Source organism: Theropithecus gelada, chromosome 19 (assembly GCF_003255815.1).
Source record: "Theropithecus gelada isolate Dixy chromosome 19, Tgel_1.0, whole genome shotgun sequence".
In the NCBI taxonomy this organism is placed as follows: Eukaryota; Metazoa; Chordata; class Mammalia; order Primates; family Cercopithecidae; genus Theropithecus; species Theropithecus gelada.
In genome coordinates this window covers 44184444-44252426 of record NC_037687.1, presented here as the reverse complement: position 1 = coordinate 44252426, position 67983 = coordinate 44184444, and the positions used below count along the sequence as shown (strand labels likewise).

Genomic DNA, 67983 nt, shown 5'->3' with positions numbered 1-67983 from the left:
CTGCTCCTCCTCTCTCTCCTCATCACAGTTCCCAGCCCCCACCTTCAACTGAACTCAACAAAATCTTCATACGGTAGTCACATTGTTAGTAATAACACTGGCATTTTTATTTTGATAAAATAGACCATTTAAATTTTGAGATTCTACCTTATATTTTTTGAAATTACATACTAAAGCAAATAAGTAGTGATATAATGTCATTGGGGACGGAGATTTTTAGTGTGAATGAAAAAAGATAACAAATATAAACTCAAAGAAGTAAACACCTGTAGTCTTTCATATGAACTGGAAATATCAGAATAAAGTCATGATTTTTCTCTTTCTAAAAAATATATATTTCCCTGGTTAAGTCCCCTGAAAAGGTCTAAATATAATGACACCCCAGTAACTGAGCAGCACTAGTGTACAGACTGTGATCTCTTAAGTGCCATTTCTGACTAAGAACTAGGGACTCTTGTGAAAACAGCTGATTCTAGGTCTGGGGCAAGAAATGTGCAAAATGTGTACAGAATATTTTGTGCCAGGAAGCAAAGAAGTCCTCCAAGACTACTGTGGCCAAGTCAAAGGAACTCAGGAGCCAGTCTGAAGGGCTCTCACTGGCCAAAGGTGGGGCATGTTGAGCAGTAAAAAGAACCACAGTGGTTTGAAGCACATCAAATATGCCTGAATCTGTAAGTTCATGTTGATACTCATATACCTCATTGAAATCACCTTTGAAGAATACTAGGCACCCATTCATTATTTTGAAAAATTTTATATATAAAATAAAAGAAGCATGTTCTCTATTTTTCTTATACGTACAAGTAACCAATTTGTTTGTTTGTTTGTTTGTTTTTTTGAGACAGGGTCTCGTGCTGTCGCCCAGGCTGGAGGGCAGTGGTGAGATTTTGGCTCACTGCAACCTGTGCCTCCTGGGTTCAAGTGATTCCCCTGCTTCAGCCTCCCAAGTAGCTGGGATTACAGGAGCATGCCACCATGCCCAGCTAATTTCTGTATTTTTACTAGAGACCGGGTTTCGCCATGTTGGCCAATCTGGTCTCGAACTCCTGACCTCAGATAATCTGCCCGCCTCAGCCTCCCAGAGTGCTGGGATTATAGGTGTGAGCCACTGTGCCCGGCCTAAGTAACCAAATTTCTGATGAAGAGGTTATTTATGGAAGAATCACAACTAATAACTTCAGAGAAAATACTAGAATTCAAAAACCACTATTTGCCATGAATTAATTAAGTGATGGATACAAGTAATGATGATGAAGGGCTACTAAAACTATTAGGGGAAAGGTTGATTGGGCTGTCTCAAAAAATAATAACAAAAATAAAAGGCCAGGCATGGTGGCTCACGCCTGTAATCCCAGCACTTTGGGAAGCTGAGGTGGACAGATCACTTGAGGTCAGGAATTCGAGACCACCCTGGTCAACATGGTGAAACCCCATCTCCTCTAAAAATACAAAAATGAGCCAGGCATGGAGGCACAAGCCTGTAATCCCAGCTACTCCGGAAGCCGGGGCAGGAGAATAGACTGAACCCGGGAGGTGGAGGTTGCAGTGAGCTGAGATGGCACCTGCACTGCAGCCTGGGTGACAGCGAGACTGTCTCAAAACAAATACATAAATTAAAATTAAAATACAAAATAAGAGTGTCAGACCTCTGAGCCCAAGCTAAGCCATCATATCCCCTGTGACCTGCAGGTATACATCCAGATGGCTTGAAGCAACTGAAGATCCACGAAAGTGAAAATAGCCTTGACTGATGACATTCCACCATTGTGATTTGCTCCTACCCCACCCTAACTGAAACGATATATTCTCCGCCCACCTTTAAGAAGGTACTTTGTAATATTCTCCCCTGCCCTTAAGAAGGTACTTTGTAACATTCTCCCCTGTCCTTAAGGTACTTTGTAACATTCTCCCCGCCCTTGAGAATGTACTTTGTACGCCTATCCCAAACCTGTAAGAACTAATGATAATCCCATCAATCTTTGCTGACTCCTTTTTCGGACTCAGTCCGCCTGCACCCAGGTGAAATAAACAGCCTTGTTGGCCACACAAAGTCTGCCCAATTGGTGCTCTCTTCACACGGACGCGCGTGACAAAGAGAAGTATAGATCAAGTGAAATCCAGACGTGTTGAATATTGGTAGCGTTTGAGAGGTACTTAAGAGTTCGTTATACTATTCCCCCTAATGTGCATGTTTGAAAATACTCAGAATAAAACACTTGTGAGGGCTACGGGGACAAAAAGAAAAAAAAAAAAAAAGGGTCAGCTGTGGCCCAAGAAAGGACAGGGACCAAGCCCACGGACGTGCTCCTCTGAGTTGCACTAGTCTCTGGGCCTTGACTCCCACACTGAACAGCCTCCTCAAAAGTCTTCAGCTGTCGTCCAGGAAGCCCGGGTCAGGCGCTTCCTCCTGGGCGTCTTTGGTCTTCGTGGGAACCACAGGTCGGGTGTCAACCTACTCCAGGATAGGGGACCCCAGGCCTCCCAGCCTTGCCCAATCCTGGGGTTGACGCAGACTTTAGCGTCTTTTTAAACTTCCGGCGCAGGCTCCGCGGTAGCACAGGACTGTCCTCCGAAGTTTCGTGCGTTCTCAAAGGTCCAGATTCCACATTGGGGATGGGCCCAACTGACTTTGCTTCGCTCTCATTAGCCCGTGGTCCCCCAGGAAGGCGGGGCCGCCTCTCTTCGCTGTGCTCTCATAGGCCCAGGTTCTTGCGTTCTTGTGTCCTTCTCTCACTCTGATTGGCCTGTAGTCCCCTGAGGGTGTGGAAAAATCTCATTGGCTCTCGCGCCCGAACGTATGACGTCATGCGCCACCGCCCGTCGCTTTCGCTGGACGTCATTCTCGGGAGCCCACCCAGACGAAGGCTGAGAGTAGACAGCAGAACCAGCGGCGGCAGCTAAGCTGAGACAGTAGTAGCGGCGACAACGACGGCGGCAGCGATGGCTGGGGCGGGGCCAGCCCCGGGACTCCCGGGTGCAGGAGGACCCGTGGTCCCGGGTCCTGGCGCTGGCATCCCGGGCAAGAGCGGCGAGGAACGCTTGAAGGAAATGGAGGCGGAGATGGCCCTGTAAGGCCCGCGACAGGGAGTAATAAAAGTCGTCCCAGAGCCAGAGCCACCGAATCCCGGAGCCTCCAGGCCTCGATAGGCCAGAGATACGGCTCTAACATGGGGAAGTGGGACCTTCGGGATTGTGGGGGCGGGGATAGGGGAGAGGTTGGCAGGGGTGAGGGTCCCCTCGCGATATACCCAGAGTTACAAAATTGGTACGAGGTCCTGAGCGCTGGTGTCTGTTCTTCTCCTCCAGGTTTGAGCAGGAAGTTCTGGGGGCTCCAGTACCCGGAATCCCAACTGCTGTGCCTGCGGTGCCCACGGTGCCCACGGTCCCCACGGTAGAAGCGATGCAGGTCCCAGCGGCTCCTGTGATCCGTCCAATTATCGCGACCAACACATACCAGCAGGTACGGCTGAGCTAAGGCATATAAGTTAGGGAACACAATGCCTCGAACACGGTAGGTGTTTGTGTACAGAGAGCTGTTGACGTTTTAGCTTGTTGACTAATTAGCATGACAAATATTTTATGTGCCAGGCACTGAGAACACAGTAATGACTGAGGGAGACATTTCTGCCCTTTGGGCGCTTATATTCTAGAGCATGTTGTCCAGTAGAGCTTTCTGCAATGATGAGAATGTTCTGATATATTTCAAATTCATATTTAACAGTTCGTTATTCTCAGTCACATTTCAGGTGCTCAGTAGCCAGCTATATATGACTAGTAGAGAAAGAGAGAAATTATTGAGAATAGGCTGGGCGCTGGGTGCGGTGACTCACACCTGTAATCTCAGCACTTTGGGAGGCTGAGACAGGCAGATCACAAGGTCAGGAGATCGAGTCCATCTTGGCCAACATGGTGAAACCCCGTCTCTACTAAAAATACAAAAATTAGCTGGGTGTGGTGGCACGCGCCTATAGTCCCAGCTACTTGGGAGGCTGAGGCAGGAGAATCACTTGAACCTGGGAAGCGGAGGTTGCAGTGAGCCAAGATTGCACCACTGCACTTGAGACTGGTGACAGAGCGAGGAGACCAGTGACAGTGGAGTGAGCAAAGAGGAAAGTGGGAGGAAATAAGGACAGAGAGGTGAGGCCAAATCTTGGAGAGCCTTACAGCCATTTTAAGAACCCTGGCAGCCAGGCACAGTTGCTCCTGCCTGTAATCCCAGCACTGTGGGAGGCCAAGGCAGGTGGATCACGAGGTCAGGAGTTCAAGACCAGCCTGGCCAACATGGTGAAACCCCATCTCTACTAAAAATACAAAAATTAGCCGGGCGTGTTGGCGGACTCCTGTAATCCCAGCTACTCAGGAGGCTGAGGCAGGAAAATCACTTGAACCCAGGAGGCGGAGGTTGCAGTGAGCCAAGCTTGCACCACTGCACTCCAGCCTGGGCGACAGAGCGAGACTCCGTCTCAAAAAAAAGGAATAGACTGTAAAGGACAAGGGCAGAAGCCAGGAGATGGAGGAAGGGGCTATTACGGTAATCTAGACAGGAGCTAATGGTGGCTTGGATGGAGGTTGTGCATGTTAGATGGGGAGGAGGTTGGACACAGTTGCAGTCGGTGCTAAGTGCTGTGGGGAAGATGAAATAAGGTGGTGAGAGAAGCTGCTGCTCAGAGAGCCCTAGTGTGATCCCAAAAGCCTCCCCGAGAAGTGACATTGTAGCTGAGACCTGAGATAGCCAGTCACATACAGAGCATAAAGCATGAAGCTCTTGGTCTCTTGGGGTGAGCTAGCCTCAGCAGATGGGGAAGGCTGAGTCAGGCCCCTCACCCTGACCTCTTCCCCGACAGGTCCAGCAGACTCTGGAGGCCCGGGCAGCTGCTGCAGCCACAGTAGTTCCTCCCATGGTGGGTGGCCCTCCTTTTGTAGGCCCCGGTAAGTAAAGAGTGGCAAGGTGAGGGGGTTGGGCAATCAGGCAGGGTGGTAAAAAGGTGTGCCCAGGACTCTCCTCCCACCATCCTTGCCTCTTCCCTCCCAACAGTTGGCTTTGGCCCTGGTGATCGGAGTCACCTGGACAGTCCAGAGGCTCGAGAAGCCATGTTCCTGCGGCGGGCAGGTGAGTCTGGGGCCAGGGACCCCCACATGTAATCAGGCACTCTTGTTTACATGACTTCAGCCTCTTGCCTGAATCCTTGCTCTAAATCACCCTTTGCATTTCATCCCAACTTGATGTTGTCATCCTAAAGCACAAACCTGATCATGTCCTTCCTGATGATGTCAAGTCAATTTTGTTTTAACCTGATCACTGCAAACCAACCCTCCTGCTGTCAGTCCTAATTCCAAATTGCCACAGCACTTAACACCTCATAATAAGCTGTATCATTTCTTATTGACTGTGGCTATCATCTTTTGCATCCTCTGAAATACAAGCTCCATGAGGGGCAGAAGTCTCAGTACCTGCCACATAGGAAGCATTATGTTCTGTCTGTTGATGGGATGAACAGACTGTTGAGACAAGCACCAGGCTCTTCCCCTGGCAGTCACAACCCTACATGACCTTGCTTCTTGCAGGGAGAGATCCCCAGCAGCCCGAACATTTCTGGGATGTGCTAGCCGTGCTTTTGTTAAGGTCCCTTCTCTCCCTGCTCACTGTCACCCAGCTGTAATCTTCCAGCCATCCTCCCCCGCAGGCCATTTTCCACATTCCACCTTTTGTTCTTCAAATAACCTTTACTCACACTGTCAACTTGTAGGACATTACTTCCTTATATGTATGAAAAGGATGCATGTTCTTATTTGGATGTAAAATTCTGGTATAATCTTTGTTAAACCAAACATGCTACTTATGTTACCTAAACCCTGTTAAACTTTTTAATCTGATGATCTCTGAGAAGTTGTAATGTCTCTTAGTTTTTAGTATGGTTTTGATCAAAATGCAAATCTGACCTACTCCCCCTGCCCAGCTTCCAACCCGCTGTGGCTCCCCAGTGCCCTCAGGAGGACACCCGTGGTTCAGCCAAGAATGCTGTGCTTTCAAAACAAAACAGCTCTACCTGGGTGTCTGCTGGCCGCTCAGCCCTTCTCATGACACTCTCTAAGCCCCGCTTCTTCTATTACAGTTACACTAAACTGAAAAGGGAAAGGTTTTGCTTATAAGTGTTCTCCCTGCCAATAATATTCGCAGTCACCCTTTGCCCAACACTTCATTGTCCCTCGGGTCTCAGCTCACAGGTCCCTTTCTCCAGGAAGCCTTCCCTAGGCCTGGCTGGGTCAGAGGGCTCCCCTCTCTTAGCACTGATCCCGCTGCCTGAGCTTCCCCACTTCCAGCCCTGGTCCCCATTGTCTCTCCTTCTCTAGTGATGTCTCCATTCGCTCCTCTGGACCAGGAGCTCCCTGAGAACCCTGGGTCTGTGGGTGTGTCCCCAGCATTGCCTGCCACAGGGCTGAGCCGGAGGAGCTCCTCAGTGGTAAATTTTCATGCAGTGAACCAGGGGAGAGGCCCCCAGGACTCCCCAGGAGGGCTCCCCAGACTCTTCTCCAGGATTTCTTGTATGCTGAGAGTGCGCACACACATACACGCACACATGCACACACACCTTGCCCCAAGTGCCCCTGTCCCCCATGACACACACCCCCATCTCTCTCTCCCACAGCTGTGGCCCCCCAGAGGGCCCCTATCCTGCGTCCAGCCTTCGTCCCCCACGTGCTACAGAGAGCAGGTGAGGGGCCAGGGTCATCATCCCTGCCACATAACTCCCCCCAGGCCCTGGAACTCCCCACTAACACCCTGACAGATTCTGCTCTCTCCTCTGCAGCAGCCGGCCCCCGCCCTATGGCCCTACGGCCCCCTCACCAGGCCCTCGTGGGCCCCCCTCTGCCTGGGCCCCCTGGACCACCCATGATGCTGCCACCAATGGCTCGGGCTCCAGGTCCCCCGCTGGGCTCCATGGCTGCGCTGAGGCCCCCTCTGGTGAGTGTGGACAGGGAACTACTGGTCAGACGTGCGGTGGACGGGGAGACCATCCATCCTGGCCCAATGGGCTATGTCTGAGTTGGCCTCTCCCCTGACTTTCTGTTTCTCTACCTTCTCACTCTGCCTTTATCTCTGTCTCTTTCTGCATCTGTCTTTCTGTGGCAAAATCTGTTCTCTCCTTTTGTGAAGCAATTACAGAGAGAAACATGCTATTGGAATATTTCTCTTTTGATTGTTCCTGATGTTCTTGTCTGTGGCTGTCTCTCTCTGCCTATGTTTCTCCTTCTCTGTGTTTGTCTGGCTAGAGACTCTGCCTGGGTGTCTCTTGGCTGCTCTCTGGCCTCCAGGCCCTTGCTTTGTTGGATGGAATGGGGATGAGAGTAAGGTCTGAGCCTGTGAGCCAGCCCCCCTCATGCTCTCCTCTTACCCACAGGAAGAACCAGCAGCACCCCGAGAGCTGGGCCTAGGCCTGGGGTTGGGCCTGAAAGAGAAGGAAGAGGCAGTGGTGGCGGCAGCGGCTGGGCTGGAGGAGGCTAGTGCAGCTGTGGCCGTGGGGGCAGGAGCTGCCCCAGCTGGCCCTGCAGTCATCGGGCCCAGCCTGCCTCTGGCCCTGGCCATGCCCTTGCCCGAGCCTGAGCCCCTGCCCCTCCCGCTGGAGGTCGTCCGCGGCCTTCTGCCCCCACTGCGCATTCCTGAACTCCTGTCCCTGCGTCCTCGGCCCCGGCCCCCTCGGCCAGAGCCACCCCCTGGCCTCATGGCTCTTGAGGTAAGCAGGGAGCCTAGTGGTGAGGGGACAGAGGGGACAAGGGGCAGACAGGGGCCCAGGAACTTCCACACAGACGGACCGGGCAGCAGGAGGACCTGGGGGAGGGAGGCGGACACATGTGTCCCACATCCAGAAGCACATCCAGCCCTTACTGTGGTGGCAAGAGGGCCAGGGACCAGCGGACAGTGGGAGACCCCAATACCAAGCCCTTTGCATCCCTCCCCTTTCCTCTGCAGGTCCCAGAGCCCCTGGGTGAAGACAAGAAGAAGGGGAAGCCAGAGAAATTGAAACGCTGCATTCGCACAGCAGCAGGGAGCAGCTGGGAGGACCCCAGCCTGCTGGAGTGGGATGCAGGTAAGCTGCTGAAGCTCGAGGTCAGGCATGGCTCAGCCAAGGTCAGACCAGGCTGCTGTCCTTGGGATGCAGACTGGGAGGGTGAACCTGGTAACTCCACCTCTCTCAGTAGGGTGGGCGCTGTTGTTAGCCCACCTTGGGGAGGGGAGGCTGTGGCTCAGGGACTGGTTCCTCACCCAGCCATGGGCCAGAGCTCAGTGGAGGTGACAGGGACATGGGGCTTTGCAGCCCGTTTTACTCATGAGGTGCCTGGCTTCAGAGAGCATTCTTTTTTTTCCCAACTCTTAGAAAAAAAAAATTTATATATTTTTTTTTTTATGAGATGAAGTCTCACTCAGTTGCCCAGACTGGAGTACAGTAGCACAATCTCGGCTCACTGCAGCCTCCGCCCCCCAGGTTCAAGTGATTGTCCTGCCTCAGGCTCCCAAAGTGCTGGGATTACAGGCATGAGCTGCTGCGCCTGGCCGGGAAAAATTTTAAACAAAGAATGGCGCAGTAAACAGCCGTCTGCCCACCACCTAGATTCTGCAATTAACATTTTGCTGTGTTCACTTTTTTCCTCTTTGTGTACGTATATGGTTTCTTTGTTTTTAGCTCAGTCATTTGAAGCAAGTTATAAGTGAAGTAATCACTTCTAAATATCTCAGTATTTATCTCCTAAGAAAAGAGACACTTTGGCCAGGCACGGTGGCTCACACCTGTAATCCCAGCACTTTGGGAGGCGGAGGCAGGTGGCTCACTTGAGGTCAGGAGTTCAAGACCAGCCTGGCCAACTTGGTGGAACCCCGTCTCTACTGAAAATACAAAAAAATTAGCCAGGCATGGTGGGAGGCACCTATAATCCCAGCTACTTGGTTGGCTGAGACAGGAGTATCGCCTGAACCCGGGAGGCGGAGGTTGCAGTGAGCCGAGATCAGGCCACTGCACTCCAGCCTGGCAATAGAACGAGACTCCATCTCAAAACAAAAAAAAAAAAGGAAAGATATGAGATACTTTTTGCATATCATAAGACCATTATCAACTCTAAGAAAATTAATTCTTCAGTATCTTATTTTTAGTTTATATTCGTATTTCCCTAGGTGTCCCAAAACTCTGTTAGAACTATTAATATTTTTGCCCTGAATCAACATGCATGCAGTTTTATGTCCCTCAATTATATCTTTTTGGTTTTTTGGTTTTTTTTTTTTTCTGAGATGGAGTCTCACTCCATCACCCAGGCTGGAGTGCAGTGGCTCTATCTCGGCTCACTGCAGCCTCCACCTGCCTGGTTGAAATAATCGTCCTGCCCCAGCCTCCCAAGTAGCTGGGGCTACAGGCGCGCGCCACCATGCTTGGCTAAGTTTTTTTATATTTTTAGTAGAGACGGGGTTTCACCATGCTGGCCAGGCTGGTCTCGAACTCCTGACATCGTGATCCGCCTGCCTCCACCTCCCAAAGTGCTGGGATTACAGGCATGAGCAACCGTGCCTGGCCAAAATATCTCTTTTCTTAGGAGATAAATATTGAGAGATTTAGAAGTGATCACTTAAAACTTGCTTCAAATGACTAAACTAAAAACAAACCATATACACACCCGGCCCTGATTATATTTTAATAAGAACGGTCTCTTTCCTACTTCGTTGTTTTGTATATATTTTTTGAAGTGTCCAGGGCAGTTGTCATGTACAAGGTCCCACCTTCTGAGTTTGGCCAGTTGTTTGCTTCTGGCATCACTTAACTTCTGCTTAGAGTGTCCCAAATCACAGACACCATGGGGCAGCCGCAGCAATGGCCGAGGAAGGAGATAGACCCCTCCTGCCTTAGTGTTTGACTTCCGTCCCCTCTCCTGGGACCGTCCACCTGGCCCAGAGAAGACCCTAGCTCTGTGACCTTGGGCAAGTCACTTAGCCTGTTTTTTTTGTTTTTCTTCTTTTTTTTTTTTTCTTTTTTTTGAGACAGAGTCTCACACTGTCACCCAGGTTAGAGTGCAGTGGTGTAATCTTGGTTCACTGCAACCTCCACCTCCTGGGTTCAAGCAGTTCTCCCACCTCAGCCTTCCGAGTAGCCGGGATCACAGGCACCCATCACCACACCTAGCTAATTTTTGTATTTTTTGGTAGAGATGGGGTTTTACCATGTTGGTCAGGCTGGTCTTGAACTCTCGAGCTCAAGTGGTCTGCCTCCCTTGGCCTCCCAAAGTGCTGGGATCACAGGCGTGAGCCACTGCATTTGGCTCACTTAGCCTTTTAAGCCTCATCTGCCTCCTCCCCTCTCTTGTGGAGACAGGGATTCTTTGGGACAGAGCATGTTCAGTGGAAGCACAGGCCCCACTCAGAGGCAGCGTGAGAATGTCAGCTGGGTGCAGCCGTGGCAGAGCAGCAGGCAGCATGTCCAGGTCTCAAGGGGGAGTTAGGGCAGGCTTTGCAGGGGAAGCAGGGCTGAGGAAAGATGAAGCCCATGTTCCTGAGGTGCCATGACGGGCAGCCAGTGGGTGACGGGCCCAGGGGACCAAGGGATGCCGAGGCTCAGAGGAAAGGCCAGGGCTGGGGCAGAGTTAGGGGTGTTACTACGGGAATGAGTGAGGTGGCCCTGGGGTGGGGAGGGCAGTGCAGTTCAAGGTTAAAAGTAAGAACTCAAGCCAGATGCCTGAGCTCTTGTCCCAACTCCACCACTTCCTGCTTGTGTCACTTAGAGCAGTGACTTGACCTCTCTGTGCCTCAGTGTAAAAGCATGGTTGGGAGTGCCAGAAATGGAAAACACCCCTCCAGGTGCCCGGCCGAGCTCCTAGCGCAGGGTCAGTAGGTGTTGACCATTATTACTAAGAGGTCCCTAGGCAGAGACGGGATACCTCCGAAAAGGTGGGGTCATTCAGACAAGGTAGACACCGGGCAAGGCCTCTGCATCCTCTGACGTCATCTCTCCCCCATCCCCAGATGACTTCCGGATCTTCTGTGGGGATCTGGGCAATGAGGTGAACGATGACATCTTGGCACGCGCCTTCAGCCGCTTCCCATCCTTCCTTAAGGCCAAGGTGATCCGTGACAAGCGCACAGGCAAGACCAAGGGCTACGGCTTCGTCAGCTTCAAGGACCCCAGCGACTACGTGCGCGCCATGCGTGAGATGAATGGTGGGTGTGGCCTCCCCTGGGGACTGCGGGCATGGCACGCGCTGACCTAAGCCTGACCAAGCCTGCCTTGAACCCTCTGTCTCCACAGGGAAGTATGTGGGCTCGCGCCCCATCAAGCTTCGCAAGAGTATGTGGAAGGACCGGAATCTGGACGTGGTCCGCAAGAAGCAGAAGGAAAAGAAGAAGCTGGGCCTGAGATAGGGTCTGTGGCCAGGCACCCGCTCCCACCTGGCCGGGCGCTGGCTCCTTCCTCAGTTCTCTTTGGAAAACCCCCAGCTGTCCACGCATCCCCTGCCCCAAAACCAGTTTCAATAAATTTATGTTCATTTCCACCCCTGGCTGGGCATGGAAGCACGCTGTGGGGAACAGGGCTTGGCTTCCCCACACGTGGAAATGGCGGGGAGCCTTGAGAGTTTACCCAGACAAACACCCAGGCAGGGGCTTCTGAGCCCTTCCTGTGCACCCATTCCCTCTTCAAACCTCTTCCACACATGCCGAGTGCCGCCCACTCCAGAGGAGAAAGGGGGCGCCAGTGGCAAGGGTTGAGCCAAGCTGAGGCCCACACCTGTGTCCTGGCTACCTCCTGTGTTCTCAGCACTAAGGTAGGAGATCTTCTAGGCCCTTCCCTTCTGGAGCTCACAGCCTTCTAGGCCCTCCATCCAGCAGACTCACCAAGGGTCTGAACAGTGCTTGGGGACACAATGGTGACTAAAAGTCCTGGGCCTTGCACCCTTAGAGCTCAAGGTCCAGTGGCAGAAAATAGGCTCAATGCCCTGACAGTAAGAGCCCAGAGTGGTCAGGGCAGGATGGGGGCACCCAGGGCAGTGACCTGTGGGTGAGGGGGCCCTTCCTGAAGGAACTGTCCACCCCCAAGTCTCCTCAGGCTTTCCAGCTTCTCCAGTCTGCCACGCCCAGCCAGCTCGCCGTGCTCTAAGTCTCGGTGGGCACCTCTGCATCTCTGTCTCTGTGGGTACCCCTCCATTTCTTGTCTCTAAGCCTCTATATCCCTTTTGGTCTCTGTTCTTTCCTTTGAAGCTGGGAAATGAAAAAGGAGGAGAGACCCACAGATGGAGAGAGAGAACAGAGACTCGGGGTCTGTCCCCCTCTTTTCCCAGCTCCAAGCTGGCCTCTGCCTATCTGAAGAGGTGTCTGTTCAGGGACTTGAATGCCAGGCTGAGAGCTTAAGCTTTATGTAGAAGGCAGCAGCAAACCCCAAAAAGCTGAGGAAATTCAAGCAGCAGCAAGGTCCTAGGCAGCACAGATGTGTACTGGGCGCGGTGGCGCAGGCCTGTAATCCCAGCAATTTGGGAGGCCAAGGCACGCAGATCACTTGAGGTCACGAGTTCAAGACCAGCCTGGCCAACATAGTGAAACCCCATCCCTACTGAAAAATACAAAAATTAGTTGGGTATGGTGGTGGGCACATGTAGTCCCAGCTACTTGGGAGGGCTGAAGCAGGAGAATCGCTTGAACCCCGTAAAAGGTTGCAGTGAGCCCAGATCGCGCCACTGCACTCCAGCCTTGGTGACAGAGTGAGACCGTCTCAAAAAAAAAAAAAAAAAAAAGCCCTGCGACCACCACTGTGGCTGGAAGTCTGGAAGGAGGCTGGGGCAGGGACCAAGCCAGAGGAGGGAGATGGCAGGGTCTGAGTATGGGGAGGAGAGGGGGGTCTCCCAGGGACACAGCCATCAGAACCCTCCATTAGGAGGGAGCAGGTTGGGCAGGACTTTGTGGGGCATAAGTCGGGGGATGGACAATACCAAGGCCTCTCAGGGATGGAGGTCCCCCAGGAGAGGTGTCGAATTTCTCCTGTTCCTGTCTTCCCTGCCTTACTGCCCCCTCTCTGACGTCACATTTTCCAGTTCGGTCAGAGGCTGAGAGCCTCCCTCCCTGGCAGGAAGTGCCCTTTAGCCCCCTGCCACCTGGGCCAGACCACCCAGCCCCAGGATCCTCAAAGCCCCTTCCCCCCATCACTAGTCTTTCCTACCCCGACCCCCCTTGTGATCACTGCAAGTATAGGGGCATGGGAGGAGATAGGAAGAGAGGATGGCTCCAGAAAGGACGCTTCCAAATGCATGTGATTCTCACTTCCGAGTGGGAGCAGAACAGTAGGTACAGGTGGACATGCAGAGTGGGGCAACAGGCACTGCAGACTCCAAAAGGCGGGAGCGTAGGGGAAACTGAACGGTTACCAGTTGGGTACGTTGTTCACTATTCGGGTGCACTAAAGGCCCAGGCCTCACCGTGACATGTATCCAGTAAGGAATCTGCACTTGTACCCCCTAAATGTTTTATCTTTTTTTCTTTTTAATGTACGTGAGTCTTCCTGAGAACAGGGAGAGACACACATAGAATGTGGCAGGTGGAGGTAGAGATGGCGCTGTGAGCAGGAGGCTCAGGCAGAGATGAGAACCATCAGAGACTGCAGTGGGAAGGGAGACGGGGAGAAAACCAAGAGACAGATGGAGACAGACAAGGAGATGAGATAGGAACACTCAAAGACAGATGGGGAGGGACAGAGATGTCAGAAGAGACTGGGTGACAAAGCCTCACTGGAGTCAGGCCCATGGCAACAGAGACCCAGCTTTAGAGATGCCAACCTGAAGAAAGAGGGCAGGGAGACATGGAAAGACAGTCAGACAAGAGGCCAGCTTCAAGGACAGGAAGCCAGGACTCCCTTCAGGCCCCCGCACTGGATGGATAGAGGGACCAGTGATGCTCCAGGGCTCTGTGGCTCACCCCACACTGATTCCATCCCAGTCCCACTCCCACCCCATGGGACCCCATGGAGCCCAGTTTACTTTCTGTAAAATGGAAGGAGGAGCAGTGCCCCCCGATCTCCAGAACAGCAAGTAGTTAATGATCAACAGGCTGCGTGGGGATTGAAAGATGCCTATATGCAAAAGTTATTTTTAATGGTAAATATTACGTACTTATTAAAATACAGCAGGATGGGCTGGGCACGGTGGCTCATGCTTCTGATTCCAGCACTAAGGCTAAGGCAGGTGGATAGCTTGAGGCCAGGAGTTTGAGACCAGCCTGGCCAACATGGCAAAACCCCATCTCTACTAAAAATGCAAAAATTAGGCTAAAAATGCAAAAAATGGTGGCTCACGCCTGTAATCCCAGCACTTTGAGAGGCTGAGGCAGGTGGATCACTTGAGGTCAGGAGTTCAAGACCAGCCTGGCCAACATGGTGAAACCCTGTCTCTACTAAAAATGCAAAAACTAGCCAGGCGTGGTGGCGGGCACCTGTAATCCCAGCTACTCGGGAGGCTGAGGCAGAAGAATCACCTGAACCTGGGAGGCAGAGGTTGCAGATCGAGACTCCCTGTCAAAAAAAAAAAAGAATTAGCCGGGCATGGTGGTGTGCACATGTAATTCCAGCTACTTGGGAGACTGAGGCAGGAAAATCACTTGAGCCTGAGAGGCAGAGGTTGCAGAGAGCTGAGATCGTGCCACTGCACTCCAGCCTGGGTGACAGAGAGACTCTATCTCTTAAAAAAAAAAAAAAAAGGCTGGGCGCAGTGGCAAGCCTGTAATCCCAGCACTTTGGGAGGCCGAGATGGGCGGATCACGAGGTCAGCAGATCAAGACCATCCTGGCTAACATGGTGAAACCCCGTCTCTACTAAAAATACAAAAAAATTAGCCAGGCGTGGTGGCGGGTGCCTGTAGTCCCAGCTACTCAGGAGGCTGAGGCAGGAGAATGCCCACCCGGGAGGCGGAGCTTGTAGTGAGCTGCGATCACACCACTGCACTCCAGCCTGGGCGACAGAGCAAGACTGTCTCAAAAACAAAAAACAAAAACAAACAAAAAACTATAGCACGATGGGCACAGTCTGAAGCCAAGTTACCTGGGTTAAGGGTTGCAGACTTAGCGAATAAAAATATAGGACACTTGCGGGGCACGGTGGCTCACGCCTGTAATCCCAGCACTCTGGGAGGCCGAGGCGGGCCTATCACCTGAGGTCAGGAGTTTGAGAACAGCCTGGCCAACATGGTGAAACCCCGTCTCTACTAAAAATACAAAAAAATTAGCTGGGCGTGGTGGCACTTGCCTGTAATCCCAGCTACTTGGAAGGCTGAGGCAACAGAATTGCTTGAACCCGGGAGGTGGAGGTTGCAGTGAGCTGAGATGGTACCACTGCACTCCAGCCTGGGTTACAGAGCAAGGAAAAATATTATATATATATATATACAGGACACCCAGTTATTGAATTTAAATGAACTATTTTATAGTTTAGGCATGTCCTAAATATTTCATGTATGTATGTATATGTTACATGTATAGCTGGGTTTTTTTTGTTGTTGTTTTTTGCTGAATTATTTGAGCAAGTTACAGACTTTTTTTTTTTTTGAGATGAAGTTTCACTCTTGTTCCCCAGGCTGGAGTGCAATGGCGCGATCTCGGCTCACTGCAGTCTCCACCTGCCGGGTTCTAGTAATTCTCCTGCCTCAGCCTCCCAAGTAGCTGGGATTACAAGCACCCGCCACCACGCCCGGATAATTTTTTTGTATTTTTAGTAGAGACGGGGTTTCACCATATTGGACAGGCTGATCTCGAACTCCTGACCTCAGATGATCCACCTGCCTCAGCCTCCCAAAGGGCTGGGATTACAGGTGTGAGTCACCGCACCCAACCACGAGTTACAGACATTATAACATTTTATCTCGGGCCGGGCGCGGTGGCTCATGCCTGTAATCCCAGCACTTTGGGAGGCCGAGACGGGCGGATCACGAGGTCAGGAGATCGAGACCATCCTGGTTAATATGGTGAAACCCCGTCTCTACTAAAAAGTACAAAAAAACTAGCCGGGCAAGGTGGCGGGCGCCTGTGGTCCCAGCTACTTGGGAGGCTGAGGCAGGAGAATGGCATGAACCCGGGAAGCGGAGCTTGTAGTGAGCTGAGATCTGGCCACTGCACTCCAGCCTGGGCGACAGAGCGAAACTCCGTCTCAAAAAAAAAAACAAAAAAAAACAAACAAAAAAAAACATTTCATCTCTGAGTTCATTTCCTAAATGATATTTCATCCTGAATACCATTATCAAACCTAAGAAAATAATTCTATGATATTTCATATTCAGTTCATACTCCAATTTCCCCAATTGTCCTAAACTATTACAGCACGGAAGGCATGGGGTCTGGAGAAGGGCAGTGGGAAGATGTCTGCCTTAATTTCCCCCTTCATCAAAGGAAAGTATGTATTGTACTTGCCTCATAGAAGGATGCAATGAAGGCGCATGGCACAGTTGGTTTCACACAATGAGCCCTCATTTAATGTTGGCTGTTATTGCTACTATCGTTATTGTTGAAATTGTTTTTGTCAATATTGTTATGATTGGCACTCCTGGGAAGCAGCCCCCAGGGGCCCGGTGGGGGATTGGGTCGGCTTTCACTTCTGCTCCACCCCCTGCAGTTACTCTGCCGATTGTGACGTCAGCTGACGCTGGGGGCGGGTGGGAGAATCTGGCCGGAAATCCCTCTTCCTGTTGCAGATAAGCCCAGCTCAGCCCAGCTGACCCCAGACCCTCTTCCCTCACTCCCCCCATGTCGCAGGATCAAGACCCTGAGGCAGAGAGCCTGTTCACCAAGTCCCCCGCCCCGCCCCCATCACCCCGTAAACTTCTCCAGCCTCCGCCCCGCCCTCACCCAGCCCGCTGTTCCCCAAGCCCCGCTCCAAGCCCACGCCACCCCTGCAGCAGGGCAGCCCCAGAGGCCAGCACCCATCCCCGAGGCGGGGGTCGCGGCTCGGCCCCGCCCCTGCCCCTGCAACTTGAGCCTGGCTGCGACCCCTGCTCTGACGTCTCGGAAAATTCCCCCTTGCCCGGGCCCTTGGGGGAGGGGGTGCATGGTATGAAATGGGGCTGAGACCCCCGGCTGGGGGCAGAGGAACACGCCAGAGGTGAGCCATGAACTGAGGACTAAATGCCTGGGTGTCTGGGTTAGGAAGGACCTGGGGACTAGACTCCCAAGAGGCCGGGGGCCTGGACTCCTGGGTCTGAGAGAGGAAGAGAGCTGGGGTCCCTCACTCCCGGGACCAAGATTCTAGGCTCCTGGGGAAGGAGGGAGCGGAGGCCTGGACTCCTGGCTGTGAGGGAAGCCAGGGCTGGGGCCCAGACTCCAGGGCCTCCAAGTGTCACCAGCTCACCCATTGCCATCTGGACTTTTCCCGACCCAGAACACTCAGAAGGCATCGCATCCATGGACCTGTGGAACTGGGATGAGGCATCCCCACAGGAAGTGCCTCCAGGGAACAAGCTGGCAGGGCTGGGTAGGCTGCCAGGGCTGGGTAGGCTGCCGGGGCTGCCACAACGTGTGTGGGGAGGGTGTCCAGGTGGGGCCTCTGCTAACCCTAAACCCTTATCGCCTGCAGAAGGAGCCGAATTAGGCTTCTATGTCCCTGATGTGGCACTCCAAGGGGACACGCCGACAGCGACAGCAGAGACATGCTGGAAAGGTGGCTGCGGGCTGGGACCCCTGAGTGCTGGAAAAGAAGCGGGAGGGTGGAATCCTAGGGAAAAGGGAGGAGGGGGGCGTGCCTAGGCTCCTGGGACTGGGTGGGGAGGGGCCGCGTGCTTGACTCCCTGAGGATGAAGGAAAAGGGGGCGCGGGGTGCTGAAATAGGGGCTGGGGGGTCATAACTCCCAGTCCCTGACAAGTAAAGACCAGAGGGTGGGTAGTTGAGGGTTCTCTGTCATTGCTCACACTCCTCCATAAACTCAGGTACAAGCTCATCCCTGACAAGCTTTCCACAGCTGGACTGGGGCTCCGCGTTACTGCACCCAGAAGTTCCATGGGGGGCGGGTGAGTGTGGGGAGAGGCGGTGGGAGGAGGGGACTGGGGTCCCGAGGCACCAGGGCTGGAGGTGTAGACTCCCTGATCTTTGAGGACTGAGAACACCTGCGCTCTCAAGGTGGCATGGCCTGGATCAGGGACAGCCCGGCCCCAAGTGCCAGGGCTGAGAGCTTAGACCCCTAGAGTTTTTGAGGGTGCACCTGGGCTCCCCTCACTCAGGGTCCGTTACTCCTCACAGAGCCCGACCCTCAGGCTCTTCCGTGGTCGGGGGACTGGACAGACGTGGCGTGCACAGCCTGGGACTCTTGGAGTGGCGCCTCGCAGACGCTGGGCCCCGCCCCTCCCGGCCCGGGCCCCGCCCCTGCTGCCGGCTCCGAAAGCGCCGCGGGCCACAACTGCATCCCCGCGGAGGGAGGGGCCACCTTGTGGTCGCGCGCCCAGGCCGCCGGGAGCAACACCACCTGGGACTGTTCTGTGGGCCCCGACGACATCACCTACTGGGGCAGTAGCCTGGGCGGGGAGCCGCGCACGGACTGTACCATTTCTTGGGGCGGGCCCGAGGGCCCGGACTGTACCACGTCCTGGAACCCGGGGCTGCGTGCGGATGGCACCACCTCTTTGAAAGGGTACCAAAGTTCAGCTCTCACCATTTCCTCCGGACCGAGCCCGCAGTCGGACCGTGCCAGTTTGGCTCGATGCCCCAAAACTAACCACCGAGGTGAGAAGACCACAAAGACTGCAGGGAGGGCGAAGCTGGAGTCTTGAGCTGGGACCCAGGCACCTAAGGGGGCGGAGCCCGAGAGACTGACAGCGAGGGGGCGGGGTTTAGAGACCATGGACTCGAGCGAGGAGGGGCCGGTGGCCCGCACTCCTCTCCTCCAGAGGGCTAAGACACTGGTAGTCTTATAGAGACCAAGAGGGTGAGGAGGACCCAGGCTGTTGGATTATATAAAACGAAAGCGATGAAGGCCCAGACTCCTGGGTCTCCGAGATGGGGAGGCCAAACTCCTAAATCTCTGAGACTGGGGCCCTGGACGCTTGAGTCTCCAAGACTGACTGTTGGGTCCCCTATATAGAGGGATTTGAACTCGTGGATCTCAGAGAAGGGGAGGATCCAGACTCCTGGATCCCGAGTTGGGAGGACCTGGACCTCTAGATCATTTAAGTGGTGTGATCTAGGGCCGGGAAGACTGAGTGTGCCCCTCCCTTCATCCCGCAGGTCCCATTCAGCTGTGGCAGTTCCTCCTGGAGCTGCTGCACGACGGGGCGCGTAGCAGCTGCATCCGTTGGACTGGCAACAGCCGCGAGTTCCAGCTGTGCGACCCCAAAGAGGTGGGGCAGCTCCCCCGCCCAGCCAAGTCCTGCTCCGTTTCCTCTAGTTCAATTTAGCCCCGCCCAAGGGCTAGGTTCAATCGCCTAGGCCTTGGCCCCGCCCCTCCCCGGCCCACTCGGGGCCCCGCCCAACCCTTCTCAAACCCAATCTCCCGCCTGGATTTCTGCCTCAGCCAACCCAGTCTCCACCCGGCTCCGCGGGGCCTCGCCCAGGTCTGCACTGCACACCGTCCCCAGGCCCGGCCCGCCCAACTATTGCCAAGCCCCGCCCCTTCCCACTCCGACCGAGCCCGGCCTCTGTCCTAGGTGGCTAGGCTGTGGGGCGAGCGCAAGAGAAAGCCGGGCATGAATTACGAGAAGCTGAGCCGAGGCCTGCGCTACTACTATCGCCGCGACATCGTGCGCAAGAGCGGGGGGCGCAAGTACACCTACCGTTTCGGGGGCCGAGTGCCCAGCCTAGCCTATCCGAACTGTGCGGGGGGCGGAAGGGGAGCAGAGACACAATAAAAATTACCGGTCAGACCTCTTGGCGCGTGCTCCTCTGCTGCATTCTTCCCGCTGATACTGACTACACGCGCTAGGGAGCCTAAGTGTGCAGCTCCACATGTTGGAATTTGGCCTCCCCACCTTGGAGACCCCAGGCGTCTGGGCCTTCATCTCTTTCCTCTCACATAATCCAGGAGCCTGGATCCTTGCTCCCTAAAAGACTGTAGTGCCTTAGTCCTCTCCTCCCCGAAGACCCTGGAGTGCGGGCCACCAGCCCCAAGTCTCTTAAGCGCCTAGGTCCCTAAGCCCCGCCCCTCGCTGTCAGTTTCCCGGGTCCCGCCCCCTTAGGCCCCGCCTCTCGACTCAGCCTTCACTCCCTCCGCAGTCTTCGCGGACCACCCACCTCCGTGGTTAGTTTTGGGATAACGAATCACCTACCTCCAGTGCTGGGCAATGACCAAAGGAGACCCAGACCCTTAGGGAGCCTGCCATGTGCCCGCCCTGTGATGAGAGAGGCAAAGAAACTAAACCCAAAGGCCATAGGGCCTACTGTGTGCCTGCCCTGTGTCGGGACTTGTAAAGGAATCAGACCCAATCATGAGAGTATATCTGCTGTGTCCCCTTAAAGAGAAGACTCAGACTCCGAAAAGGGCTTACTGTGCTGTGTGTCCTCCCAGTGCAAGGGATCGTCAAGGAATTAAAACTAGTGCTTGCACCCCAACACCACTCACCCTTTCCCCGCTCCAAGCTCGACACAGGACTCAGACCAAAGACAGCCTACGCCATTCTGAGAGCCACTGAACTCCTAAAAAGAGCCTGCTGTGTGGTCGTCCTGTGGGCGATGCTGGGGATAGAGCAGGGACCAAGACAGCCCTGAGCCCTCCCCTCAAGGAGCTCACAGTCCAGTGGGAAGACAGACCCATCACCAGAATGTTTTGAGCTGGGATGAGAAGACTCCAGGGGATTGAGGGAGGCCAAAAGGAGAGATCTGACCTAGCCCAGGAGGAGAAGGGTCAGGGGAGACTCCCTGGAGGAGGAGACAGCTGATTTGAGAAGTCAGGTAGGCAAAGAATGTTTCAGGCAGAAGGAACAAGATCAAAGGTCCAGAGGTGGACAATCTCATACCACTGCTCAAAACTATCAATGTGGGCCAGGCATAGTGGCTCACACCTGTAATCTCATTACTTTGGGAGGCTGAGGCAGGAGGACGGCTTGAGGCCAGGATTTCCAGACCAGCCTGAGCAACATAAGGGAGACCCCCATCTCTGTTAAAAAAAATAAATAAATAAACGTGGCTACAGCAGCAACAGGGACCAATTCATAAAGGATCTGTGGGCCATGGTGAGGAGCCCAGACTTTGTCTCCAGGGCTCCTGAGGAGCCATCAAGGGTTTTGTTTGTTTGTTTTTTGAGATGGAGTCTCACTCTGTCACTCTGGTTGGAGTGCAGTGATGCAATCTCAGTTTACTGCAACCTCCGACTTCCAGGTTCAAGCAATTCTCCTGCCTCAACCTCCCAAATAGCTGGGATTACAGGCACGCACCACCACACACAGCTAATTTTTGTATTTTTAGTAAAGATGGGGTTTTCACCATGTTGGTCAGGCTGGTCTGGAACTCCTGACCTCAGGTGATCCGCCCGCCTTGGCCTCCCAAAGTGCTGGGATTATAGGAGTGAGCCACCATGCCTGGCCCCCATCAAGGTGTTTTAAGCAGGGAGAGGGATTTGGGTTTTAGGAAGACCTCATTGCAGGGGATGAATACATGCATGTAAACAGGTAATTCCACAAATAACCACAATGTTGATGGACACAGAATGTGTAAGAAGAGGTCCCTAACCCAGTTCCATCTGGACACTGCACCTCAGATGGTGTGGGAGAAGCTTTAGAGGCCAGACAGGGGAGGAAGGAAAGCAGTTCTCTTTCATAGCTCCGTCTCCTAGTCCCCAAATGCTTCCTTCATTTCCACAAGAAATTCTTGCATTCAGCAAATATTTATAGAGTACTTCCTGTATACCAGGCACTGCTTTAGATACAATGGTGAATAAGGCAGACAAAAATTCTTCCTTTATGATGATTCTTTTCTATTGAGGGAGGCAAAAAGAGGTAAACATAATTTAAAAGAACAGATATAGCTGGGAGCAGTGGCTCACGCCTGTAATCCCAGCACTTTGGAAGGCCAAGGCGGGCAGATCACCTGAGGTCAAAAGTTCAAGACCAGCCTGACCAACATGGAGAAACCCCATCTCTACTAAAAATACAAAATTAGCCAGGTGTGGTGGCGCATGCCTGTAATCCCAGTGATTCGGGAGGCTGAGGCAGAAGAATCGCTCTAGCCTGGGAGGTGGAGGTTGCAGTGAGCCAAGATTGCACCACTGCACTCCAGCCTGGGCAACATGAACGAAACTCTGTCTAAAAAAGGACAAATTGGCCAGGTGGGGTGGCTCACACCTGTAATCCCAGCATTTTGGGAGGCCGAGGTGGGCAGATCACCTGAGGTCAGGAGTTCAAGACCAACCTGACCAACATGGTGAAATCCCCTCTCTACCAAAATCACAAAAATTAGCTGGGAGTGGTGGCGTGCACTTGTAATTGCACCTACTCGGGAGGCTGAGGCAGGAGAATCACTTGAACCCAGGAGTCGGAGGTTGCAGTGAGCCAAGATGGTGCCACTGCACTCCAGCTTGGGCGACAGAGTGAGACTGAGTTTCAAGAAGGAGAGGAGAGGAGAGGGGAGAGGAGGGGAGGGGAGGAGAGGAGAGAAGGGCCAAATTGTGTAGATCATTTATAAGGACATTGGCATTAGACTAAAAGTCAGACCCGTGTTCCTCTGGCTGGGTGGACATACTGCAGAGGGCAGATGGAAGCCAGGACACCAGGGAGTGGGCTACTGCGATAGTCCAGTCTGAAGGTGATGGTGGCTTAAACCAAATGTGCTAGAGGAAGATTATGGATATATTTACAGGCAGAACCAACGGGATTTCTTGATAGGTCAGCTCTCAGGTGTGAGAGAAAGATCGGAAACAAGGACAATTCTGTGGCCAGAAGGACAGAGTTAGCCATTTTCCCAAACGGAATCCTTTCTGCCAGACCCTTCATAGATCCAAGCTTTAACTCCTAACCCCACCTGCCTGGGATGCAAGACTGGTTCTTGAGCCCTTGGCCACTCAAATCTTTGTTAATCTGTGCTTTCAGAGGTTTGGGAAAAGATGGTAACCAGCAGGGAGGTAAAATCTGGGCATTCCTAGTACCCTGACGAGTGACACCTGGGGAGAGATTGGTTCGTTTTCAATCCCCTAACAATTGGCGCTCTAATTATTTAATATTATAAGGGTAGGGATTTCTGTGTTTTGTGCAGCGTGCTTTCTCAACCCTTATAGAAGTGCCTGATGGCCGAATACAGTGGGTCACGCCGGTAATCCTCACGCTTTGGAAGGCCGAGGCGGGAGGATCGCTTGAGACCAGGAGTTCGAGTCCAGCCTGGGTAGCATAGCAAGACCCCATCTCTACAAAATGCATATATATGGATCCAGGAGTAGTGGGGCGCACCTGTAATCCTAGCTACTCGGAAGGCTGGGGCGGGAGACTCGCTTGAACCCAGGTGGTGGAGGTTGCAGTGAGCTGAGATCGCGCCACTGCTCTTCAGCCTGGGCGACAGAGCGAGACCATAGAGTAAGACCCTGTCTCAAAAAATTTAAAAAGGGCCGGTCGCGGTGGCTCACGCCTGTAATCCCAGCACTTTGGGAGGCCGAGGCGGGCGGATCACGAGGTCAGGAGATGGAGACCACGGTGAAGCCCCGTCTCCACTAAAAATACAAAAAATTAGCCGGGCGCGGTGGCGGGCGCCTGTAGTCCCAGCTACTCGGGAGGCTGAGGCAGGGGAATGGCGTGAACCCGGGAGGCGGAGCTTGCAGTGAGCCGAGATCGCGCCACTGCACTCCAGCCTGGGCGACAGAACGAGACTCCGTCTCAAAAAATAAAAAAAAATAAAATAAATAAAAGAAAAAACATTTTTAAAGAAAAGAAATAACCGACACAGAAAAAGCGTTCAATAAACATTTCTTGCATGAATAAAAGTAGTTTCTCTGGGACATTTTTACCCGCACCCACCCTCCAGCCAGCCCAGGGATCTATAACGCTCTCTCGGACAAGACCCGGTAACCACAGGCGCCCGAGCCCCAGCCGCGCAAGCTCACGATTGGGCCAGAAGTGATGATGAACAAGCATTCAACTCAATAGAAAGTCGTAGTTCTCTTACTGGGCGTGGCTTGAATGGCTTCGGTGGCCTCCTCCTGCGAGGGAGCTCTAGCCTCTGGAAAGACTCCCCTAGTCCCCACCTCGCTCAGCTTCCGGCTGGTCATAGTTCCGCTTCCTGTCCGACTCTGGTATCTTTGCTGAGGGTGACATTGAGCTGCAAGTTGCATCTGGGGTGCCTTTAGGTGAGTGTGGAGGGTTCTGGAACCTGGGACCCCAGTCTAGCGGGCCGAGGAGCCGGACCCCAGCTTCCCTGAGAACGGGTTGAGGCTTCCGGCTGGCGGCGTCCGGCCTCCCTGCGCCCCGGGGCCCTGTTCTGTTCATCGTAAGGTCTAACAATGATACGGTTCTTCCTTGATGCCGGGCAACGTCCCAGACAACTTTAATTAATTCATTTAACTCTCTCACTAGCCCTGTGAGAGAGGGCCTGCGATTATCCCCTTTTGTCAGTAAACAGGCTCAGAGATACCAAGCGACCTAGCTGAGCCTACACAGCGAGCAGGATTTGACCCAGGAGTTTGTCCTCCAGGGCTCTTCACGGCCAATTCACAGGCGTGGCCTCCCGCGGCTTGCCTGGGCCGCAGCCTGGCTCCCGGGTGTCCAGTCCATCCTCCCTTTTGGACGTTGGAGGGGCTGCAGCGTCATTTCCGATGCACCCTCATCCTCAGATACCGGGTCGAGATCTCGCCGCTAACGATCCTACCGATTGCGTCTGTGCCCCAGCAGCTGGTGTTTTACACCCCACCTCCCCACCGAAAGACTGTTTTAGTGCTCCGGACCCCCACCACCACCTTGCGTCGCTTGAATCTGACACTGCTCTGCAAGTCTCTGTATAGCCCGACTCCTAGGATTCCCTGGAATATAGTAGACGCTTTCTCTCAGGTTCCCGACGAGCACTGTCATTTCTTCAGAGACATTATATTAAAGGTTTTTAACCCTGGGTCCGCAGGGTTGGTAGAATTCAAGGAATGCTAGTACTTGAATTGGGGTGGGGAGTGGAATTACATCTGTGTTTTTACTAACCTTTTGAGGTAACAGCCTCGGTCGTACTAGCAGCAGCTGTGATTTTGTTAGCAATCAAAATCATATATATTCCTTTTTTTATTTTTTTCTCCTTTTTTGAGACAGGGTCTCTGTGTCACCCAGGCTGGCGTGCAGTGGAGAAATCTCGGCTCACTGCAACCTCTGCTTCCCTGCGCAAGCGATCCTACCTCAGTAGCTGGAACCACAGGCATGTGCCACCACACCTGGCTAATTTTAATTTAATTTTATTTTATTTTATGTTTTGAGACAAGGTCTTGCCTCCCGAGTAGCTGGAATTACCGGTACATGCCACCACCCCCAGCTAATTTTTTGTATTTTTAGTAGAGACAGGGTTTTACCATGTTAGCCAGGCTGGTCTCGAACTCTTGACCTGAGGCGATCTGCCCACCTCAGCCTCCCAAAGTGCTGGTATTACAGGCGTGAGCCACCGTTCCCGGCCAATTTTAATATTTTTTTGTAGAGATGAGATGGGGTTTCACCATGTTGCCCAGGGTGGTCTTGAACTCTTGGGCTCAAGCGATCCTCCCACCTCAGCGTCCCAAAGTGCTGTGATTACAGGTGTGAGCCACCGTGCCCCACCCAAAATCACAGATATTCTTATATCACATTATAACTGCAAATGTCACAAAGTACTATATTCATTTATGATTACTTCAAAATTGTATTCTTTTTTTTTTTTTGGAGACAGTGTTTTTGCTCTTTTGCCCAGGTTGGAGTGCACTGGCACAATCTCGGCTCACTGCAACCTCCGCCTCCTGGGTTCAAGCGATTCTCTTGCCTCAACATCCAGAGTAACTGGGATTGAACCCAGGTGGTGGAGGTTGCAGTGAGCTGAGATCGCGACACTGCTCTCCACGCGAGCTAATTTTTGTATTTTTAGTAGAGACAGGATTTCACCATGTTGGCCAGGCTGGTCTTGAACTCCTGACCTCAGGTGATCCACCCTGCCCCGCCCCCCGGCCTCACAAAGTGCTAGGATTACAGGCGTGAGCCACTGCACCCTGCAAAAATTGTATTCCTGAATGAATCCTCAACTGGATATAACTGGTTTCCTTTGTGATGCTGTGCAGGTTTTTTTCTCTTCTTCGTGTACTCATGGAACCTATGCAATTTTTAAATACATTTAAACATATTCAGGCTGGATTTGTTGGCTCCCTCCCGTAATCTCAACATTTTGAGAGACCAAGCCAGACGGATCATTTGAGATCAGGAGTTCGAGACCAGTCTGACCAACATGGTAAAACCTTGTTTCTACTAAAAATACAAAAAAATTAGCAGGGCATGGTGGCGGGCGCCTGTAATCTCAGCTGTTCGGGAGGCTGAAGCAACAGAATTGCTTGAACCTGGGAGGCGGAGGTTCGTGAGCCTAGATCGTACCACTGCCCTCCAGCCTGGGTGACAGAGCAAGACTCTGTCTCTAAAAAAGAAAAAAAAAAATTCAGCGAGAGGTTTATGGGATTCATCAGGCTGCTGAGGAATTTGTGGCACCAAAAAGATTAAGAATCTTTGCAGTGGAGATTATGCCAACAACGGAGGCAGCCCACCATTTATATTTATGCTGTTTAACCTTAGAAAGTCACTTAGACACCCTGTTCCTTCCTCGTCTGGGCAATGGTGATAGTAATAGTTCCTATCTTTTAGAGTAAAGTAGGAGTAATGTGTGTAGAACAGCGCCTGGCATGTAGTAAGCACTCAGTGAGTGTTAGCTCATGTTATTTGGGGACCAGGCTTGATTTTGCTGAGGAGTTGTACCCCAACCCTGCCGTGACCGCCACATTCAGATGTGTGAATTCGCCCTGCCCCTCATCTCTGTGTATGTTGAGAGGCAGGAACTTGTCCACACTCAGCCCATTCTTCTGTGCCTGCCCTCTTCCACTGATCCTGGGTAGTCTGGCTTGCTCAGGGGCCCTGGGGCCCCTGCCAACACCCACTCCTTTCGCCTCCAGGATTCAGCACCATGGCGGAAGAAGACATTGAGACCAAAATCAAGAACTACAAGACTGCCCCTTTTGACAGCCGCTTCCCCAACCAGAACCAGACCAAGAACTGCTGGCAGAACTACCTGGGTAAGCAGGACCTTTCCCTGGCCACATACCTCGAGTCACTCACCGCTTGCCTCTTCCTAGAGGACTCATCCACCCCAGCGTCCTCCCTTTTGTTCTGAACATCCCTACTCTGGAAGGCCCATACCTCTCATCACCTGCTGTTCAGGTCCAGGCCAGGGTTACAAACTTTAGTTCCTGCAATGATTTTTTTTTTTTAATTTAAATTTTTTATTATTATTATGTTTTGTTGTTGTTGTTGTTTTCCAGAGATGGGGTCTCACTGTCACCTAGGCTGGAGTGCAGTGGTGCAGTCATAGCTCACTGCAGCCTCAACCTCCCGGGCTCAAGAGGTCCTCCTACCTCAGCCTCTCGAGTAGCTGGGACCACAGGCCCACACTACTGCACTTGGCTAACTTTTTTGTAGAGAAGAGGTCTCGCTTTGTTGCCCAGGCTGGTCTCAGACTCTTGGCTTCATGTCATCTTCCTGCCTCAGCTTCCCAAAGTGTTGGGATTATAGTTGTGAGCCACTGTGCCTGGCCCCTACAATGATTTTTTTTTTTTTTTTAAGCTGTATGTGTGTGTGTAGTGTAACATATACAGAAAGTACATAACAAACATATACAGCTAAATGAATAATTCTAAAGTGAACCCCTTGTGCGACCATAACCTGGATAGAAAAGCAGACATTGCCCACACTCTTATCTCCCTACCTTCTTTCTTTCTTTCTTTCTTTCTTTCTTTATTTTGTTTTTTTGAGACGGAGTTTCGCTCTTGTTGCCCAGGCTGGAGTGCAGTGGTGCGATCTTGGCTCACTGCAACCTCTGCCTCCCAGGTTCAAGCAATTCTCCTGCCTCAGCCTCCCTAGTAGCTGGAATTACAGGCATGTGTCACCACCCCTGGCTAATTTTGTCTTTTTAGTAGAGATGGGGTTTCTCCATGTTGGTCAGGCTGGTGTCGAACTCCTAACCTCAGGTGATCCGCCTGCCGCAGCCTCCCAAAGTGCTGGGATTACAGGCATGAGCCACTGCGCCTGGCCTCCCTGCCTTCTTTATGTCCTGTCTGGAACACAACACCCTGCTCTCCCCAGTAGAGAAGTGACCCCACTAACTGGGGGTGATCACATCTTTATTTTTGTTTTTTTTTTTGTTTGTTTGTTTTTGAGACTGAGTTTTTTGCTCTTGTTGCCCAGGCTGGAGTGCAATGTCACAATCTTGGCTCACTGCAACCTCCCCCGCCTCCTGGGTTCAAGCGATTCTCCTGTCTCAGCCTCATGAGTAGCTGGGATTACAGGCACCCACCACCATGCCCAGCTAATTTTTTGTGTTTTTTGTTTTTAGTAAAGACGAGGTTTCACCATGTTGATCAGGCTGGTCTTGAACTCCTGACCTCAGGTGATCCACCCGCCTCGGCCTCCCAAAGTGTTGGAATTACTGGCGTGAGCCACTGCACAAGGCCTCACATCTTTGTTTTACCACCATGTTTTTTATTTTATTTTATTTTATTGTATATATGTTATGTATATTATGTTATTTTGTTATGTTATTGATGGAGTTTCTTTCTCGTTGCCCAGGCTGGAGTGCAGTGGCACGATCTCAACTCTCTGCAACCTATGCCTCCCGGGTTCAAGTGATTCTCCTGCCTCAACCTCCTGAGTAGCTGGGATTACAGGTGCCCGCCACCACACCCAGCTAATTTTTTTTTTGAGACGGAGTCTCGCTCTGTCGCCCAGGCTGGAGTGCAGTGGCATGATCTCGGCTCACTGCAAGTTCTGCCTCCCAGGTTCACGCCATTCTCCTGCCTCAACCTCCCTAGTAGCTGGGACTACAGGCACCCGCCACCACGTCCGGCTAATTTTTTTGTATTTTTAGTAGAGATGGGATTTCACCATGTTAGCCAGTATGATCTTGATCTCCTGACCCCGTGGTCCGCCCGCCTCGGCCTCCCAAAGTGCTGGGATTATAGGCGTGAGCCACTGCACGTGGCTTTTTTTTTTTTTTTTTTTTTTTTTTTTGAGATGGAGTCTGGCTTTGTCACCCAGGGTGGAGTACAGTGGTGCCATCTTAGCTCACTGCAGCCTTCACCTCTCAGCTTCAAGCAATTCTCTGCCTCAGCCTCCTGAGTAACTGGGATTACAGGCACCTGCCACCATGCCTGGCTAATTTTTTTTTATTTTTTTATTTTTAGTAGAGACAGGGTTTTACCATCTTGGCCAGGCTGGTCTTAAACTCCTGACTTTGTGATCCACCCGCCTCAGCCTCCCAAAGTGCTGAGATTACAGGCGTGAGCCACCGTGCCTGGCCAATTTTTTTTTTTTTTTTTTTTGAGACAGAGTCTTGCCCCGTTGCCCAGGTTGGAGTGCAGTAGTGCAATCTCAGCTCACTGCAGCCTCCGCCTCCTGGGTTTAAGCAATTCTCCTGCCTCAGCCTCCTGAGTAGCTGGGACTACAGGCACATGCCACCACACCCGGCTAATTGTTTGTGTTTTTAGTAGAGACGGGGCTTCACCATGTTGGCCAGGCTGGTCTCGATCTCCTGACCTCGTGATCCACCTGCCTCAGCCTCCCAAAGTGCTGAGATTACAGGTGTGAGCCACCATGCCCAGCTACCACCGTGTTTAGATTCACCTCTTTGTGAACTTTATAAGTACTGTGTGTATTCTTTTGTGTTTGGATTTTTTCATTCGAATATCGTCTCAGATCTATACATGCTGTGGCATATAGCTTGTTCATTTTCATTGCTGTTCAGTTTTCTACAATTTATTCTACGCCTGGACACTTGTGTGATTTTCATTTTGGAGTTCTTTCAAATGGTGTGGCTGTTAATATCTTTATAAATGTAATTTTGCTGGATGCGGTGACTCCCACCTGTAATCCTAGCACTTTGGGAGGCCGAGGCAGGCAGATCAAGACCAGCCTGGCCAACATGGCGAAACCCTGTCTCTACTAAAAATACAAAAAATTAGCCGGGCATGGTGGCAGGCGCCTGTAATCCCAGCTACTCGAGAAGCTGAGGCAGGAGAATCACTTGAACCCAGGAGGTGGTAGGGGTTCCAGTGAGCCAAGGTCACACCATTGCACTCCAGCCTGAGTGACAGAGCGAGACCCTACCTCAAAAAAAAAAAAAAAAAAAAAAAAAAAAATGTGCTCCAGCTCTTGATCTGGGCTGACTTGAACCCCTTTCTTCACAGACTTCCACCGCTGCCAGAAGGCAATGACCGCTAAAGGAGGCAATGTCTCTGTGTGCGAATGGTACCAGCGTGTGTACCAGTCCCTCTGCCCCACATCCTGGGTATGTGCCTCCTACCAGGGCCCTTGGGATGCTGGGGTGGGGTCTTTGCAGAGGGGAGTGTGGTGGCTTGGTAGGAGCTCATCTGTGAGGGGCAGAGGGAGGACAGGGCTCCACATTGTCCCAGGACTCAATGCCTTTCCTCCCTCCTAGAATTGCCTCCCTTTCTCCTTCTGCTGATGCCTCTCAACCAGTCAGGGCTCTCAGCTGAGGTGACCAGGGCATCTTGCTAGATGTAGCTCACTCATGCACTCTCCAAATACACACTCAGCACTGGGTTCCCATCCCTGTATAGCTCACAATTCTGTGCAGTCCTGTCCTTTTTTATTATGAGCATTTTCTTTTTCTTTCTTTCTTTCTTTCTTTTTTTTTTTTTTTTTAAGACAGTCTTGCTCTGTTACCAGGCTGGAGTGCAGTGGTGCGATCTTGGCTCACTGCAACCTCCGCCTCCCAGGTTCAAGCGATTCCCCTGCCTCAGCCTCCCAAGTAGCTGGGACTACAGGTGTGCACCACCACGCCCAGCTAGTTTTTTGTATTTTAATAGAGATGGGGTTTCACCATGTCAGCCCAGAATGGTCTCGATCTCCTGACTTCATGATCCACCTGCCTTGGCCTCCCAGAGTGCCAGGATTATAAGTGTGAGCTACCACGCCCGGCCCTATTATGAACATTTTCAAAGTAGAGAGAATAATTCATTGACCCCAAATACATCCATCACCCAAAGTGAATAGTTATCAAGATTTATCCACAGTTTCTTCATCTACCCTTTTTCTTTTTCTTCTTTCCTTTGCTGAAGTATTCTAAAGCAAGTCCCAGACACATCATTTCACCCCTGCCTACTTCAGTGTGGACTTCTAAATAATGACACAGTAAGAGAGTCCCTTCAGCCCTGATCTGAGCAAATCTGTTGTCAATATTTAATAGCTCTTTGCTATGCCCCTGCCCTTTGTTTAAAAAACAAAAACAAAAACAAGTTTTTAAAGACAGGGTCTCACGATGTTGCCTCGGCAGGACTCGAACTCCTGGGCTCAAGTGTTCCTCCTGCCTCAGCCTCCTGAGTAGCTGGGACTATAGGCATGTGCCACTGTGCCTGCCTCTCTGTGTCTCTCTCTCTCTTTCTCTCTCTCCCCCCCCTTCCTCTCTCTCACTCTCTCCCTCCCCCTCTCTCCTTCTCTCCCTCTGTCCTTCTCTCCCTCTCTCCCTGTCTCCCTCTCCTTCTCCCACTCTTTCTTTCTTTCCTTTCTTTCTTTTCTTTTCTTTCTTGAGTCTTACGCTGTTGCCCAGTCTGGAGTGCAGTAGCATGATCTCGGCTCACTGTAACCTCCGCCTCCTGGGTTCAAGTGATTCTCCTGCCTCAGCCTCCTGAGTAGCTGGGACGACAGGCATGAGCCACCACACCTGGCCCAATTTTTGTATTTTTTTGTAGAAATGGGGTTTCGCCATGTCGCCCAGACTGGTCTCGAACTCCTGAGCTCAAAGCAGTCTGCCTGCCTCAGCCTCCCAAAGTGCTGGGATTATAGGCGTGAGCTACCTCACCCAGCTGACTCTTTCAAAATAAAAAAAATTACCCTTCTTTAACTTGGTAATTCCACATCTAGGCATGCTACAAAAATCTTCATGTACAAAGATGCCCATTGCAGAGCTGTTTGTAATGGGGAATATTTGGAAATAACCCAACTTAAAACATTTATCTTGATAGTCTTTATGGAGACTGTGGTGATCTACGTGCTGGCACACGGAAAGAATGCTAAGACACAGGAAAAGCAAGTTGCAGAACAATCTATATAGTAGGAGTCAATTTGCAAGGACGGAGTTTTTATGATGTGGTGTGTGTATGTAAATAAAGTAGGCATACACTGATGGCACTTATTATGGGCCAGCTATGTTGTTAGCACTTTTTAAAAAATTTTTTTTGAGATGGAGTCTTGCTGCTCTGTCTCCCAGGCTGGAGTGCAGTGGTGCAATCTCAGCTCACTGCAACCTCCGCCTCCCAGGTTCAGGCAATTATCCTGCCTCAGCCTCCCAAGTATCTGGGATTACAGGCGCCTGCCACCACGCCCAGCTGATTTTTGTATTTTTAGTGGAGACAGAGTTTCACCATGTTGGCCAGGCTGGTCTCAAACTCCTGACCTCAGGTGATCCACCTGCTTCGGCCTTCCAAAGTGCTGGGATTACAGGCGTGAGCCACCGCGCCCGGCCATGTTAGCACTTTACATCACATGAGGTCAACATGCTAAAACAACCGTATGAGGTAGGTACTATTGTTAGTATCCTTATTTTACGGAATTGGAAACTGAGGCCCAGAAAGGTTGAGTAACTTGCCCAAGGTCACACAGCTTGGAAGTGATGGAGCAGGGATTCAGATTCAGTCTCTCATCCACTGTTCCTTGCACCAGTGGTCCTCACCCTTTTTGGCACCAGGGACGGGTTTCATGGAAGACAGTTTTTCCACAGACAGGGTTGGGGATGGTGTAAGGATGAGTCCAGCATATTACATGTATTGTCCACTTTATTCCTACTATTATTACAATATATAATAAAATAATTATACAACTCACCATACTGTAGAATCAGTGGGAGCCCTGAGCTTGTTTTCCTCCAACGAGATGGTCCCATCTAGGGGTGATGGGAGACAGTGACAGATCATCAGGCATTAGATTCTCATAAGGAGCACACCGCCTAGATCCCTCGCATGCGCAGTTCACAATAGGGTTCGCACTCCTGTGAGAATCTAATGCCACCGCTGATCTGACAGGAGGTGGAACTCGGGCAGTAATTTGAGCCTTAGGGAGTGCTTGTAAATATAGTTGAAGCTTCTCTCGCTCACCTGCCACTCACTTCCAGTTGTGCGGCCCAGTTCCTAACAGGCCACAGACCAGTACCTGGTTGGGGCTCAGGGACCCCTGCCTTATAGCATAAAATGTGAGCGCGTATGTATATAAAAACGTTTATGCTTGTAACTGCCTGTGAGGCCCACAGAGTAGAGTGTTACTTTCAGGGAGTGTTAATTTGACATAGGCCTTATATGGGCCTTTTCATCTTTTTTTTATTTTTATTTTTATTTTTGTTTTTAGAGAGACAATCTTGCTCTGTCACTCAGGCTGGAGGGCAGTGTGCAATGGTAGCATCATAGCTCACTGCAGCCTCGAACTCCTGGGTTCAGGCAGTTCTCCCACCTCAGCCTCCCTAGTCACTGGGACTACAGGTGCATGCCACCATGCCTGGCTAAGTTTTGTATCTTTTGTAGAGACAGGGTTTTGCCACGTTCACCAGGCTGGTCTCTAACTCCTGGGCTCAAGCGATCCTTCCATTTCCACCTCCCAAAGTGCTGGGATTATAGGCACGAGCCACAATGTCCCGCTTGTTTTTTATTTTTTGTAGAGATGGAGGTCTTGCTCTGTTGTCCAGGTTGGTCTCAAACTCCTGAGCTCAAGCAGTCCTCCTACATTGGCCCCGCAAAGTGCTGGGATGACAGGCGTGAGTCGTGAGTCACCACACCCGGCCTCTATCATCATTTATACTAAGCATTGCCTGTGGTCAGTGGTGGGATTGCACTGTGTATTCCGTTTGGCACCTTTTTTGCACTTGACTGTATATCTTGAAGATCCATCCATTCATGCCGGAACATAAATCAGCCTCGTTTTGTTTTTTCACAGCTGCCTGCTATTCCATCTCCCCTATTTGGACAAACAGCATAGTGTTGACATGAGGTTTTCAAAGCAGGGCCCACCCTTGGAGCTCTGTACAGTGACAGATCTCCCCATCAACAGCTCTGCAGTGGGCCTGGGGTTTTCCTGCTGCCCGTTACTCTCCTCCCAGCACGTCAGCTTGTTCAGAACAGTGATTTCTGTCTTTTGGGGTCACTGCTGATTCCCCGGCCCCTGGAATAGAGGTTGGCACACAGCAGGTACCTGTGGATATTGGTTGAACAAACAGGTGGGCAAAGTGAGGAAGATAAGAAGTCCCCCCATGTGGTTTCCCTACCGCGGTGGGAATAACACTGTCTTTCCACAGGTCACAGACTGGGACGAGCAACGGGCTGAAGGCACGTTTCCCGGGAAGATCTGAACTGGCTGTACCTCCCTGTCCTCTGTCCTCTGTCCTTCTCCCAGGATGGTGAAGGGGGACCTAGTACCTAGTGATCCCCACCCCGGGATCCTAAATCATGACTTACCTGCTAATAAAAACTCATTGGAAAAGTGAGACCGTGCGTGTGAATGGGCTAGGCAGCGGCAAGAAGCTGGGCTGGAATCAGTGCCCTGACCAGGGAGGGGCTTCAGTGAGTATTTTTTCTGTTTTGTGTTTATTTTTTTAATTTAATTTAATTGTTTTATTTTGTTTTTGTTTTTTTATGATAGAATCTCATTCTGTCACACAGGCTGGAGTGCAATGGCATGACCTCTGCTCACTGCAACCTCCACCTCTGGTGTTCAAGCGACTCTCCTGCCTCAGCCTCCCAACTAGCTGGGTCTACAGGCACACTCCACCACGCCTGGCTAATTTTTGTATTTTTAGTAGAGATGGGGTTTCACCATGTTGGCCAGGCTGGTCTCAAACTCCTGACTTCAGGTGATCCACCTGCCTCAGCCTCCCAAAGTGCTGGGATTACAGGCATGAGCCACCGCGCCCAGCATTTTTTAACTTAATTTTATTGAACCTTGACTACCCTCTCTGTGCCAGTCAATGAGTCAAATAGTTGATTATACAGAATAACCTAAGTACCTATGTGTGCAACCACCCTACATAATTTTAAAGCAAATCCTGGAGATTATATTTTATCCAGAAATAAGAAACTATATGTATCTCTTGGAGATACCATTTATTTTTTTTTTTTTTGAGACTGAGTCTCAATCTGTTGCCCAGGCTAGAGTGCAGTGGTGTCATCTCAGCTCTCTGCAACCTCTGCCTTCTGGGTTCAAACTATTCTCCTGCCTCGAGATACCTATTTTTTTTAACATAATTATTTACACCTAAGAAATTAGTTCTTAATGGCCAGGTGCGGTGGCTCACGCCTATAATCCCAGCACTTTGGGAGGCCGAGGCGGGTGGATCACCTGAGGTCTGGAGTTCAAGACCATCCTGGGCAACACGGTGAAACCCCATCTCTACTAAAAATACAAAATTGGCCGGGCGTGGTGGCACATGCCTGTAATCCCAGCTACTTGGGAGGCTGAGGCAGGAGAATTGCTTGAACCTGGGAGGCGGAGGATGCGGTGAGCCGAGATCACGCCATTGCACTCCATCCTGGGCAACGAGTAAATCTCCGTCTCACCAAAAAAAAAAAAAAAAAAAGAAGAGTTCTTAGTATCTCATAAGCAATCTCCTGCACAATGTGTAACTTCTCCCTGTGTTGGGACCTGCTCTTTCATGCTGATCACGATGGTAGTTGGAAGTCATTTAAGTAGGCCAAACTGAAGGCCGGGCGCGGTGGCTCACACCTGTAATCCCAGCACTTTGGGAGGCCGAGGCAGGCGGATCACGAGGTCAAGAGATCCAGACCATCCTGGCCAACATGGTGAAAACCCGTCTTTACTAAAAATATAAAAATTAGCCAGGCACAGTGGCGGGCGCCTGTAGTCCCAGTTACTCGGGAGGCTGAGGCAGGAGAATGGCGTGAACCCAGGAGGCGGAGCTTGCAGTGAGCCGAGATCGCGCCACTGCACTCCAGCCTGGGCGACAGAGCAAGACTCCGTCTCAAAAAAAAAAAAAGGCCAAATTGAGAGCTATTCTTCATGGTGCCCCCAAAAGAATTGCCACACAATAATAGCCCAGAATATCCCCAACAGACGTGTCAACAGGGACCTAGCCAGCATGACCAGCTGGAACATTCTTGTGGCTGAACTGGTGTGTCCTGAAAACCTTTCAAATGACTGGGGCGCAGTGGCTCACACCTGTAACCCTAGCACTTTGGGAGGCCCAGGCAAGCGGGTCACGAGGTCAGGAATTCAAAACCAGCCTGGCCAAGCTGGTGAGACCCATCTCTTCTAAAAATACAAAAATAAAAATAAAAATACAAAAATTGGCTAGGTGTGGTGGTGCATGCCTGTAATCCCAGCTGCTAGGGAGGCTGAGGCAGGACAATCACTTGAACCTGGGAGGTGGAGGTTGCAGTGAGCTGAGATTACACCACTGCACTCCAATCTGGGCGACAGAGTGAGACTCCATCCCAAAAAACAAAAATAAACTTCAAATGGTGACAAACTTGTCTGATGCGTTCACATGAGCAGAGATGATTCTTGTATGGAGAGAAATGGCCCCAGAGATAGATCTTGTGAAATAGCTGCTCATGAGGAAAAGTGGCTGTAGGGGCTGGGCACGGTGGTTCATGCCTATAATGCCAGCACTTTGGGAGACCGAGGCGGCCAGATAACCTGAGGTTGGGAGTTCGAGACCAGCCTGACCAACATGGAGAAACCTCGTCTCTACTAAAAATACAAAATTAGCCAGGCGTGGTGGTGCATGCCTGTAACCCCAGCTACTTTGGATGCTAAGGCAGGAGAATCGCTTGAACCCAGAAGGCGGAGGTTGCTGTGACCTGAGATTGCGCCATTGCACTCCAGCCTGGGCAACGAGCGAAACTCCGTCTCAAAAAAAAAAAAAAAGCGGCTGTAAACAGGATCTTAGTGCACACACAGGGAGCTTGAGGGATCGTGGGAGGAGGTTATGACGTGGGTCGGAAGTAGCAAAGAAACACCATGAAAAACAAATGTTTTTTTGAGACGGAGTCTTGCTCTGTTGTCCGGACTGGAGTGCAGTGGTATGATCTCTGCTCACTGCAACCTCCACCTCCCGGTTCAAGCAATTCCGCCTCAGCCTCCCAAGAAGCTGGGATTACAGGTGCCTGCCACCACACCCAGCTAAAATTTTTTTTTGTATTTTTAGTAGAGGTTTAGAGAGTAGTTTTACCATGTTGGCCAGGCTGGTCTCGAACTCCTGACCTCAGGTAATCCATCCACCTTGGCTTCCCAAAGTGCTGGGATTACAGGCATGAGCCACACCGTGCCCAGCCAACACCATGAAAATTTCAAATGAAACAGGATGGCCAATGAAAAGTCAAGGTGCTGGACTCCTTGAGTCCAGCTGCCCAGTTCTGCCCAGGGTTTGCCACCAGTGCCAGTGTTTCCTGTACATTCCTTTGGAGATAGCTCATACATCTAGAAGTATTTGTAAATATATTGATCTGTTTGGATACGATGCCCGTTTCCTCCCTGATGTACTACTTCCATTTGCTCACACGGCCCCTGCCACACTGGCCTCTTCAGTGCACAAGAACTGTGAGCAAATGAGGTATTTCGACATACCAGGCTGGCTCCAACGCCTTTACGCTCCAGTCCTTTACACTTGCTGTTTGTTCGACCAGGAATGTTTAGCCACCAGGTGTCCACAAGCTCACTCCTCACTGCCTTCAGGTCTTCATTAAGGGAGGCCTTCTCTGACCACTCAGCCTTCACCTTCAACTCCTCCCCCTTTGTGCCCCTTCACTCCTTTTGTTTCTTTCTCTTTTTAAAAATTTTTATTTATTTATATTTTAATTTTTGGAGACGGAGTCTCACTCTGTCGCCAGGCTGGAGTGCAGTGGCGCAATCTCGGCTCACTGCAATCTCAGACTCCCTGATTCAAGCGATTCTCCTGCCTCAGCCTCCCAGGTAGCTGGGATTACAGGCATGCACCGCCACGCCCAGCTAATTTTTGTATTTTTAGTAGAGACAGGGTTTCACCATGTTGGCCAGGATGGTCTCCATCTCCTGATCTTGTGATCCACCCAGCTCAGCTTCCCAAAGTGCTGGGATTACAGGTGTGAGCCACCACGCCTGGCTTTGTTTCTTAAGCACTTACCACTAATATGCCAAATATTATCCTTCATCATTGCACCACTGGAATGTATTTCCACGTGGGCAGATTTGAAAATATATATTTAATTCCCCCTTTCAGCTCTTTTTTTTTTTTTAGATAAGGTCTTGTTCTGTCACCGAGGCTGGCATGTAGTGGCGTAATCTTGGCTCACTGCAGCCTCCCCCGCCCAGACTCAAGCCATCTTCCTACCTCAGCCTCTCAAGTAGCTAGGACCACAGACATAGACCACCATACTCAGCTAGTTTTTTGTTTGTTTGATAGAGACAGGGTTTCACCATGTTGCCCAGGCTGGTCTCAAACTCCTGAGCTCAGGTGATCCGCCTGCCTTAGCCTCCCAAAGTGCTAGAATTACAGGCCTGAGCCACCGCACGCCGGCCTGCTTTTTTCCAAATGTTCTAATCTTTCTCATTTTTTTTTTTTGACACAAGACCTCGCTCTGTCACCCAGCCTGGAGTGCGGAGTGCGGTGGCCTGATCACAACTCACTGCAGCCTTGAACTCCCAGGCTTAAGAGATCCTCCCACCCCAGCCTCTCGAGTAGCTGGGACTACAGTCATATGCCACCATGCCCAGCTAATTTTTGTATTTTTTTGTAGCGATGGAGTTTGCGCATATTGCCCAGGCAGGTCTGCAATTCCTGGGTTCAAGTGATCCTCCCGCTTCAGCCTCCCAAGGTGCTGGGATTACATGCATGAGCCACTGCACCCAGTCCAGCTGTTAATCTTATTGATGATTAATTACATGTGATGGGTTACTTCTCAGTTGCTGCTTTCAAGGTTCTCTTTTTATCTTTCAATAATTTGATTATGATATGTCTGGTGACGGATATCTTTGAGTTTATCCTATTTGAAGATTGTTGAGCTTCTTGGCTCTATAGATTGATGTTTTTTCCATCAAATTTTGGGAGTTTCAGCCATTCTTTTTTCACATATTATTTTTTGCTCCCTTCCTTTTTGTCCTCTCCTGCTGGGACTCCCATTGTTTGATGATGTCTCATAGGTCTCTGAAGCTCTGTTCATTTATCTTCATTCATTTTTCTTTCTGTTCCTTAGACTTGATCATCTCAACTGATCTGTTCTCACATTCACCGATCTTTTCTTCTGCGTACTCAAATCTGTTGTTGAACCCTCTATTGATTTTTTCTTTTCTTTTTTTTTTTTTTTTTTTGAGACAGAGTCTCACTCTGTTGCCCAGGCTGGAGTGCAGTGGCGTGATCTTGGCTCACTGCAAGCTCCGCCTCCCGGGTTCAAGCAATTCTCCTGCCTCAGCCTCCCTAGTAGCTGGGACTATAGGCATGCGCCACCATGCCTGGCTAATTTTTTGTATTTTTAGTAGAGACGGGGTTTCACTATGTTGGCCAGATGGTCTCGGTCTCTTGACCTTGTGATCCGCCCGCCTCGGCCTCCCAAAGTGCTGGGATTACAAGTGTGAACCACCATGCCTGGCTGTTTTTTTTTTTTTGGAGGGGGGCACGGGGACAGAGTCTGACTCTGTCGCCCAAGCTGGAGTGCAGTGGCGTGATCTTGGCTCACCACAACCTCCACCTCCCAGGTTCAAGTGATTGTCGCCTCAGCCTCCCAAGTAGCTGGGACTACAGGCGCATGCCACCATGCCCGGTTAATTTTGTTTATTTTTAGTAGAGACAGGGTTTCACTATGTTAGCCAGGATGGCCTCAATCTCATGACCTCGTGATCTGCCCACCTCGGCCTCCCAAAGTGCTGGGATTATAGGCGTGAGCCACTGCGCCCGGCCCATTTGAGTATTTTCATTTTAGTTACTGTAATTTTCAAGTTCCAAATTTCTGTTTAGTTCTTTTTAAATAATTTCTGCTTTTAGGCCAGGCATGGTGGCTTACACCTGTAATCCCAGCACTTTGGGAGGCCAAAGTGGGAGGTTCACTTGAAGTCAGGAGTTTGAGACTAGCCTGGCCAACACTCCGTCTCAAAAAAAAAAAAAAAAAAAAAAAAGACGGTATTCTTTAGCATGTGTTCAGCTAATGATTGGACAAAGATTTCCTTAGCCTCCAAGAACCAATAATCTCCTAGCCTTTGCTGAGGCATGGTGGGCCATGCAATTGAGCCAGGCAATTGACAACTCGGCCATCGTCATGACTTCTCCCAGGAAGGCACACATCCTCAAGGTCAGCCCAATGTAAGAAGACTGGGTTCTCATCTCTGGTCTTTCTTGAGCCTGCATATACTCGTGGGCATGCACACAACCCTATGCATGCATGTAACCTTCTAGATTTCCAAGAATATTTTGGAGTTTTTCAAAGCCTTCTCATTCCCCAGCTTTATCTTTTAAACTTTTTCATTAGCCTATTATTGGCCTCAACTGTTATTCATTGCTTAGGCAGCTGCCTAGTTGAGCAATTGCATACAATTGTGTTTCACAAATGCCCCTGGGGAAATAATTCTGACGATGTATGAGCTCTAAGGTCAAATATAGACAATATTGCAAGCAGGGGCTTCCAAGGAACTACAAGACGAATCAAATAATTCTGACTTTCTGGGAGTCAGGCTTTTAAGGAGTTTCATCCTCTTCTGCTCCATTTGGTATATGCCAGGCTGCTAGTTTCCACTGAGAATGCCGGCACTTAATATTCAAGGCTACCATGGAGCTGGAGTGGAGAAATGGAACTAGGGCAATTAAAAATGTCACGAAGTACAAAAATTAGCTGGGCGTGGTGGCGGGTGCCTGTAATCCCAGCTACTTGGGAGGCTGAGGCAGGAGAATCGCTTGAACCTGGGAGGCGGAGGTTGCAGTAAGCTGAGATCACGCCACTGCATTCCAGCCTGGGCGACAGTGAGACTGTATCTCAAGAAAGCAAAAATAAAAATAAATTTTTAAAATATCATAAAGTTCACTGCTCCAGGATTCAGCTGCTTTTCCTTTTTTTTTTTTTTTTTTTTTTTTGAGACGGAGTCTCGCTCTGTCACCCAGGCTGGAGTGCAGTGGCCAGATCTCAGCTCACCGCAAGCTCCGCCTCCCAGGTTTACGCCATTCTCCTGGCTCAGCCTCCCAAGTAGCTGGGACTACAGGTGCCTGCCACCTCGCCCGGCTAGTTTTTTGTATTTTTTAGTAGAGACGGGGTTTCACCACGTTAGCCAGGATGGTCTCGATCTCCTGACCTCATGATCCGCCCATCTCGGCCTCCCAAAGTGCTGGGATTACAGGCTTGAGCCACCACGCCCGGCCAGCTGCTTTTCTTGAATAAACACTTTTCAGATTTTTGTTGTTGTTGAGACAGAGTCTCTGTCGCCCAGGTTGGAGTGCAACCATGGCACAACCTTGGCTCATCGCAACCTCTGCCTCCCAGGTTCAAGCGATTCTCCTGCCTCAGCCTCCTTGAGTAGCTGGGATTACGGGCACCTGCCACCACACCCCGTCCTTGAGTAGCTGGGATTACGGGCACCTGCCACCACACCCGGCTAATTTTGTATTTTTAGTAGAGATGGGGTTTCACCATGTTGGTCAGCCTGACCTCAGGTGATCCCCCCACCTCAGCCTCCCAAAGTGCTGGGATTATAGGCGTGAGCCACCGCGCCCGGCCAAAACAAATATTTTAAAATCTCAAGTGAGTTGACTAAAACCAAATTAACCATTTTAATCGGAAAATATCTCATGTATCTAATTACCAAACCAGTGCCTTGATGATGGGATTTTCAATGTCATTTGTTTGCCAAATTCGCAGGCACCGCAGTGGGGAACCACGGCTCCAACAGCAGAGGCAATACACGGCCTGGCCTTGGGGTTGAGAAGTTCTGGGGATGGTGTCCCCATCCCCAGATGGGGACCCGGGCCCGGGCCACCATTTTTGCCTGTGGAGCCAGCCCTGCGCCACAAGGGGGCGGCATCAGAGAGACCATGGCCTCTTGGGAGCCAGCTGCGGGGCATGGCCGTGGGCAGCATCGCCCCTTGGGGACATGCGCTGGCTCAGTCCCCACCGCTGCCGGGAAGCAGTCTGATGACACCCATTTCGTAGGTGGGCAAATCCACAAGCCAAGTCGCACCGGCCAGAAGAGGTGGAACCGGGATTCGAACCTAGGTTTCTCATTCTGCAGCCTGAAGAAATACATGTCTGCTTGGTCCATGTGTGTGTTGGGGGGCGACAGGGACTTTTCCTCAATCAAGCCCAGTGTGCCCCTCTTACTTTCTAGCACGTTCTTCTCCCCGCTCTTTGTACTCATCTCAGACTCCCCTCACACATCTCTCCTGGGTGCCATCCTTTCCCTCAGCCCACCGCCCATGTAATCAGCCTCCTAAGCACCCCTTCCACCTGTCCCCTCATCTCCCCACTGCTCTGTCTTAGTGCAGCCCTGGCCTCGGCAGGGGTCCCTGCCTGGGCCTCCCCACGGGCTCCCGGCTTCACAGAGGAGCAGCCACCTGCCCAAGGTCACACAGCAGAAGAGGCACTTTTGGGATTCAGGACCCATCTGTGGGTCTGAAGTGGATTTTTTGTTTGTTTTTGGAGACAGGGCCTGGCTCTGTCACTCAAGCTGGAGTGCAATGGCATGATCTTGGCTCACTACAACCTCTGTCCCCCAGGTTCAAGCCATCCTCCCACCTCAGCCTCCCAAGTAGCTGGGACCACAGGCATGAGTCTGGCTGATTATTTTTGTTTTGTTTTGTTTTTTTTTTTTTTTTGAAACGGGGTTTCACCGTGTTATCCAGTCTGGTCTCAAACTACTGAGCTCAAGCGATCCGCTTACCTCAGTTTCCCAAAGTGCTGGGATTACAGGCCTGAGCTACCACGCCCTCCCCTGATTTGGATCTTGCTCCTACTTCCAGGAAGGCCCATGTCCTAGCAAGAGAGATGCCAGGTGGTGCGCGCACCCCTCCACCCCCAACTCCACCACCAACGGAGCCTGGGACCCAGAGGCCATGGGTCCTACACAATCTGGAATTTCAAGTCTATAAATCATGGGGGTGGCAGGGAGCCCATAGAAGCTGTTCACCCATCCTGGTCTGCCGGCTCGGCCTCTTGTCCACCCCCTGCCGTGCCCCAAAACACACATACACACCCTCCCTCCTTCCTGGGAGACCGGCCCAAGGAGGGGCCTGGGCATATATAGGAGGCACAGTAGGTGGAGATGGCCAGAGAGGCTGCAGACAGAGAAGGTGAGGAGGGGACTCTGGAAGTCTGGGTGTGGCATAGGGGGTCTGAGGCTCAGGAAGGGGCAGTGCCAAGTTCAGGCCAGTGACTGCCCCACCGGAGCCTGGGTGTCCTCTTCTGCAAAATGCCTCCCCGCCAGGGCTGTGGGCACATCGGTACCAGCCTGGGCCCTGCAGAGAGCTGGAGCAACCCCTCGCAGCTGGGGTGTGGCTCAGAGATGGGGGGTCCGGCTGGCCCTTTACACTCCTGGCCTCATCCTTGCTCATGTGTCCCAGGATGATGGCGTCTGCAGCAGCAGCAGAGGCCGAGAAGGGATCTCCAGTTGTGGTGGGCCTGCTAGTTGTGGGCAACATCATTATTCTGGTGAGACTCGCCCCAGTGCTGGGAGCCGAGTGGTTGTGTGGTGGGGAGAGGGCAGTCCTGAGCTCGGGGTGGGGGATGAGGGTCCAGAACTGTCTCTTGGGCAGACTCAGTGATCAGCACAGCCTGGGTTTAAATCCCAGCTCTGCCTCTCCCCAGCTCTGTGACCTTAGCAAGCGACTGTCCCTCTCTGTGCCTTCTTTCCTCATCTATAGATTGTGTCCTCATTGCATGAGCTGTTGTCATGTGGATTAATCCATGTATGGTCCTCAGCTCAGAGAAAGTGCCCGACCAATGCTGGCTATCACCATCAGCATCACTATGGATATAAAGTGACCGCCTGGTGCACAGGAGGCCACAAGAAGGAAAAACAACAGTGTCTTTCAATTAACGTTGGGTTTTGGTTTTGTGTTTTTTTGTTTTGTTTTGTTTTGTTGAGACGGAGTCTCACTCTGTCACCCAGACTGGAGTGCAGTGGCCGATCTCAGCTAACTGCAACCTCCAACTCCCGGGCTCAAGTGATTATCCTGCCTCAGCCTCCAGAGTAGCTGGGATTACAGATGCACACCACCACACCTGGCTAGTTTTGTTTTTTTTTAGACGGAGTCTCCCTCTGTCACCCAGGCTGAAGTGCAGTGGCGAGATCTCAGCTCACTGCATCCTCCACCTCCTGGGCTCAAGCAATTCTCCTGCCTCAGCCTCCCGAGCAGCTGGGATTACAGGCACATACCACCACACCTGGCTACTTTTGTATTTTTAGTAGAGGCAGGGTTTCTACTGTTGGCCAGGCTGGTCTTGAACTCCTGACCTGAGATGATCTGCCCACATCAGTCTCCCAAAGTGTTGGGATTACAGGTGTTAGCCACCGTGCCTGGCCTTGTGTTTGTTTTAGAGACAGGGTCTCGCTCTGTTGACCAGGCTGCAGTGCAGTGGTGTGATCCTAGCTCACTGCAGCCTGCAACTCCTGGGCTGAACTGATCCTCCCGACTAGCTGGGACTACAGGTGCACATCACCACATCTGGCTAATTTTTTTATTTTTCGTAGAGACAGGGTCTCACTATTGCCCAGGCTGCTCTCAAACTCCTGGACTCAAGCAATCCTCTTGCCTCGGCCTCCCACAGTGCTGGGATTGCAGGTGTGAGCCACCTTGCCTGGCCCATTTGTAATTTTTATGGCCATGGCTATGTTCCCCTCCTCAGGGAAAAACAGCACCGTCAATGGAGGGCAGGTGGACCAACCATCTCCTCTGTGCCAGTCCACTGCTCCAGCCTTTCCACGTGGCATCCCCTTTCATCCCCGAAGCAACTGGCAGCTGGGGCGTGAGGGTCGGTTGTCTGGCTGGGTCTCTTCTCTCCTGGCCTCTGCTCACCCTCATCGCTGCTCATAGAGGGCGAGGTCTTTGCCCACTTTACTGTGAGGGCAGTGGGGGCTCCGAATGGGGAAGGAACTTGCTGGTGGAGATGCCTGGTGCCAGGGCTGCTGGCCCCGAGCAGACCTTCCTAAACTGCCACTCTGTCCAGCTGTCAGGCCTGGCCCTGTTTGCCGAGACCGTATGGGTGACAGCCGACCAGTACCGCATATACCCACTGATGGGAGTCTCAGGCAAGGATGACGTCTTCGCTGGCGCCTGGATCGCCATCTTCTGTGGCTTCTCCTTCTTCGTGGTAGCCAGTTTTGGTGTGGGCGCCGCGCTCTGCTGCCGCCGGTCCATGGTCCTCACGGTGAGGCCCCGGGGGTGGGGGGGTGGGGACATTGAAAACGGAGTTCAGCATCACTGAGTCATAGTAGCAGGTGCCGCCCCAGCCACTAGTGTGAGTTCCCCACAGTGTCACAGTCAGGGATCCCAGGCATCATCTCACTCAGTCTTCCCACAGCCCAGTAACCCAGGCTCTGCAGTTACCCCCATTTAATGAAGAAAACAGGCAGAGACAGGGGAGTGGGGCTCTGCACAGTGGGAGGACTTGAGTAGCAGGGCTGGGAATTTTTTTTTTGGTAAAGATTGGGAGGCCGGGCGCGGTGGCTCAAACCTGTAATCCCAGCACTTTGGGAGGCCGAGATGGGAGGATCACGAGGTCAGGAGATCGAGACCATCCTGGCTAACACGGTGAAACCCCGTCTCTACTAAAAATACAAGAAAATTAGCCGGGCGAGGTGGCGGGCGCCTGTAGTCCCAGCTATTCGGGAGGCTGAGGCAGGAGAATGGCGTGAACGCGAGGGGGCGGAGCTTGCAGTGAGCCGAGATCGCGCCACTACACTCCAGCCTGGGGCACAGAGCAAGACTCCGTCTCAAAAAAAAAAAAAAAAAAGGATTGGGGGGGGTCTCACTATGTTGCCCAGGCTGGTCTCGAACTCCTGGCTCAAATGATTCTCCTGCCTTGGCCTCCCAAAATGCTGGGATTACAGGCTTGAGCCCCTCCACCTGCACCCAGTGCAGGGCTAGAATTTGAACCCCTGCTAGCTGCTCTCCAGAGTCTGTGCTCATGAACTCTGCCAATAATAGCACAGCTACCATTTAATAATGGTTTACTACATGCCACGAGCTGCTCTAAATGGTTTACTGGATTCGTTCATTTATTCCTCATAGTCCACCAAGAGATACCATCATCATCATGACCCTATTTGACAGAGATTGAAACTGAGGCTCAGAGAAGTGAAGTCACTTACCCAGGGTCACACATTGAGACAGAGGCAGAGTCAGTTTCAACCTGAGCAGACCAGCTCTTGAGCCTGTGCTCTTAATCTCTGCCCACAACAATAACCCACACTTCCCAAGTATCTCTCATGCACCTGACACTAGGGTAAGCAGTTTAGAAAATGAACTTCGTGGCCAGGTGCAGTGGCTCATGCCTGTAATCCCAGCACTCTGGCAGGCAGAGGCAGACAGATCACTTGAGGTCAGGAGTCCGAGACCAGACTGGCCAACATGGCGAAATCCCATCTCTTAAAAAAAAAAAAAAAAAAAAAAAAAAAAATTAGCCAGACGTGATAGCAGGCACCTGTAATCCCCGCTACTCAAGAGGCTGGGGCAGAAGAATCACTAGAACCTGGGAGGCAGAGGTTGCAGTGAGCCAAGATCACGCCATTGCATTCCAGCCTGTATGACAGAGTGAGACTCCGTCTCAAAAAAAAAAAAAAAGGAAAGAAAATGAGCTTCCTCAATCTTCCCAGAAGCCCTTCACAGTTAGTGCGTTTCAACCCATTTACCAGATGAGGAAACTGAGGCTGAAAGAGGCCAACACCCTCTCCCAGGTGACCAGGAGACCTGGGATTCCAATCCAGGCCCCAGTGACACAGAGACAGCACTGTGCTTCCTCGACAGTCGAGGGTTTTCCAGATTCCCAGGAGCAGCCACTTATTTGATGAACAAATGCTTATGAGCAGGAGCTACGTGCTGAGCCCTACGCTGGGCACTGGGGCTCTGTGCTGAGTGAAACATAAAAAAATCACTCCCCTTGACCCAGGGGAGTGGTGCTCAGAGGAGGAAGACAGTGAACAGGAGGGGAGGTCAGGAGCCGAGGAGGGCGAGGGAAGACCTCACTGCCAGGGAAAGCAAAGACCTAGAGGCACTGGGGGTGAGGCATGTGTGTAACTGGAGCAAGAGCCTTCCAGGTGGAGGTGGCAGCAAGGGCAAAGGCTCTGAGGCCAGAGCGGGCCAGGAGTCCAAAGCAGCTGGAGCTGAGTGAGGAGGAGGTTGGGGGGTGAGAGGACATGAGGCAGACAGGTGGGGAGGAGAACAGCGAGGAGTGGGGATGGGAAAGAAGCGGGAGGGAAGGCAGGTGTTGTGGTCTTTGGCTTTATCCTGAGTAAGATGGAGCCATGGACTCTTTCCCTCCCTCCCTTCCTTCCTTCCTTCCTTCCTTCCTTCCTTCCTTCATTTTTCTAGACAGGCAGGTATGGTGGACTTTGGCTTTATCCTGGGTACGATGGAGCCATGGACTTCCTTCCCTTCCTCCTTTCCCTCCTTTCCCTTCCTTCCTTCCTCCCTTTCCTCCCTCCCTCCTTCTTTCCCTCCTTCCTTCTTTTCTTCCTTCCTTTGTTTTTCTAGACAGGGTCTCACTCTGTTGCCCAGGCTGGAGTGCAGTGGCACAATCATAACTCTTTGCCGCCTTGAACTCTCGGGCTCAAATGATCCTCCCACCTCAGCCTCCCAATGAGCTGGGACTACAAGTGTGCACCACCACGTGCAGCTAATTTTTGTATTTTTTGTAGAGATGGAGTCTCACTATGTTGCCCAGGCTGGTCTCGAACTCCTGGCCTCAAGTGAGCCTCTCACCTCAGCCTCCCAAAGTGCTGGAATTACAGGCATGAGCCACCACACCTGCCCTCTTATTTTCTTATCCTGTATTTAATTTTCGGGCATAACAATTTAACCAAAGCCCTAAAAATTCACCCAACTAGTTTTAAAAAGTGTGTCTATGTCTGTTTCCGCTATTAGTTTGTCATTAACTAAGACATTTTTTCCCAAAATTTCTTTCTTCTTTTTTTTTTTTGCAATGGAGTCTTGCTCAGTCTCCCAGGCTGGAGTGCAGTGGCATGATCTTGGCCCCCCGCAAGCTCTGCCTCCGGGGTTCACGCCAGTCTCCTGCCTCAGCCTCCTGAGTAGCTGGGACTACAGGCGCCCACCACCACGTCCCGCTAATTTTTTTTTTTTTTTTTTTTTTTTTTTTTTTGTATTTTTAGTAGAGAGGGGGTTTCACCATGTTAGCCAGGATGGTCTCGATCTCCTGACCTCGTGATCCACCCGCCTCGGCCTCCCAAAGTGCTGGGATTACAGGCGTGCGCCACCGCGCCTGACCTTTTTTTGTTTATTTTGAGATGGAGTCTCGTTCTTTCGCCCAGGCTGGAGTGCAATGGTGCGATCTCGGCTCACTGCAACCTCCACCTCCCGGGTTCAAGCAATTCTTCTGTCTCAGCCTCTGAGTAGCTGGGATTACAGGTGTGAGCCACCATACCTGGCTAATTTTTCTGTTTTTAGTACAGATGGGGTTTCACCATGTTGGTCAGGCTCGTCTTGAACTCCTGACCTCGTGATCTGCCTGCCTTGGCCTCCCAAAGTGCTGAGATTACAGGCGTGAGCCATGGCGACTGCCTTTTTTTGTTTGTTTTTTTGAGACAGAGTCTTGCTCTGTCGCCTAGGATAGAGTGCAGTGGCGCGATCTTGGCTCACTGCAAGCTCCGCCTCCTGGGTTCAGACCATTCTCCTGCCTCAGCCTCCTGAGTAGCTGGGACTACAGGCGCCCACCACCACGCTTGGCTAATTTTTTGTATTTTTAGTAGAGACGGGGTTTCACCGTGTTAGCCAGGATGGTCTCGATCTGACCTCGTGATCCGCCCGCCTCGGTCTCCCAAAGTGCTGGGATTACAGGCATGAGCCACTGTGCCTGGCCCCCACCTCCCCCACCTTTTTTTTCCCCAAATTTCTTATGGGAAATTTCTAACGTAGACTAAAGTAGAGTCCGTGGTATTTGAGCTCTGCATACCTCTCACTTGATTTCAACAACATTAGCTGCAGACTGCCCAGTATTGTCTCCTCTATCCCCATTCTCCCACACTTTTTCTTCTGGGTATTTTGAAGCACATTCTAGAAGCCAAGTCGCTTACCTGGATAAGCTCCAGTAAATACTGGAGCACACATTTCTCTGACTGACAAGCACATTGTTTTAAAGCAGTCAGGCGGATGTGCAGTGTCATCTATCTCCCAGCAGCGGAGCTCACAAATCCACACACAACCTCCTGTTGCTTTATAGGTGAAGATGCCAGGTGAGGACAAGAAAAGAATTTGCATTAAACATCAACTATCCAGCTTTTTTTTTTCTCCTGCCCTCCATGCCGTTGGCACAACCCACCAAATTCACCCAAATTCTTTTATATCATCCAATACCCAGTCTGTGACAAATGTCTCTGATTATCTGAGAACATCGTTTTATGTTTGTTTGTTTTGTTTTAAGAGACAGGGTCTCACACTGTTGCCTGGGCTGGAGTGCAGTGGCATGATTTCGGCTCATTGCAACCTCCACCTCCTGGGTTCAAGTTATTCTCCTATCTCAGCCTCCCGAGTAGCTGGGATTACAGGCACCCATCTCCGTGCCCAGCTAATGTTTGTATTTTTGCATTTTTAGTAGACGGGGCTTCACCCTGTTGGTCAGGCTGGTCTCAAACTCCTGACCTCAGAAGATCCACCCGCCTCAACCTCCCAAAGTGCTGGGATTACAGGCGTGAGCCACTGCACCCACACTTGTTTGTTTTGTTTTAAGAGGCAGGGTTTTGCTCTGTCACCCAGGCTGGAATGCAGTGGTGCGATCATAGCTCACTGCGGCCTCCAACTACTGGGCTCAAACGATCCTCCAACCTCAGCCTCCCAAGTAGCTAGGACTAACACTACCACTAGTAGTAACCATGCTTAACTAATTTTATTTTTTGTAGCGATGGGGTCTCACTGTGTTGCCCAGGCTGATCTTGAACTCCAGGGTTCAAGCAATCCTCCCACCTCGGCCTCCCAAAGTGCTGGGATTACAGGCATGAGCCACTGCATCTGGCAGAGAATGTCTTTATTTGTTTATTTATATTATTATTTTTTGAGACAGAGTTTCACTCTTGTTGCCTAGGCTGGAGTATAATGGTACAATCTGGGCTCACTGCAACTTCTGCCCCACGGGTTCAAGCAATTCTCATGCTTCAGCCTCCCGAGTAGCTGAGATTACAGGCATGCGCCACCACACCCGGCTAATTTTGTATTTTTAGTAGAGATGGGGTTTCTCCATGTTGCTCAGGCTGGTCTTGAACTCCCAACCTTTGGTGATCCACCTGCCTTGGCCTCCCAAAGTGCTGGGATTACAAGCACGAGCCACTGTGCCTGGCCCCAAATGTCTTTGTTTTTTAATTTTCTTCTCTTTAGCTTTTTTTTTTTTTTTTTTTTTTTGCTGTCATCTATTTGTCCCAGATATTTTTCTCTTTTTATAGTAGACATTTATTTAGTGATTCTAAGTCAATACTTAACTTTGGCAAATATGTTACTTTTTAAATTTCATTTTCCCTTGACATTTTATTATAAAATATTTCTGGCTGGGTGCGGTGGCTCACTCCTATAATCCCGCACTTTGGGAGGCTGAGGAAGGAGGATCACTTGAGCTCAGGAGTCTGAGACCAGCCTGGGCAACGTAGCAAGACCCTATCTCTACAGAAAATTTAAAAATTAGCCAGACATGGTGGCATGTGCCTGTAGTCCCAGATACTTAGAAGGCTGAGGCAAGAGGATCACCTGAACCTGGGAGGCAGAGGCTGCAATGAGCTATGATCCTGCCACTGCAGACCAGCCTAGGCGACAGAGGGAGACCCTATGTCAAATATATATATATATATATATATATATAATTTTTTTTTTTTTGAGATGGAGTCTCCCTCTGTCGCCCAGGCGATCGTGCAGTGGCACGATCTCAGCTCACTGCAACCTCCACCTCCCAGGTTCAAGCAGTTATCCTTCCTTAGCCTCCTGAGTAGCTGGGATTACAAGCATCATCAGGCTAGAGCACAGCGGCGCAATCTCAGCTACCTGCAACCTCCGCCTCCCGGGTTCAGGCGATTCTCCTGTCTCAGTCTCCCAAATAGCTGGGACCACAGGCCCGTGCCACCATTCCCAGCTAATTTTTGTATTTTTAATAGAGACGGGGTTTTGCCATGTTGGCCCAGCTGGTCTCAAACTCTTGACCTCAAGTGATCCACCCACCTCAGCCTCCCAAAGTGCTGGGATTACAGGCGTGAGCCACAAATGCCCAGCCCTAATTTTTGTATTTTTACTAGAGAAGGGGTTTCACCATATTGGCCAGGCTGGTCTCGAACTCCTGACCTCAGGTGATCGACCCCTTGGCCTCCCAAAGTGCTGGGATTACACGCGTGAGCCACCACGCCCGTCCTGTCTCAAAAATAAATTAATTAAATTAAATATTTCAAAATACAGAAAAGTTGGAAGACTTGTACAGCGAACGCCTGAATACCCACCACACATTATGGATGCTACTAGTCACACTGCCCCAAACTTTTTAAAAACTTGCATTTCCGCAATGATGCGTCCCTGATGGGGTGTGGCTTCACGGGCTCTGCCTGACGGGTCGTCCTCCCTCTGTCTCCCCAGTACCTGGTGCTCATGCTCATCGTCTACATCTTCGAGTGCGCTTCCTGCATCACGTCCTACACCCACCGTGACTACGTGAGCCCGGCAAGGCCTGGGGAGGGGCCTGACCTGCATGGGAGGGGCGAGGGTCCCGGTGCGGCGGGGCGGAGGTTGTCCCGTCTCCCCACCCAGCCCTGCCGACCCCTGCTCTTCCCTGTTCTCCGCAGATGGTGTCCAGCCCGTCCCTGATCACCAAGCAGATGTTGACCTTCTACAGCGCTGACACCCACCAGGGCCAGGAGCTGACCCGCCTCTGGGACCGCGTCATGATTGAGGTGGGCAGGGTGGCCCGGGTGCTGGGAGGGCCCGGGGCTCCGTCCACAGAGGCCGATAGAGCGCCCGATGTGCCCTCTTGTAGAGGAGTGAGTGCCTTAAAGACATCCACTCATGAGATCTCCAGGAGAGCAGGGCTGCGGATGAGTAAACCCTTCTGCAGATGAGTAAACAGGCCCAGAAAGGGAAAGTCCCTTGCCCGAGGCCATGCAGTCCATAGGTGGTGGGAGCTGGGATTGGAACCCAGCAGCCTAGCTCCTGACCCCCTGCTCTTAGCCTACACATACTACCTCAACAGAAATGTTGATAATAATAACAATAGTAACAGCACTATTCACTGAGCACTAACTTGGGTTTAACTTTTAACTTGGGTTTAAAAGTTCAAAGGGGCCGGGCGCGGTGGCTCAAGCCTGTAATCCCAGCACTTTGGGAGGCCGAGACGGGCGGATCACGAGGTCAGGAGATCGAAACCATCCTGGCTAACACGGTGAAACCCCGTCTCTACTAAAAAATACAAAAAACTAGCCGGGTGCGGTGGCGGGCGCCTGTAGTCCCAGCTACTCGGGAGGCTGAGGCAGGAGAATGGCGTAAACCCGGGAGGCGGAGCTTGCAGTGAGCCGAGATCCGGCCATTGCACTCCAACCTGGGCGGCAGAGTGAGACTCCGTCTCAAAAAAAAAAAAAAAAATAAAAAAATAAATAAAAGTTCAAAGGACTTTTATTTTTATATTTTGAGATAGGGTCTTGCTCTGTTGCCCGGGCTGGAGTGATCATAGCTCACTGCAACCTCCAACTCCTGGGCTCAAGTGATCCTCCTGCCTCAGCCTCCCAAGTAGCTGGGAATACAGGTGCACCCCAGCACGCCCGGCTAAATTTTTTAAATTATTTTTTGTGGAGATGGGGTCTTGCTCTATTGCAGAGGCTGGTCTCGAACTCCTGGGCTCAGGATTGGAGCGATTCTCCCACCTCCACCTCTCAAAGTGCTGAGATTACAGGCATGAGCCACAAGTGCCTGGCCTCAAAGCACTTTTAAAGCTTTTTTAATCCTCACGACCACCCCATAAGGGAGATCAGCCTTTTAGTGATGAGGAGACCAAAGCAAGAGGTTGAATATCTTGCATGAGGTCACACACCTGGTAGGTCACAGAACTGGAAGGATTCAAACTCAGACTTCCAGGTTTGAAGAGATACACTCTTCACCAAATCCAGCATGATATTGCATTGGAAGAGGAAGAAATTGGCTGGGCGCAGTGGCTCACACCTATAATCCCAACACTTTGGGAGGCTGAGATGGGCAGGTCACTTGAATTCAGGGGTTCGAGACCATCCTGGCCAACATGGTGAAACCCTGTCTCCACAAAAAATACAAAAATTAGCCAGGCGTGGTGGTGTGTGCCTGTGATTCCAGCTACTTGGGAGGCTGAGGCAGGAGAATCGCTTGAACCTAGGAGGCAGAGGTTGCAGTGAGCCAAGATGGCGCCACTGCACTCCAGCCTGGGCAACAGAGGGAGACTCCGTCTCAACAGAAAAAAAAGGAAGAAATTGATGACTCAAGGAAAACTGAGGTGTCAATGTGGCCCAAGTCCTCTAGCTAGCCAGGATTTGAACCCATGTTTGAAGGGTGCCCAAGCCTATGTTTTCCTCATTCAGGAGCCACAAATTAAACACCTGGATTCCTTACCAAGGCCAGGAAAAGCCAGAAATCTGCCCTTTTTGTGTTATTTTTTCAGCATATTTTATTTTATTTTATTTTATTTTTTGAGATGGAGTTTCATACTTGATTCCCAGGGTGGAGTGCAGTGGCACAATCTCGGCTCACTGCAATCGCCACCTCCCGGGTTCAAGCGATTCTCCTGCCTCAGCCTCCCAAGTAGCTGGGAGTACAGGGGCCCACCACCACACCTGGCTAATTTTGTATTTTTAGTAGAGATGGGGTTTCATCATGTTGGTCAGGCTGGCCTCGAACCCCTGACCTCAGGTGATCCACCCACCTTGGCCTCCCAAAAAGCTGGGATTACAGGCATGAGACACCATGCCTGGTAAAAATATTTTAAAATAAGTCAGAGGTACGGGTTTGATCCAAATCCCCCATCAGCCTCCTGGTTCCAGGACAAATATCGTCTGCTCCGTGCTCACACACAGACACCCACCGGACACACTCGCTTGGAGGCCCAGGACATGGGGAAGTTGGGTCCAGCTGTGTCAAAGGCCAACCCGGCCCCTCCTTGCTGTGTGACCTCAGGCAAGCGACTATCCTCTCTGAGCCCGAGCCTGCCTGACCCCCTGCTTTTCTCTCCAGCAAGAGTGCTGTGGCACATCTGGTCCCATGGACTGGGTGAACTTCACGTCAGCCTTCCGGGAGGCCACTCCGGAGGTGGTGTTCCCCTGGCCCCCACTGTGCTGTCGCCGGACGGGAAACTTCATCCCCCTCAACAAGGAGGGCTGCCGCCTGGGGCACATGGACTACGTGTTCACCAAGGTGTGGCCCTCTGCCCTGCTGCATCTGTCCGTCCATCTGTCTGTCTTCCTCTGGTCTCTGCTCCCTCTCTGATTCTATCTCTTTCTCCCTCCCTGTGTCTGTCCATCTAGCTTTTTCTCTCTCCTCTTCCCCGCTCTGATTTTCTTGTTTTCTTTTTCTTTCTTTTCTTTTTTTTCGAGACCGAGTCCCGCTCTGTCACCCAGGCTGGAGTATAGTGGCACGATAGCTCACTGCAGCGTCTGCCTCCCAGGTTCAAGGGATTCTCCCACCTCAGCTTCCAGAGCAGCTGGGATTACAGGCGCTCACCACCCTCTTGGCTAATTTTTGTAGTTTTAGTAAAGACGGGGTTTGATCATGTTGGCCAGGCTGGTCTCGAACTCCTGAGGTCAAGTGATCCACCCGCTTTGGCCTCCCAAAGTGCTCAGATTACAGGCATGAGCCACAGCGCTGGGTCCCCTCTCTGATTTTCTCGTGCTCTCCCAACTCTCCCTCAAGTCATCAGGATGCACCCAGGGTCTGTCTGATCCAGACCTGGCACCTGCAACTTTACTCAGGTTGTCCAAGAATAAGAGCAACAATAGGGCGGGGCGCGATGGCTCACACCTGTAATCCCAGCACTTTGGGAGGCCGAGGAGGGCGGATCACTTGAGGTCAGGGGTTCAAGACCAGCCTGACCAACATAGCAAAAATCCATCTCTACTAAAAATGCAAAAACTAGCCCAGAGCAGTAGCACATGCCTGTAATCCCAACTACTCGGGAGGCTGAGGTAGGAGAATCACTTGAACCCTGGAGGTGAAGGTTGCAGTCAGATAAGATTGTGCCACTGTACCCCAGCCTGGGCGACAGAGCCAAACTCCGTCTCAAACAAAACAAAACAAAGCAAAACATCAAACAAAACAATAGAGCTAGGCCCGGTGGCTCAAGCCTGTAATCCCAGTACTTTGGGAGGCCAAGGCAGGAGGATCACTTGAGGTTAGGAGCTCAAGACCAGCCTGGGCAACATATTAAGACCCCGTCTCTATAAAAAAGTACAGAAAATTAACCAGGCATGGTGGTGCGTGCCTATAATCCCAGCCACTGGGGAGGCTAAGGCAAGAGGATCGTTTGAGTCTAGGAGGTCAACGCTGCTGTGAGCTGTGATGGTGCCACTGCACTCTAGCCTAGGCAAGAGACTTAATAAAAGGCAAGAGACTTAAACAAAAAAAAAAAAACCAAACAAACAAACAAAAAAAAAAAACACGGCCCGGGCGCACGCGGTGGCTCACACCTGTAATTTCACCCAGCACTTTGGGAGGCCGAGATGGGCGGGTCACGAGATCAGGAGTTCGAGACCAGCCTGACCAACATGGTGAAACCCCGTCTCTACTAAAAATACAAAAATTAGCCGGGCGTAGTGGTGCATGCCTGTAATCCCAGCTACTCAGGAGGCTGAGGCAGGAGAATCGCTTGAACGCGGGAGGCAAAGGTTGCAGTGAGCCGAGATCACACCACTGCACTGCAGCCTGGGCGACAGAGCGAGACTCTGTCTCCAAAAAAAAAAAAAAAAGCCAGCCGTAAGAGCAAAATCACCCTCAGACTGTCATAGCCATCAGCAAGGCGGCACCTACTTTGCAGGGCCTGGGTTCAACATCAGCTCCCTGGGGCCCCAAAACCACCCGAGGAGGTGGACAGTGCCATGGTCCCCACTGCACAGGTGAGAAAACCAAGGCTCAGGAAAGGCGGTGACATTCCCAAGGGCGCACAGTGACTCTCGCCTTCAGCAGCCACCCTCATGGGCGTCTTCTCAAACCTCCCCCATCCCCCTGCCCAGGGCTGCTTTGAGCACATCGGCCATGCCATCGACAGCTACACGTGGGGCATCTCGTGGTTTGGGTTTGCCATCCTGATGTGGACGGTGAGAGGCGGGGAGCCCACAGGCTGGGTGGGCTGGGGGTGGGGGGGGTGGAGTGCCCTCATCTCTCTGCCTCCTCGCCAGCTCCCAGTCATGCTGATCGCCATGTATTTCTACACCACGCTCTGAGGGACAAGACGGGAAGGCAACATACACACCCCAGCCTCCTCTGCATCCTCCTCCTGCTTCCTCCGCTGGGGCCTGGATGATTGCCTCATGTCTGCCCTCCCAACCTCCCTAGCCCTTACCTCCTTCCACTTCCAGTATCATTTTCCAGGTTCCTGTGCCTCGGGTGTGCCCTGAAACCCCAGGGCTTGTGTGCACGTATCTTTAGCCTTGACCTCACTCCACTTGGCTTGTTCTTGGCCAACTTTCAAGGGACCTCTCCATGATCCCATCTCACATTCACAGACACCTCTCCTGTAGCTCTCTGAGCTCCTCCTTCATGGCAGGCATCGCCATTCTTGCTGAACAGTTTGTGATTGCCGTTTGAGCTCTGGAAACCTTGATTGCCATGATCGTTCTGTCACGGTCACTTTACTGTCCCCATCATCACCCAGCATGGGACTGAGCACATACTAGATAGTCAATAAATAAATAAATAAATAAATAATGAATGAATGAATGAATGAATGAGTTTGTTCTTTTTCTGGGTCAAGGGAGAGTGAACAAGAACTGTTCTAGGCTAGGCATAGTGGCTCACGCCTGTATTCCCAGCACTTTGGGAGGCCGAGGCGGGCAGATCACCTGAGGTCAGAAGTTCGAGATCAGCCTGACCAAAATGGTGAGACCCCATCTCTACAAAAATACAAAAATCAGCCAGGCGTGGTGGTGCACATCTGTAATCCCAGCCACTCCGGAGGCTGAGGCAGAAGAATCACTTGAACCCGGGAGGTGGAGGTTGCAGTGAGCCGAGATCACACTATTGCACTCCAGCCTGGGTGACAAAGCAAGGCCCTGTCTCCAAAAAAAAAAAAAAAAAGAACTATTCTGATGGAAGTGGCAGAAACCCAACTGTCACTGACTGAAGTGTAAAATGGAATTTATCAGCTCACGTAACTGAGTCAACGGGGCTGGCTTCAGGCATGTCTGGATCCAGGTGTTCAATCTAAGTTTCCAGGAAACCTGCTTCATTTCCTGACAGGATTTCTCTGGCAACGCCATACTTAACGTCTTTATAACTAAGCAATGCAACAGAGAGAAAGAGCCTCTCTCCCAAGGGCTGTAGCCAAGGTCCAGAGTTGAATCTCACTGTCTTGGCTTAGGTTCTAGGCCCACCGTTAGGTTGGGAAAGGGAGAGCACCTGGCATGGTAATCCTGCTAAGGATGCATGCGGTGGTGGTGTTGGAAGGGGAGTTGTTTATCAAAGGAAAATCCAGGTACAGGGCTGTTGAGACTTATAGGTGATAAAAATCCTTCTCCTGGGCCGGGCGCGGTGGCTCAAGCCTGTAATCCCAGCACTTTGGGAGGCCGAGGCGGGTGGATCACGAGGTCAGGAGATCGAGACCATCCTGGCTAACATGGTGAAACCCCGTCTCTACTAAAAATACAAAAACTAGCCGGGCGTGGTGGCGGGCGCCTGTAGTCCCAGCTACTCGGAGGCTGAGGCGGGAGAATGGCGTGAACCCGGGAGGCGGAGCTTGCAGTGAGCCGAGATCGCGCCACTGCACTCCAGCCTGGGCGACACAGTGAGACTCCGTCTCAAAAAAAAAAAAAAAAAAAAAAAAAAAAATCCTTCTCCTAGGGATATAGCTTCCAGCAAGTTCTGTAGAGGGTCCATGACAGCAAACCATTAAGAACTGAATTATGGCTGGGCACGGTGGCTCACACCTGTAATCCCAGCACTTGCGGAGGTGGGCAGATGGCTTGAGGCCAGGAGCTTGAGACTAGCCTGGCCAAAATGGCGAAACCCCATCTCTATTAAAAATAGAAAAAGTACCCGGGCATGGTGGTGCACACCTGTAGACCCAGCTACTCAGGAGGCTGAGGCAGGAGAATTGCTTGAACCTGGGAGACGGAGGTTGCAGTGAGCTGAGATCATGCCACTGCATGCCAGCCTAGCCGAGAGAGTGAGACTCTGTCTCAAAAAAAAAAAAAAAAATCACACTGCCAAAGAATATTTAATGGCATGAAAAAAATACTTGGGAAATTGTGACACAGGTTACAATATAGCATGCCAAGTATGATTCCTTCTCTGATAAAAATGTAAATATGGCCGGGCGCGGTGGCTCAAGCCTGTAATCCCAGCACTTTGGGAGGCCGAGACGGGCGGATCACGAGGTCAGGAGATCGAGACCATCCTGGCTAACACGGTGAAACCCCGTCTCTATTAAGAAATACAAAAAAACTAGCCGGGTGAGGTGGCGGGCGCCTGTAGTCCCAGCTACCCGGGAGGCTGAGGCCGGAGAATGGCGTGAACCCGGGAGGCGGAGCTTGCAGTGAGCTGAGATCCGGCCACTGCAGTCCAGCCTGGGTGACAGAGCGAGACTCCGTCTCAAAAAAAAAAAAAAAAAAAAAAAAAAGTAAATATGTGCATGTTTGCATTTTTTAAAGGTCTTCCAAAGGTTATTGAGGAAGAGGACACATTTGCAGGGGATTTTTGTTTCATTCCTTGGGCATTTTGGTATTTTCCAAATATTTTATGATGATTATTGCCTTTGTCCTCTAACAAAAATCAAGAAACGTATCTTAGTTAAAATGTCACTGCTGGACATAAAATGTACATTGAGAAGAGAATTATTCCTCGAAACATTTTCAAACTTTATCTGAGCAGTTAAGACAGGTCAGGGCTGGGCGCAGTGGCTCACGCCTGTAATCCCAGCATTTTGGTAGGCTGAGGCAGGAGGATTGCTTGAGGCCAGGAGTTCCAGACCAGCCTGGCCAACATAGCGAGACCTCGCCTCTCCAAAAAATTTAAAAATTAGCTGGGCATGGTGGTGTGCACTTGTAGTCCCCACTACTCGGGAGGCTGAGGTGGAAAGATCGCTTGAACCCAGGAGGTAGGGGCTGTAGTGAGTTGTGATGGTGCCACTGCATTCCAGCCTGGGCAATAGCAAGACCCTGTCTCAATAATAATAGTAATAGGCCAGGACTTACCAGATACGGGGGGCGGGAGTCCGGGGTTTGACCTGACCTCTGACCTCTGGGCAGTTGGGTAAGCATGCCGCCATCTCTGACCCACATCTGCCACTTGGCTTTCGGGCTCCATCCGACTGCATACTGCAGAGTGTGTCTCAGTCAGACCGGCAGCAGCGTGGCCTCACCCAGGCGGGCCTCAGCCTGCAAGACAGGTTTGTCTGCCCCAGCCCCCAAACTCAGAGGCCGGCTCCTGTGGGTAAGAGGGGAGCAAAGAGGTCAGGGCCAGGTCAGGGCCCCGATCCCTTGAGGGACAGGCAGCCATTCGAGGGCTGTTCCCCCCACACCTCCAGGTGACTGCATCCCTCCTCGGCCTCTAACCCTCCACGGCTCTCCAGCGCCCTCCTCACCTCACACTGAGGGGCCGGTGTGGCTGGGCCCCTTGCCACCTCTCCAGGTATCTCTCTCTCTCCTGCTCCACTGAGCCAAGCTCTCTCTCTCTCACCATCTGAGATCACAGAATAGACACAAGAAACTGTGTTACGTAGCAATCAAGCGGGGCCCATGCCTCTGACTACATCCACTTTTGCTTACGCTCCTTCCACGAGGGCAAGTTGGGTTTAATTTTTTTAACTAAAATCTAAAAACCCACACCCCTGCCCTTTTCTCAGGCGTCCCGCGCCCACTGATTCCTCCTCTCTGGTCACCTCATCCTTGGCTGGTGTTAGAAAAATGGCTACAAGCGGCCGGGCGCGGTGGCTCAAGCCTGTAATCCCAGCACTTTGGGAGGCCGAGACGGGTGGATCACGAGGTCAGGAGATCGAGACCATCCTGGCTAACACGGTGAAACCCCGTCTCTATTAAGAAATACAAAAAACTAGCCGGGCGAGGTGGCGGGCGCCTGTAGTCCCAGCTACTCGGGAGGCTGAGGCCGGAGAATGGCGTGAACCCGGGAGGCAGAGCTTGCAGTGAGCTGAGATCCGGCCACTGCACTCCAGCCTGGGCGACAGAGCGAGACTCCGTCTCAAAAAAAAAAAAAAAAAAGAAAAATGGCTGCAAGCTTCCTGGGAATCAGATAATAAAGCTTACAGGAACTCTTCCCAGATTTAAAAGAGCTTAACAAATAAATAGATAAATAAAGCTTACCTTCTAGAGGGGAAAATAGATAAAAACAATAAGAAAAACACATGTCAGAGGCTAATAAGTGCTAAGGAGAAAAATAAAAGAATGAAAAGCAAAACAAAAACCTAGCCAGGGCGGGCGCAGTGGCTCAAGCCCATAATGCCAGCACTTTAGGAGGCCAAGGCAGGAGGAACGCTTGAGGAGTTCGAGACCAGCCTAGGCTACATAGTGAGACCCCCGTCTCTACAAAACAGTAAAAAAAATTTAAAAATGTGCTGGCCGTGGTGGCAAGCGCCTGCATCACAGCTACTCAGGAGGCTGATGCAGGAGGATCACTTGAGCATGGGAGGTTGGGGCTGAAGTAAGCCAAGATCGCACCACTGACTCTGTCAGCCCAGGTGACAATCTCAAAAAAAAAAAAAAAAAAAAAAAAAAAGGTGGCTGGGCATGGTGGTTCACACTTGTAATCCCAGCACTTTGGGAGGCCAAGGCGGGCAGATCACCTGAGGTCAGGAGTTGGAGATCAGCCTGGCTAACATGGCGAAACCCTGTCTTCACTAAAAGTACAAAAATTAGTTAGGTGTGGTGGCATGTGCCTGTAATCCCAGCTACTCGGGAGGCTGAGGCAGAAGAATCCCTTGAACCTGGGAGGTGGAGGTTGTAGTGAGCCAAGATCGTGCCACTGCACTCCAGGCTGGATGGCAGAGCAAGACTCCATTTCAAAAAACAAAAACAAAACAAAACAAAATACGGTGAGGGCCTGGTGCCCCCTCTGGAATGTTTTTCATTGTCTGGGTTTGACGCTGTGCTGTGCCATCACCACGTGTGGGGCCGGGGAAAGCACTTATTCCGGGGCACACGCCTGCCCCTGGAGCGCGGGTGGAGTCAGCTCCATCTATAGGGTCTGGCCTGGGAGCAGGGAGACGGTGCTTGCCCAGAGCAGGCTCAGACCCTGACCCTGAGCCTAGGGAAAGGTGAGCCGACCCTGGGGTCAAATGGACCACAATCCCCCCTCCCCATGAACTTTCCCCTGTGATTCTGGGATAAATGACACAGACAGCACTGAGAATTCTATGGTAGTCGTTATTATTACTGTTGTTTTTACTAATAGCAGGGGCCCCATCACTCACCTGTAGGTAATCAATTTATTACCTCTCAGTTCCATTTGTCACCTGGTGCCAGGTTAGGCTTTGTCAATAGAGGGCGCTGGAGAGCCACTGAGGAGCCAGGGTCCCTCTGCCTCACTCCAGGGCTTTGTGTTCTCCTTCCTACTGCCTTGTGACCAGCAGGTGGCTGCTATGCTCCACATTACAGGGAGTGACCTCCAGGGCTGCCTTCTCCTCCTTCTCCCTCCTCCTCCTCCCTCCTCCCTCCTCTTCCTCCCTCCTCCTCCTCCCTCCTCTTCCTCCCTCCTNNNNCTCCCTCCTCTTCCTCCCTCCTCCTCCTCCCTCCTCTTCCTCCCTCCTTTCTTTCATCCCTCTTCCTCTCTCCTTCTTCCTTCTCCTTCCTTCTCCCTCCTCCTCTTCCCTCCTCCTTTTTTCTCCTCCTCCTCCTCCTCCTCTTACCTCCTCCTCTTTCCTCCTCCTCCTTCTTCCTCCCCCTTCTCCTCCCCCTTCTCCTTTAAGAGATGGGGTGTCAGTCAGGCGCAGTGACTCACACCTGTATTCCCACCTGCAATTCCTCACTTTGGGAGACCAAGACAGGAGGATCACTTGAGTCCAGGAGTTCGACACTGCAGTGAGCTATGGTAGCACCACTGGACTCCAGCTTGGGCAACAGAGGGAGACTCTGTCTCAGAGAGAGAGAGACAGAGAGACAGAGAGAGAGAGAGACAGAGAGAGAGAGAGAGAGAGAGAGAGAGAGAGAAAGAGACGGGACCATAGCTCTCCAGTGTCTTCTTGAGCCTAGCTAGGGACTTGCCACTTAACCCAAGAGATCTATTTAAAACATGAAGTGGGCCGGGCGCGGTGGCTCACGCCTGTAATCCCAGCACTTTGGGAGGCCGAGGCGGGCGGATCACGAGGTCAGGAGATCGAGACCATCCTGGCTAACACGGTGAAACCCCGTCTCTACTAAAAATGCAAAAAATTAGCCGGGCGAGGCGGCGGGCGCCTGTAGTCCCAGCTACTCGGGAGGCTGAGGCAGGAGAATGGCGTGAACCTGGGAGGCGGAGCTTGCAGTGAGCCGAGATCGCGCCACTGCACTCCAGCCTGGGCGACTAAGCGAGACTCTGTCTCAAAAAAAAAAAAAACATGAAGTGGAATCATTGTTTCTCACAGAATCAGCTGCCTTCTCAGATCCTCTGCAAACGGAAACAGAATCATGCAAAATGGGCAAAGTAAAGGGACAAGAAAATGGTCTTTTTGAAGAGCTGCTCCCAGCCCTGCTGGACAAAATGACCAAAATAGGATCCCTGGTATTAAAGTTCGTCTCATAAAAATCCATTCAGAAAATTGAGGACACTTTGGGAGGCTGAGATGTGAGGACTGTTTGAGGCCAGGAGCCTGGGCAACAGAACAAGGCCCTGTCTCAAAAAAAAAAAAAGAAAAAAAAAAAGATAGATATATATATCCGTACCCAGAGTCAAGACAAGCGATATTTGTTGTCTAAAAACAACTCTGGTTCAGGGTACATCAGTTAGCTTTTTTTTTTTTTTTTGAGACGGAGTCTCGCTCTGTCGCCCAGGGTGGAGTGCAGTGACTCGATCTCGGCTCACTGCCAGCTCTGCCTCCCGGGTTCATGCCATTCTCCTTCCTCAGCCTCCCGAGTAGCTGGGACTACAGGCGCCCGCCACCACGCCCGGCTAATTTTTTGTATTTTTAGTAGGGACAGGGTTTCACGTGTTAGCCAGGATGGTCTCGATCTCCTGACCTCGTGATCTGCCCGCCTTGGCCTCCCAAAGTGCTGGGATTACAGGCGTGAGCCACCATGCCCGATCTTTTCTTTTCCTTTTTTTTTTTTTTTTTTTTTAGACAGAGTCTTGCTTTGTCGCCCAGTCTGGAGTGCAGTGGTGTAATCTCAGCTTACTACAACCTCCACCTCCCGGTTTCAAGTGATTCTCTGCCTCAGCTTCCCAAGTAGCTGGGATTACAGGCTTGCACCACCACACCTGGCTAATTTTTCCATTTTTTGTAGATACGGGGTTTCACCATGATGGACAGGCTGGTCTCGAGCTCCTAGCCTCAAGTGATTCTCCCACCTCAGCCTCCCAAAGTGCTGGGATTCTAGGTGTGAGGTGCCCAGCCCAAGACAGATACTTTACTTTAAGAAAGTAAACTGGCCAGGCACAGTGGCTCACACCTGTAATCCCAGCACTTTGGGAGGCCAAAGCGGGCAAATCACTTGAGGTCAGGAGTTCAAGACCAGCCTGGCCAACATGGTGAAACTCCGCCTCGACTAAAAATACAAAACTTAGATAGGAGTGGTAGCAGGCTCCTATAAATCCAGCTACTTGGAAGGCCAAAACAGCATCATTTGAACCCAGGAGATGGAGGTTGCAGTGAGCTGAGATCCTGCCACTGCACTGCAGCCTGGGTGACAAAGCAAGGCTCTGTCTCAAAAATAAAATAAAATAAAGGAAAAGAAAATAAAGAAGAGAACTTAGGTTCAGTGAGGTCATAAGGGTGGGACCCTGATCCAATAGGACTGATGTCCTTATAGAAAGAGAGACACCAGGAGTGCACACACACACACGGAGGGAAGGCCATATGAGGTCACAGTGAAAAGGTGACCTTCTACAAACCAAGGAGAAATGCCTCAGGACAAACCAACCCTGCTGGCACCTTGACTTTGGACTTCCAGTCTCCAGAACTGTGAGAAATATAAGTCTGTTGTTTGAGCCACCCAGTCTGTGATATTTTGTTACACAGCCCTAGCAGACCATTACATTCAGTCTCTTCTTTGCTTCCCACTGTGTCCTTTCTACCAAGCACCATGCCTAGCACATAGTAAGTACCCCCAAAAAGATGTGCAAACATCATTGCCTCCTGTGGGAAGCTGTCCCCTCACCCTTCTCCACTCCTTCTGCCCTTAGCTTAAGTGCCTCTTCTCAGCTTCAGTTCCTACACTTTCCACTTGGCTCTCGAAGAATATGTTTTGAGGTCTAATTCCTCTTTAGAAGGTGAAATGTTTGAAGGCAGGGGCTGGGTCTTCCCCAGGGCTCAGCACCAATGGCATGCACCATCAGAATTTTGTTTTGATTTGTTTTTTTGAAATGGAGTTTCCCTCTTGTCACCCAGGCTGGAGTGCAGTGGCCCAATTTTCAGCTCACTACAACCTCTGCCCTCCGGGTTTAAGCGATTCTTGTGCCTCAGCCTCCTGAGTAGCTGGGATTACAGGAGCCTGCCACCATGCCCGGCTAATTTTTGTATTTTTAGTAGAGACGGGGTTTTGCTACGCTGGCCAGTCTTGTCTGCAACTCCTGACCTCAAGTGATTAGCCAACCTTGGCCTCCCAAAGTCCTGGGATTACAGGTGTGAGCCACCGCGCCTGGCTAGGAGTTTAATAAATATTTGAGTGGATGTAAGTTTCTTGACCTTGATGCATGGGCCCTGGAGAGCTAGAAGACCTGAATTCTAAGCTTCATCCCTGTGCAGCTGTGGACACTGAGCCTCAAATGTAATCATGGTCTGGGGTTTTTCCAGAGATCAAAGCTTGGGGAAAGTCCTTTATTCTCTGAAAGGTACAGGGTTATTTTCACATCTGTTATGAACACTTGTGCTGTTGAGCTGAGCTCCTGAGTCTTAGCCAGCTGTCTGGCTCCAGTTGGACTTCCTGCTGTACCTCAGATACACTAAGCTCACTCCTGCCTTGGGGCTTTTGCGCTTGCTACTGCTTCTGGGAACACACTGCCCCCAGGCTTTCCCAAGGCCCCTTAATTTTCAGGGTCTATGCCAGGGCAGATGATACTGATTGCAAGGAAACAACTTGGTTGCAGGGCATTCGGGAACAGAAGAAATACTACTGTTCAGCCGGGCGCCCTGGCTCACGCCTGTAATCCCAACACTTTGGGAGGCCGAGGCAGGTGGATCACGAGGTCAAGAGATCAAGACTATCCTGGCTAACGTGGTGAAACCCCGTCTCTACTAAAAATACCAAAAAAAAAAAAAAAAGCCAAGTGTGGTGGCGGGCGCCTGTAATTCCAGCTACTCGGGAGGCTGAGGCAGGAGAATTGCTTGAACCCAGGAGGCAGAGGTTGCAGTGAGCCAAGATTGCGCCACTGCACTCCAGCCTGTAGTCTCAAAAGAAAAGAAAAGAAGGCCGGGCGTGGTGGCTCACGCCTGTAATCCCAGCACTTTGGGAGGCCGAGGCAGGCGAATCATGAGGTCAGGAGATCGAGACCATCCTAACACGTTGAAACCCTGTGTCTACTAAAAATACAAAAACAAAATTAGCCAGGTATGGTGGTGGAGGCCTGTAGTTCCAGCTACTCTGGAGGCTGAGGTGGGAGAATGGCGTGAACCCAGGAAGTGGCAGGAGGATCACTGAGGCTAGGAGTTTGAGGCCACAGTGTGCTATGATTGCACCTGTGAATAGCCACTGCACTCCAGCCTGGGCAACACAGCAAGACCCTATCTCCAGAAGAAACAAAACAAAACACAGGAAACCCATACTGTAGACCAGTTTATTAAAATAGAAAGAAAATAACCAGGTGTGGTGGCGCACGCCTGTAGTCCCAGCTACTCAGGAGACTGAGACAGGAGAATCGCTTGAACCTGGGAGGCAGGAGTTGCAGTGAACCGAGATCGTGCCATTGCACTCTAGCCTGGGCAACAGAGTAAGACTCTGTCTCAAAAAAAAAAAAAAAAAAAAAGGGAAAAATATAAATAATAAAAAATTGTTAGCAATTATCACTAGGGCTTCTCAGTGAGAATCGGTGAGAAACTCCAAAGGTTCTGAGGCTGTAAAGTATATTCCCAACCACCTTTAGGGTCAAAGTTGGGACAAGATGAACTAACTATAAATGAGGCTTGTTGAGTGAGAGGACTTCTCAACCAATCCAACCCAGGACCTACCAGATAAGTACTTCCTGAAGGTAATGTGGTTTGGGGGTGATCTCTTGGGTCAGACAGATCTGGGTCTGAATTCCAGCTTTGGTTACTCCTCAGGGACTCAGTTTCTTCGTCTTTCTTTTTTTTTTTTTTTTTTTGAGACGGAGTCTCGCTCTGTCGCCCAGGCTGGAGTGCAGTGGCCGGATCTCAGCTCACTGCAAGCTCCGCCTGCCGGGTTTACGCCATTCTCCTGCCTCAGCCTCCCGAGTAGCTGGGACTACAGGCGTCCGCCACATCGCCCGGCTAGTTTTTTGTATTTTTTAGTAGAGACGGAGTTTCACCATGTTAGCCAGGATGGTCTCGATCTCCTGACCTCGTGATCCACCCGTCTCGGCCTCCCAAAGTGCTGGGATTACAGGCTTGAGCCACCGCGCCCGGCCTCTTCGTCTTTCTTTTTTCTTTTTTTTTTGAGATGGAGTCTTGCTCTGTTGTCCAGGCTGGAGTGCAGTGGCATCATCTTGGCTCACTGCAACCTCTGCCTCCCAGGTTCAAGCGATTCCCCTACCTCAGCCTCCTGAGTAGCTGGGATTACAGGCACGTACCACCATGCCCAGCTCATTTTTGTATTTTTGGTAGAGACGGGGGTTTCACCATGTTGGTCAGGCTGGTCTCGAACTCCTGACCTTATGACCCACCCGCTTCGGCCTCCCAAAGTGCTTGAATTATAGGCATGAGCCACCATGCCTGGCCTAATTTCTTCATCTTTCAAATGGGAAAATGCAGTGTGAGGTGTGATGAACTCAGGCTTAGATTCAGAAGGTCTTGTATCATTCTACTCCTTGCTCAGCTATGGACCAGCTGTGTGAGCTGAGATGAGGAGCTGCACCTCTGTGAGCCTTGGCTGAGTATTCCGATGCGTGTTGGCATCATTCTGCTTCCTATGGTGGCTGGGGATTCCCTGGGACCATGTGTGTCTGCACTGTGGTCACTGTAGTTGGCAGGATAGGAGGCAGTGTATAAAAATGTTTAGGAGCTTAGGCTCTGGAGTCAGACTGCAACAGGCCTAGTTCAAATTCCAGCTCTGATAATTACTCCCGGTGAGATCTTAGGAAAATCAGTTTCTTCTCCGAACCTCAGTTTTTGTTTTTTTTGTTTTGTTTTGTTTTGTTTGAGACGGAGTCTTGCTCTGTCGCCCAGGCTTGAGTGCAGTGGCGTGATCTC

The 67983-nt window shown here is 51.3% G+C and overlaps 4 protein-coding genes across 9 annotated transcripts; all 4 read left to right on the top strand.

Moving 5' to 3' along the window:
• The first annotated feature begins 2802 nt into the window (after window positions 1–2802).
• On the top strand, window positions 2803–11526 carry RBM42 (RNA binding motif protein 42). Of its 3 annotated transcripts, XM_025367908.1 has the most exons (10): window positions 2803–3068; window positions 3307–3460; window positions 4845–4929; window positions 5036–5110; window positions 6648–6713; window positions 6789–6964; window positions 7401–7733; window positions 7970–8087; window positions 11000–11194; window positions 11283–11526. In XM_025367908.1, exons 1-10 carry the CDS (start codon window positions 2941–2943, stop codon window positions 11393–11395), a joined length of 1443 nt encoding a protein of 480 aa, XP_025223693.1. In that variant the 5' UTR covers window positions 2803–2940; the 3' UTR covers window positions 11396–11526. The 3 variants fall into 3 exon arrangements, with proteins under 3 accessions (XP_025223693.1, XP_025223694.1, XP_025223695.1); XM_025367909.1 differs by lacking the exon at window positions 6648–6713 and having other exon boundaries at window positions 6810–6964; XM_025367910.1 differs by lacking the exon at window positions 6648–6713 and having other exon boundaries at window positions 2806–3068; window positions 6813–6964.
• A 5154-nt stretch (window positions 11527–16680) lies between these two features.
• ETV2 (ETS variant 2) lies at window positions 16681–19850 on the top strand. Of its 2 annotated transcripts, XM_025368127.1 has the most exons (7): window positions 16681–17099; window positions 17376–17468; window positions 17571–17654; window positions 17921–18001; window positions 18231–18710; window positions 19212–19324; window positions 19631–19850. In XM_025368127.1, exons 2-7 carry the CDS (start codon window positions 17399–17401, stop codon window positions 19829–19831), a joined length of 1029 nt encoding a protein of 342 aa, XP_025223912.1. In that variant the 5' UTR covers window positions 16681–17099; window positions 17376–17398; the 3' UTR covers window positions 19832–19850. The 2 variants fall into 2 exon arrangements, with proteins under 2 accessions (XP_025223912.1, XP_025223913.1); XM_025368128.1 differs by lacking the exons at window positions 17921–18001; window positions 18231–18710.
• A 4215-nt stretch (window positions 19851–24065) lies between these two features.
• On the top strand, window positions 24066–34637 carry LOC112612681 (cytochrome c oxidase subunit 6B1). 3 transcript variants are annotated; one of them, XM_025367509.1, is made up of 4 exons: window positions 24066–24246; window positions 27052–27171; window positions 30337–30437; window positions 34449–34637. In XM_025367509.1, the coding sequence occupies exons 2-4, from the start codon at window positions 27063–27065 to the stop codon at window positions 34500–34502; spliced, it is 264 nt and encodes an 87-aa protein (XP_025223294.1). In that variant the 5' UTR covers window positions 24066–24246; window positions 27052–27062; the 3' UTR covers window positions 34503–34637. The 3 variants fall into 3 exon arrangements, with proteins under 3 accessions (XP_025223294.1, XP_025223293.1, XP_025223295.1); XM_025367508.1 differs by lacking the exon at window positions 24066–24246 and adding an exon at window positions 24484–24736; XM_025367510.1 differs by lacking the exon at window positions 24066–24246 and adding an exon at window positions 25264–25292.
• A 9046-nt stretch (window positions 34638–43683) lies between these two features.
• Window positions 43684–56846, top strand: UPK1A (uroplakin 1A). The gene is made up of 7 exons (XM_025367507.1): window positions 43684–43767; window positions 45286–45486; window positions 51894–51968; window positions 52100–52207; window positions 54504–54683; window positions 56495–56578; window positions 56660–56846. The coding sequence occupies exons 1-7, from the start codon at window positions 43684–43686 to the stop codon at window positions 56702–56704; spliced, it is 777 nt and encodes a 258-aa protein (XP_025223292.1). The 3' UTR covers window positions 56705–56846.
• Window positions 56847–67983: the final 11137 nt, after the last annotated feature.

Bases quoted from the DNA above. Each gene is read 5' to 3' on its own strand.
- RBM42 (XM_025367908.1), top strand. From the start codon at position 2,941: ATGGCTGGGGCGGGGCCAGCCCCGGGACTCCCGGGTGCAGGAGGACCC. The intron at 7,734-7,969 runs GTAAGCAGGGAG...TTTCCTCTGCAG, and splicing joins CTGGCCTCATGGCTCTTGAG to GTCCCAGAGCCCCTGGGTGA. The intron at 11,195-11,282 runs GTGGGTGTGGCC...CTGTCTCCACAG, and splicing joins CGCCATGCGTGAGATGAATG to GGAAGTATGTGGGCTCGCGC.
- ETV2 (XM_025368127.1), top strand. From the start codon at position 17,399: ATGGACCTGTGGAACTGGGATGAGGCATCCCCACAGGAAGTGCCTCCA. The intron at 17,655-17,920 runs GTGGCTGCGGGC...CCATAAACTCAG, and splicing joins AGCAGAGACATGCTGGAAAG to GTACAAGCTCATCCCTGACA. The intron at 18,711-19,211 runs GTGAGAAGACCA...TTCATCCCGCAG, and splicing joins CCCCAAAACTAACCACCGAG to GTCCCATTCAGCTGTGGCAG.
- LOC112612681 (XM_025367508.1), top strand. From the start codon at position 24,712: ATGCACCCTCATCCTCAGATACCGG. The intron at 27,172-30,336 runs GTAAGCAGGACC...CTTTCTTCACAG, and splicing joins CTGCTGGCAGAACTACCTGG to ACTTCCACCGCTGCCAGAAG. The intron at 30,438-34,448 runs GTATGTGCCTCC...GTCTTTCCACAG, and splicing joins CCCTCTGCCCCACATCCTGG to GTCACAGACTGGGACGAGCA.
- UPK1A (XM_025367507.1), top strand. From the start codon at position 43,684: ATGGCGTCTGCAGCAGCAGCAGAGGCCGAGAAGGGATCTCCAGTTGTG. The intron at 51,969-52,099 runs GTGAGCCCGGCA...TGTTCTCCGCAG, and splicing joins CCTACACCCACCGTGACTAC to ATGGTGTCCAGCCCGTCCCT. The intron at 54,684-56,494 runs GTGTGGCCCTCT...CCCCCTGCCCAG, and splicing joins TGGACTACGTGTTCACCAAG to GGCTGCTTTGAGCACATCGG.